This window comes from Grampus griseus (genome assembly GCF_964374135.1).
Source record: "Grampus griseus genome assembly, chromosome: 20".
Classification (NCBI taxonomy): domain Eukaryota; kingdom Metazoa; phylum Chordata; class Mammalia; order Artiodactyla; family Delphinidae; genus Grampus; species Grampus griseus.
In genome coordinates this window covers 18,462,599-18,533,240 of record NC_139014.1, presented here as the reverse complement: position 1 = coordinate 18,533,240, position 70,642 = coordinate 18,462,599, and the positions used below count along the sequence as shown (strand labels likewise).

Genomic DNA, 70,642 nt, shown 5'->3' with positions numbered 1-70,642 from the left:
TTGTCATGAAATTCAAATCAATACTTTATGGGGGAAGGGGTGTGGAAATTGTGACCTGTTCTATAAATATAAACTATTTTGAGGTTGAGAGTGTGGACAGCAGACGGTCTTGAGTGGTTTCTGAGTTATTATTATTATTATCTTTTTATCAGCGTGGCTTCAAAAAATCTATCCAGGAGGGCTTAAAGGACAACCACGTGGAAGGTGGGAGTGGGGGCTTGCCCTTTAGAAAAAATTGGAAAGAGTCAATATCAATCAACAGTCCGTATCAAAGCCGGGGATCAGGGCTGGTTGGTTACAGAAACGGGCGAAGCCTCTCTAAGCTGCCCCTTGGTGACCCCACTGTCTCCTCCCAGGGCTGGGAACTGGGGTGTCTGCTCCCTTGGCTTCCTGGGTTTTTCTACCTAGAAGACTCTTTCCAAGATTGTTCATCAGGCAGACAATATCGACTCCACCAGCTTCTAGAAAACTACCATTTTGGGCTTCTTGGTTCTCACCTTGGTACCTCTTGATCCATGGTGGATGGGAGTTCTTGCAATTTAAGAATCAAAGCCAATTTCTCAGCTCTCCGGGTAAGTGCAAGACAGCCTTCCCAGAAGTGGCTGGGGAGCAGAGGAAGTGCTGAGCCCTGGGGCGAGGGAGGCTGGATCATTCTTACACCACAATGAGTGTCAGGGCTATTGAAGTGAAGGCCCTGATCCACCCTGTCCCTGCGGCCAGCTCTTGGTTTGTGGCTCGGAACTCCTCTTTTTCCTCTGAAGTAAAAAGAAAGGTGGCAAATCACAGTGTGTGTGTGTTGGGGGGGTGGCGGGCGGTGGAGAGAGATGCAAAAGGCATTACTGACCTGGCCCCTTACCTCTAGGACCAGTGAGCTTTGTTCTGGTGTGAAATGCCAGTGAGCTGCAAATGAAGAATAACTTCCAACATCTACTTCCAGTGTAAATTACCTCCAGAAGAATCTTGTTACACCTTTGTAGAGTAGCTGCCCTTGTAGAGATGACTTTCTTTGCCAGTTGTTGGGTCTGACAGCTTCACACCTAGAGGTGGGAAATACACAAGAATGAAAGTGGGTTTGTCTAGGCTGCTTGGGGGTGGGGGGAATTCCCTAGGTGGAGAAAACAAATAGAACCAAGCAAAGCAGATCAAAACACAGCTTATCTCACACTGTTCCGCACCTGGGGGCAGATAAATTCTAAGCTGGGGAGGGGGGAAAACAGAGAAGTGAGAGGTGGCTGGCTCTTGGATTGGGGGTGGTAGGGGGTAGGGTGGGGTGTGGTGTGAATCTAGTTATAACCAGTCGGGCACATTGCCCTGGGTGCCTCCACTCCCACCAGTAAAAGAGTGGAAATGCATGTTGCAGAGGAAGTCTCCAAAGTTTAGAGAGGACTGATGGGCTCCTGGCCAGGAGGGTGGTGGCACACGAGTGTTTCCTCACCTGTATTCTCACTTCCCTGGGTGTTTCAGATTAGAAAGCTGGACATGTCCCTTTCAGGGTTCTGTCCCAGGCACAGGAAAAATGGGCCAGCGGAAGAAGGAAGTGAAAACCTTCCCATCTCCTATCTCCATTCCCAGACCCAGTGTCCCAGGACTCCCATGCCCAGCTAGTGTGGAAGTTTGGGAACCTGTGGATTTTTCCACAGAGTGTCAGTTCCCTTCTGCTTTGCTTTTAGCTCCACTGGCCTCCTTTCTGTTCCTGGAAGCCACCTTTCTGTCTTAGGGCCTATGCATCTGCTTTTCTCCCTGCCACGTTCTTGGAGAGACCTTCCCCTTCAGCTCAAAAGTCTCATCCTCAAGGAGGCTTCTCCAACACTTCTGGGAGCTGGAACATAAGGTCAAGTGGGCAGGGATCCCTCAGTCAGGTTGTGCTCATTGATTTATCTCCAGCACCCAGCACAGTGCCTGGCCTGTCGTAGATGCTCATATATTTCGTTTAAAAGAACGTTGAATGAATTATTCACCCTGCTTTATATTTCCCATAGCCCTATTGCTATCAAACGTCATCCTGTTTACTCATTTGTCTGTTTACTTGTTTGTTGTCTGTCTCTCTGGCTAGATTAGAACCTCTGGGAGGGCAGGGACATTTCTGTCTTGTTTTCCAACGTCTATCATCAATGCCTGAATGACTGCCTGACACATAAAGGGTTCTAGATAAGCATTTGTTTAATGAATCCACAGGGGATCATGTTTTTCACAGACAAATGTGTCTGAATTAAAGACAACACCCTCCTTAGAAAAAAGGAGGAAAATTCTGAAGCACAGACAGACTGGGGTTGTGTTAAGACTGTTTCCACCATTCCAGAATCATTTCCTGTACTGAAGTGTGGATTGTACGATTTCCTTGACTAACATTAAAAAAATTTAGCTTATATATCTATTGATCACCTACTGTGTGCCAGGCAGTATGCTAGGAATGTTCACATATGTTGTGCCTCAATAGAGAAATTCTGTCCAATAGATTAATATCACTTAAAACTTTGCTTCTTTTTAAGAAGTACAGAAACAGGGACTTCCCTGGCAGTCCAGTGGTTAAGACTCTGTGCTCCCAGTGCAGGGGGACACGGGTTAGCTCCCTGGTCAGGGAATTAAGATCCGGCATGCAGCAGGAGAAACAAACAAAATAAACATCCATTTTATTGAGGGTTCTGGTTTATTGGTCCTTTATTGTTTGCTAGGCATTCAATGCCCTGGAGGATCACCTCCCAATCTATTGATACCTTTCCAAGTATCTGTCCCACTGCTTCCCTTAAGGTAGGCCAAGACCCAGCAAATTCAAAGTGCTCACAATTCTTGCTCTTTCCATCCTGTCTCCTGCATTTGCCTGTTCTGTTCCTGTCCCTGGGTTATTCCTTTTCTCATCTCCATGGGTCTAAGTTTTCTTACTTATCATTCAATGTCCACCTCCTCCAGGAAGCCTTCCCTTATATCACCTTGGATTTATGGTAGGGCATGCCTTATCTTTCCCCTCTCAGTTATGTTAATGAGGTGACTTTTGGATGGCACCTAAGGATGGGGGCTGGTTGCCAAAAAGACCAACTAGGTGATCAGAGGGCTGGAACTTTCAGTCTTTCTCACCCCAACCTTGGGAGACAGGAGAGGGGCTGGAGTTTGAGTTCAATCACCAATGGCTGATGACTTAATCAATCATGTCTACATAGGGAAGCCTCTATAAAAACACCAAAGGACTGAAGATTCAGAGAGGGTGGTGTGCTCAGAGAGCATGTCCTTCCCACCTGCCTTCCCCTATGCTCTCTCACCTGGCTGTTCCTGAGTTATATCCTTCTATAATAAATCTGTAATCTAGTAAGTAATATGTTTCTCAGAGTTCTGAGAGCCGTTCTAGCAAATTAATCAAACCCAAGGAGGGGGTCATTGGTACCTCTGATCCATAGCCGGTTGGTCAGAAGCACAGGTGACAACCTGGACTTGTAATTGGCAAGTGGGGTGGGGGGCAGACTTTTAGGACTGAGCCCTTAACCTGTGGGGTCTGATGCTGTCTCCAGATAGATAATGTCAGAATTGAATTCAATTGCAGGACTGCCAGCTGGTGTCAGAGAATTGCTCGACGGTGTGGGGAAAATAACCACCCATTGTAATTGGGTGCAGAATCCTAACCGCAGTATCTTTTGGACGGACACAGTTCAACTCCGAACAACTGCCTTAACCTTTGTGATGTAAACGCATCATTAGGACTGGCTTCCCTAGTACAGGAATAGACATTCCTTGGTATACTGGGGAGGGCAGGGGATTGGTTCCAGGACCCGCCAAGGATATCAAAATCTGAGTGGCTCGGGGCTTCCCTGGTGCCGCAGTGGTTAAGAATCCGCCTGCCAATGCAGGGGACACGGGTTCGAGCCCTGCCCCGGGAAGATCCCACATGCTGCGGAGCAACTAAGTCCATGTGCCACAACTTCTGAGCCTGTGCTCAAGAGCCCGCAAGCTGCAACTACTGAGCCCATGTGACACAACTACCGAAGCCTGTGTGCCTAGAGCCCGTGCTCTGCAACAAGAGAAGCCACGACAATGAGAAGCCCGCGCACCGCAACGAAGAGTAGCCCCTGCTCGCCGCAACTAGAGAAAGCCTGTGTGCAGCAACGAAGACCCAATGCAGCCAGAAATAAAAACAAACAAATAAATAAATTAAAAAAAAATCTGAGTGGCTCAAGTCTCTTATATAAAATAGTATAATACTGTACCTTGATAAACTAGAGTGTTTGGGAGTAGAGGAGGTTCTGAATAATGGAGTTTTCTGGTTAAAGGAGGTTACATTGCCCTGGTCCTGGTGATTCTAGAATAGTATAGTCAAGGTGTTTGGATTTTTCTTTTCTTTTTTTTTTGGCCACGCCACGAGGCTTGCAAGATCTTAGTTCCCTGACCAGGGATTGAACCTGGGCCCTCATCAGTCAAAACGCTGAGTCCTAACCACTGGACCGCCAGGGAATTCTCTTGGTCGTTTCTTGATTCGGGATCAACAGCAGTAGCAATGATGACTCCTGGCCAGCAATGATTGACATGTACAGCAAATGTGCATAGGTGATTTGGGCCAAAACCAATTCTGCACCAAAGACTATGTCCGGACTTTACATTTGGGAAGAACTAAATATTGGCTTGTTCTGCTTTTGTACCTTTCACTTAGAAGGGAAGTACTGAAACAAACAAAATTCAGTTAAAGATCCAGGTTAGATTGCATCTGGTCAAAACAGATTTTATTGTACATTTGGATTATTATACTTTGATATTACACAACTTTGAATTACTAATAGTAAGTGACTGACATATATCATACTATCACACACATCATACTATGTACTAGGTACTATCCTGAGCTGTTTACATTCATTAACTCATTTAATCCTCACAACAATCCTATATAGGTACTTTGGTTATCTCCATTCTACAGATGAAAAAACTGAGGCTCAGAGAGGTTAAGGGACTTGTCCAAGGTTACACAGCTAGGAGATGACAGGATCAGAATTTGAATCCAGTTTCCAGAATTTGAATCCAGGCTCTACATTACGTTTTTCTGCCCATGGTGATACTTGTCCTGGTTTGCCTAGGACTTTTTGGATTTGGCACCAAAAATTCCACCTCCTGGGAACCCCTTCAGTCCCAGGCCACCCAAGGATAGCTGGTCACCTTACTTCTGGCTCTCAAACATAGTTTTCCAAGGTCAGCTATTTTTTAGTAGAGCCATAATTACCTCTACCTGTGTGCCATTCAGTTCACTGATCGCTAATAAGATAGAGGGGTTATGAAAATGACCTTGTCAAGCTCTTGCTATTGAAGTAAAGTGGATAATATATGGAGAAAATCTCTGGAGAGGACAAAACAGGAGCCAAGGGAAATATTTCCAGATCAACGATAAATAATGACTGAGAGAGAATGGGATGGGCGAAGAGCTGGCTGTGACTGAGGCCAGGACACGGTTGGAAATACCTAAAATAATGAAGGTGACAATGGTGATGGCGGTGTTTCTCAACATCTGTTGAGTGCCTTGTGCCAGGTTCTGTGCTAATCACTTTACCGCTGTTACCTCATTTAGTCCTAACGGCAACCCAGTGAGATAGGCACTACTATTCTCCAACTTTACAGATGACAAAATTGAGGCCCAAAGAAGTTAAATTAGGAGTGAAGGAAGCAGGTGGCTTCTGGGTGAGAAAGACGATGTGGACCTTGGCCTGTTCTTGGCTCAAAAGGTTTTTCAAAATATTTCCTACTTGGAATTTTTCCAGAATCTCTGAGGACAGAGCATTTTTTCCAGACCTGTATTCTGCTCAGATTCAAACTGGAAAAACAGGAAAAGGACTGGTCCCTTTCACTCACCAGATACTTCCCTGCAATCAGAAAACTTACACATGCAGAACTTGCCGCTCATCTGGGGTTTTTCTGAGTTGGCCAGAGTCAGGCATCTCCTATGTGACTTGGGCAGACAACTGGGTGTTAAAGAGTGACTGATGAGGTCTACGTGCCGCAGGAGAAGCTGCGGGGATGTCTGTGCTGGGACCCTCCTGAAGGGCCACTGCTTTATTTTATATACCTTGATTCATCATTCAACTGTCACCCCTGAGGGCTTGCAATTAATTTTCATTTGTCCTGGTCCTCTAAAAGAGGGTTACAAATGGCTCCCCTTCTGGTGTCCTACAAAGAATCTTTCCTTTTAAAATAGTACCCCGTTAATAGAGAGAAAAGATCTCTGTGGAGATGGGTAATACATGAAGGACTTTTTGCTTTGTTCTGAGGAGGGAGTGGCCCTAATTTGCCAAATCCCAGTGGCTGCCCTTGATTCTGCTTTCAGATAGAATGCATTAAAAAAAGGAGTAGGGACTGCTCGTGGCGTAGTGGTTAAGAATCCGCCTGCCAATGCAGGGGACACAGGATCGAGCCCTGGTCCAGGAAGATCCCACGTGCCACGGAGCAACTAAGCCTGGGTGCCACAACTACTGAGCCTGCGTTCTATAGCCCGCGAGCCACAACTACTGAAGTCCGTGTCCCTAGAGCCTGTGCTCCGCAACAAGAGAAGCCACTGAGATGAGAAGCATGTGTACCACAGCGAAGAGTAGCCCCCGCTCGCCACAACTAGAGAAAGCCTGCGTGCAGTAACGAAGACCCAAAGCAGCCAAAAATAAATAAATTTTAAAAAGCCAGCTGTGCAAATTTGACAGATAATCACTAACAAAAGAATTGTTAAAAAAAAAAAAAGGGGTAGGGCGGACTTTCCTGGCGGTCCAGTGGTTAAGACGCTACGCTTCCAGTGCAGGGGGCGTGGGTTCCATCCCTGGTGGGGGAAATAAGATCCCACATGCTGCGCGGTGTAGCCAAAAAAAAAATAATAATAGTAAAAATAAAATAAAAATAAAATGTCTTAAAAAAAAGAAGCAAAATGGTAAAAAAAAAAAAAAAGGAGTAGGGCAATGCAACTAGAGATTATCATACTAAGTGAAATAAGTCAGAAAGGGAAAGACAAATACCATATTATATCACTTACATGTGAAATCTAAAATATGGCACAAATGAACCTATCTACAAAACAGGAAGAGACTCACTCACAGACATAGACAACAGACTTATAGTTGCCAAGCGGGAGACGGGTGGTGGAGGGAAGGACTGGGAGTGTGGAATTAGCAGATGTAAACTATTATATGTAGGATTGATAAACAACAAGGTCCTACTGTATAGCACAGAGAACTATATTCAGTAGCCTATGATAAACCATAATGGAAAAGAATTTTTTCTTTTTTTAACAGAGAGGTCTTTTTATTTATTTATTTATTTTTGGCTGTGTTGGGTCTTCGTTGCTGTGCACGGGCTTTCTCTAGTTGCGGCGAGCGGGGGCTACTCTTCGCTGTGGTGCGTGGGCTTCTCATTGCGGTGGCTTGTTTTTGTTGCGGAGCACAGGCTCTAGGTGTGCGGGCTTCAGCAGTTGCAGCACTCGGGCTCAGTAGTTGTGGCTCGTGGGCTCTAGAGCACAGGCTCAGTAATTGTGGTGCATGGGCTTAGTTGCTCCGCGGCATCTTCCCGGACCAGGGCTCGAACCCACGTCCCTCTGCATTGGCAGGCGGATTCTTAACCACTGCGCCACCAGGGAAGTCCGGAAAAGAATATTTAAAAAAAAGAATGTGTGTATGTGTATGACTGAGTCACTTTGCTGTACAGAAGAGATTGCCACAACATTGTAAATCAACTCTACTTCAGTAAAAAAAAGTAAAACAAAACAAACAAAAAAAAGGAGTAGGGGGCTTCCCTGGTGGCACAGTGGTTGAGAGTCTGCCTGCCGATGCAGGGGACACGGGTTCGTGCCCCGGTGAGGGAAGATCCCACATGCCGCGGAGAGGCTAGGCCTGTAAGCCATGGCTGCTGAGCCTGCGCGTCCGGAGCCTGTGCTCCGCAACGGGAGAGGCCACAACAGTGAGAGGCCCGTGTACCGCAAAAAAAAAAAAAAAAAAAAAGGAGTAGGGTGTTTGTTTTTGTGTTATTTTCTTGTTACCATATGCTTTAAAAAAAAAAAAAAATCCTGATTTAACGGATGTGCAAAGTGTGATTTAGTCAATCAGGTTGAATGGAAGGGCAGCTGTCTGCATGCATTCTGTTTCTTAAAAATTTTGATAAAATGTACATAACAAAATTTTCCAGTTCAGTGGCGTTAAGTACATTCACATTGTTGTGCAACAGTCACCTCCATCTATCCACAGAACTCTTTTCATCTTTCAAAATTGAAACTCTGTAACCTTTAAACAATAACTCCCCATTTTTCACCTCCCACCTTTCTTTTTTTTTTTTTTTTTTTTGCGGTACGCGGGCCTCTCACTGTTGTGGCCTCTCCCGTTGCGGAGCACAGGCTCCGGACGCGCAGGCTCAGCGGCCATGGCTCACGGGCCCAGCCGCTCCGTGGCATAGGGAGTTCTTCACGGACCGGGGCACGAACCCGTGTCCCCTGCATCGGCAGGCGGACTCTCAACCACTGCGCCACCAGGGAAGGCCCCCACCTTTCTTTTGATAGTATGTGTTAGGATGGTCAGAAGAAGCATTAAAAATATGAATTTTTCTCCCTTAACTGACCCAGCTTTCTGCTCATCACTGTTTCTCAGAAGAAATGATTATACAACCACATGCATCTTCTGCCTCTAATGGGATCAAATGATTAAAGATTTCCCCGTTTACAGCTGTGGGCAGGGACGGGGCCTTGGAGTCACAATTCCCTGAGGCCTATTAAGTTCAACTGGTAAGCTCACTGGGTAATTAACAGTCCAGATAATAGTCAAATGGGACAGATGCTGGGCTGACATTATTTTGAAGAATGATTAGGGAATGGAATTTTTTTTAAAAAGTTAAAAAAAATGTAAACATAATAGATGCTCAATTATGAAAATTTCAAGCTTCATGGAAGGGTATAAAGAGAACATTAATTGTTCCTCCTTAGTTCTCTCTCCTGTTACTTGTGCTGCTTTCTGGATTAAATATGTAGAAAAGCATATGTTTTCAAGTATGTGTATATCCATCTATTAATTTTTTTCTGGTTCTAAAAATATGTTTATTGTATTATCTATTCTTTAAGAAAGACCAATGGAATATTATTGTTCTTACAGCTCTGCCACTTCACAACTGCCCTGTCTTCCCAGTACGGATGACTCATTTCCCTGGTGATGGGCATGAGGGTTGTTTGTAGTTTTTCACTAAGCAGTGTGGCAATGAACATTCTCATGCATTTAGTCATACAGTTTGCATACTTACGTGCACATGTCTATAGGATAAATTCCTAGAAACAAGATGTAAAAATTGGATGGATATTGCCAACTACTGAAAGCTAAAAATTTAGGACAACTGTTGACCTCTTGAGAAGCTTGGTCAGGCCCTCGTGACTCTATAAGCTGAAGGGATGCCCACCCAGTAAGTCAGTTAGGACCATCCAACTGAGGAAGATGCCGTGTGGTCGTAGCACCTGCATAATTTCAGGCGGGGTACTCCTAGCACTGAAAAGTTTCATCCTCATTATAAGTGGTCAATTTAGCTTTCTGATTTCTAAGTCAGTCTCTTGATGACTTTGGTGAATATCAATAAATTCTCTGGAGACTGCTCACCTATCTAAGGGGACCAATGCAATTTACAATTTATTTTCTTCCCTTGAGGTTTGAGATGATCAACCAAAGGGTAGCTGCACTGCTGAAGCATTTAGCCCCTACTGCTCAGTTGCTCTGCTGGATTGCTGGCTTGAATGACCAAAATGCCCAGAGCTGCTCTGAGACCTGGGATAGGTCTGAGTTCTCATTTTCCCGAAAGCCCACGGGGATCCCAGGTTGATCTTGGCTGACCTGGAAGAATCTGCCCTAAGAAACTTTTATCTTCCTATGGGAAATATTCTATTTATTTCCTCAAGATTGGTCTGACTGGAATCTAGCCAGGATCTCTGATTGTCCAAGGCAGATCTGAGTTAGAGATTCTCACCCAACTGATTCTGCCTGGCAGAGGAACTGAAGCCTCTGGGGAGTCTGTGACAGATGTCTCCTAGCGGGTGTGGGAAGAGCTTTGGCAACTTCAGCTGGAGGAGAGTCCCCAAGTGACAGCAACGCCTCTGCCCCAATTTACATTTTGATCTAATTTCTGCATGTGATTTCTGAACTGATAGTCTTCTGGTGACAGGGAATAAAGCAATGACAGGCCTCAATCATCTTTCATGTGCTTAGCAGGAGAAATCATGTTTTCTGCTGCTAGGATTGTCTACTAACAGAAGGGCAGGATTTTCACCTCCACACGACTTAGGCAATGGAATGTCCTCCTGCCTCCTTGAATTAGCTTCACATGCCATTGAAGGTAGCAAAAAGGGATTGGGGCTGTGTGTATGATCCATGAATCATTCGCTAGCTCCTGCGGTAATTTTTTTTTTTCTTGAGCAATTTTTTTGTGTGTGTGTGCTCAAGGCATAGATTTCTGAAACAGATTGCTTGAGTAGCAAAACCTTTCAATGCAACATCTAATTGTTTCTAGGGCCAGTAAACACTGCCTTAAGAACTTTCTTCAGGGCTGGCAGGCCTGAGAAGTGCCTCTCTCATGCAGTGGGGATCTAAGGTCTCCGAACTTGCAATACACGAGTTCATGATGGGGTTAGAAATGTTCACAGTTGCAGATGTAGCTTCGTGTCGTGTAGTGCAGAACAAGACAACCCAAGTTTAAGTGATTCCTCTGCCCGGGACGAGTCACTTCATGCCTCTGAACCACATGTGTTCATTCCTCAAATGTTCACTGAGCATCAGTAGCACATGGAATCAATGAATGAATTTATTGAGCACCCACTATGCCCCTGGCACCGTGGTAGGTGTCTTTTTTCAGTTTTCCTCTCTAAAATGTAGGTAATACTGCACCTGTTCTCTATTCCTCCAGGGTTACTGTTGGACTCAAAACAAGATAACGTGTGGGAAAATACTTTGGAAGCAGCAAACCATGTAACCATGTAGAGGCCTGTTACCTTTACCTTTATTTCAGATTTTCTACTTCCTCTGTTTTCCCTTCCTATCCTTCCAAGTCTTGGGAGTCTGCCTGGGTGTGGCTTCAAGGGGCTGATTATTCACCATAGTCCAGTGTAGACGCATAGCTGGGAGTGTAGCATTTCCTTCCGAACCCGTGCCCTTAGGCACATGTGTCATCTTGAAATCTACATCAGTGGGAACACCAGCTTCCCACACCCTGTGGGAGATGGAGTTTGAATATGTGTGTGAATCATGTAAAGTTGAAGAGTTGGCTTCCGTGCCTTTGTGCTGTGCTGTCCCTTCCCACATTGTCAGAGACAAGATCTGAGTGATCAGGTGAACTTGATCTGTAGCAAAAAGAGCATGGGCTCAGGAGTCAGACCCTCCAATCCTGGCTTCTGCTCTGCCAGTTACTAATTGTATAGATGGCTTGACCCAGCTTAGGCAAAAAGGGAATCTAGTGGAAGGATCCTAAGACGTTAAGAATCAGGGATAACTGAAGTCAGGGACTTAAATGCCTCCAGGACACTCTTTTCTCTCTGGATTTTTTTTTTTCTCCCTACATGTTGGCTTTATTCTTTTAGCTCAGTGTTTTCCCCAGAGAGGGGATCATGGCTTCTGGTAGCTCTTGTGTCTTATGGATCATAACTTTACCATTAGAGTAGGCCTGGTCTCTTCCTTCAATTCCAGTGTCAAAAATTCTGGAGAAGAAATCTGATTGGCCTGGCTTGGGTCATGTGTCAGGTCCTAGACCAGTCAACTTTGACAAGGGGAGGGGCAGGAAGGGTCATGTAACAGAGACAAAACCATTCCCAGAGATTAGGAAATTCACTGTGAGCCTGATAGCTAACCTATTTATACAGTTACTTCATCTCTCTGAGCCTCAGTTTTCTAATATGTAAATGAGACTAATAATATGGTCCAATGCCACAATGAGGTATACAGCTCTCACATTTTGACACCTTCACATTGCCCTTAGATTTAGCTAGCAGTAGGGGCTGAAAAATAATAAGATAAATCAGAAAACCTTTAATTTATTAATACAAAGAAATCTGGTGACATGCAATATTTACTTTCACGTATCAAAATATGTAAAGCAGAGACTTTTAAACTTAAATTTATTTCCTAGGCAAGACCTAAATTCTGGAATTCAGTATCTAATTAAACAATACCTTTAAAAATGGTAAATGAGGGACTTCCCTGGTGGTGCAGTGGTTAAGAATCTGCCTGCCAACACAGGGGACACAGGTTCGAGCCCTGGTCCAGGAAGATCCCACATGCTGTGGAGCAACTAAGCCCCTGAGCCACAACTACTGAAGCCCACGTGCTCTAGGACCTGTGCTTTGCAACAAGAGAAGCCACCGCAATGAGAAGCCCACGTACCACAACGAAGAGTAGCCCCCACTTGCCACAACTAGAGAAAGCCCGCGTACAGCAACGAAGATCCAATGCAGCCAAAAATAAATAAATAAATTTATTTTATAAAACGGTAAATGAAACTGTGTGAATAATAAAAGATGCAAACCAATCTAAAGAGTATTATTACAGAACTGACAAAAAGACAAAAAACACTAGTGTAGGCATAAAAGAACATAATTGAACGTGAAATTTTTCTGTTTTACATAAACCAGGTTAAAACTAATAAAGGGAAAGGTAAAATGTAGAAAATTAAATGAATAGCTTTTTAAAATAAGTCAAAAATTCAAAACTATATTAAACAAATACATTAATAATATATATCATTATATATACAACTTTTAACATACAAGAGTGTGTGCAATTAATGTCTGTCTTTTATATTTATACCCAAAGCTGAATGATACCCAAAGATCATGTTCCCATGTGCTGTGGAGGAAGAAAGGTCTCCTTTGAGCTGGGATGATAATAACTTGAGCATCAGACGGCTTTTTGATCACAAACCCAGTTGAAATTTACAGGTAGCTGTGAATGACTAGGTGAGGCAAATGGGGGCAATATGGTTCTTGGAAAGAATTGAAGGGTATAGTTCAAGGCTTAAACCACCCCTGCTCAAATTTTCTTCTGAAAAGCAGCAGAAATTAGAGGCCCCATCATTTGAGACCTGGCCAAATTGCCTTGCTGCCTGTCTCCCCACTTCCCTGTTTCTTGCAGTTCCTACCTACCTCCTGCGGTTGTGATGATGATGATTAAAGTATCTAGCCATGTGCCTATGTAGGTACTCAAAGCATAATGATTCTCTTTTACATACGGCTCAAAAAAAAATCTTTAAAAAATCATAGGCACATAAAAAGGTTGGCTATAGACATTCATTGTAAGAGCAGGTCACATGGCTCAAATATTGACCACAGCACCCTCTGATTTGTTTAAAATTTGCTGAGAGGATCCCTCAGTGATTTTTAATCTGATCTGAGCAAGCTCAATTTGAAAAATATCTCAGTATTCTAAAGGCTTCTTGGTCTATAAAGAATCAGGCAGGCAAGAGCATGTTTGGATGAAGATTCACATTTCATCCATGAAACTATATAAAATGCTTATATTTTATCTAGTATTACACAGACACATGATATAATTATACTACATGGTATGCCAAAAGCTCAGAATAGCAGAACACTTATTTAAATTATAGTTTAGAATTTCTCAAATCACTACCTTTTCCTAAGAAGTCCATGTCCTCATGACATTGTCAGCCCAATTTAAAAACTAAGCAGGAAATCTAGTTTATCATTTGAATGCGCAGTCTCCATCATACAGCAGAACATCTAGCCATGTGGCTTTGGGCAAACCACTTGATCTCTTCAACTTGAAAAACATTTTCATGCCTACCACGTGCAAGGCTTTGGGATGGACTTCTGTGGGATGACTCAGGCATGCCTTTGAGGAGAAGGGCATGCTGGGTAGGGACTTTCAGTAGAAGTTAAGTACAGAATCTGCAATGGTTCTGGAAGTAGACGGCGTATGAAGGAGGGGGGGCTAGCAAGTGGTTTGGTCTGGTGGAAGCATAGGGGACAGGTAGACGTGCAGGGGGAGCTAAGGTTGTTGGGGAGCTGTTAATTGGATAGAAGGCTCATAAGGAAGGCAGGCGTCGCAGATCTGGAGCCTGGATGACCTGGAGAACAGGATGCCTTTTATGCAACATTAGGGAAGATGGCAGTGTTAGTTTGGGGAAACCAAAAGAAGGATGCTTTTGGTTTTAAATATACTGAGCTTAGGATCCTACTTGGTTATCCAGCTGGAGCTTCCAATAGGTAACCGAAATAGGGGAGTTGAGTTTGAGAGTTGCAGGGACTGGAGATAGAGATCTGAGAGTTGCCAGAAGTGATAGTTGAACTTGATTGGATCTGTATTCATTAGGACGTGGGTTCCACCGATATAACAGCAACACCCAAATATGGTAGTTTAAACCAGACAGAAGTGTATTTCTTTCTCACGTAATAATTCAGGAGTGGGACCTCCCTGGTGGCGCAGTGGATAAGACTCTACCCTCCCAATGCACAGGACCCGGGTTCGATCCCTGGTCAGGGAACTAGATCCCACATGCATGCCGCAACTAAGGAGCTGGCGAGCCACAACTAAGACCTGGAGCAACCAAATAAATAAATAAATATTAAAAAAAAAAAAAAACGAATTCGGGAGTGAGGAGTCTAGGGCTGGACTGGTGTCTGTGGGAGGTCAGAGACTTAGGATCCTTCTACCCTTTTGCTCTATGAACCCTAGGGTCATGACCTTGTTCATATGGTCCAATATGACTCAACACTATCACATCTGTACTTCCAGCAGGGAAGGGGGAAAAATGGGAAAAAGACAGGACCTGAAAGTACTATAGGAACAGAATTGGGAGAGTTGCCTACTGATTAGTGCTTTCACTGCCATGGCCGGGTTCAATCCCTGGTCCGGTAACTAAGATCCCACAAGCTGCGCGGTGCGGCCAAAAAACAAACAAACAAACTATAGGACCAGAGTCCCAGACTTAGCTAGACATGTGGCTGCCCACAATAAAGGTTACATTACTCATCTGCCTTGTAGATAAGTAGCCAATAAGAGGTGAGCAAAAGACACGTGAGCAACTCCTATATCCACCCTACAACATGCTTTGAATACCACTATATCCTTGGATAATGAATCAGAGAGTGCACTGTGGTGAAAGCCAAATTAAGGATAGTCTCCTGAAGGAGGGGTTTCACGATGCTATCCACATGTCAAGGAGTATGAGAATTGAAGACTTTAGGGCAGTGGCCCTTCAACCAGGGTTGGTTTTGCCCCTCAGGGGACATTTGGCAATCTCTGGAGACATTTTTGGTTGTCACGACGGGGGGCAGAGGATACAATTGGCATCTAGTACGTAGAGGCCAGGAATGCTGCTAAATCACCTATAGTGCGTAGGAAAACCCCACCACCGGCAACGAATGATCTCTGCCCAAAAGGTCAGTAGTGCTGAGGTTGAGAAAACTTGCATTAGGGGATTAGGGAAGTGGTTCCCAAACTTTGCTACACATTAGAGTCACCCGGAAGCATTAAAAAATCCTGATGCCCAGGTCACACCCAGACCAGTGAACTCAGAATATCGTGGAGTGAAACCCAGACATCAGTATTTTAAAAAGATCCCAGATGATTCCAACGTGCAGCAAAATTTGAGAATCACTGGATTAGGAGGTAACTGGTAACCTCTCTGAGAGGGGAGTTTCAACAACGACTGGCACAGAGTGGGCTCTCAGTACATGTCTGTTGAATGAATGAATACATAAATGAATAACATCATGAGGGTGGAAGCAAATGGTCAGGGGTTGAGGGGATAAGTTGGACAAGGGGGCAGGTGGGAGGAGGGGGAACAGAGAGATTTGAGTACAGTTTACTTTTCGCAGAGCTCTGGTTGTATCAGGAAACAGATAAGGAGAGTAGGTTGAGTGAAAGCAGATAGAGAAAAGATTTCCTTTTTAAAAAAAAATTAATTTTTAAAAAAATGTTTGGCTGTGTTGTGTCTTCATTGCTGTGTGTGGGCTTTCTCTAGTTGCGGTGAGCGGGGGCTACTCTTCATTGCTGTGCGCGGGCTTCTCATTGTGGCAGCTTCTCTTGTGGAGCACGGGCTCTAGGCGTGCAGGTTTCAGTAGTTGTGGCATGAGGGCTCAGTAGTCGTACATTGGGTTAGAGAGAGGAATTTCAGATATTGAGGTCAGGGGAGTAGAACCATTTCAAATAAAGATGGCATCTAATGAATTGATTTGATTACATTATCTCTTAAATCCCTTCTAACTCTAAAACTTCATGAAGGGCTTCCCTGGTGGCGCAGTGGTTGAGAGTCTGCCTGCCGATGCAGGGGACACGGGTTCGTGCCCCGGTCCGGGAAGATCCCACATGCCGCAGAGCGGTTGGGCCCGTGAGCCATGGCCGCTGAGCCTGCGCATCCGGAGCCTGTGCTCCGCAACGGGAGAGGCCACAACAGTGAGAGGCGCGCGTACCACAAAAAAAAAAAAAAAAACTTCATGAGAAGTACAAGTGATTGAAACTGCATTTAAATCCAAATATGCAAGTAGCTGACAGCGTGACCCCAATCAATCCTTGTGAAACGTGAAGTCCCATCAGGTCCAAGTCCATGGGGATAAAACAGGATGGGGATTTCAGCATGTGATCAGTAGGGAGGTTGATCAATCATTATGGGATCTCCATGTCTTGCAAAATTTTTCAGGTAAGTTCTACTCACACCACTATTTGAGAGTTAGGGAAGATCAGAGTCTTTCTGGGTCATGTAAAAACAAATACATGCAGGGATTCCCTGGCTGTCCAGTGGTTAGGACTCTGCGCTTCCAATGGGGGGACTTCCCTGGTGGCACAGTGGCTAAGACTCCACGCTACCAATGCAGGGGGAACGGGTTCGATCCTTGGTCTGGGAAACAAGATCCCGCAACCTGAGCAGCACGGCCAAAAAAAAAAAAAAAAGCAAATATATGACTAAGAAGAAAGAATATCTTTGCCCCACACAAACCTTTGTGATAAAGGTTTATCCGCACTTCCCTCCTTCCTTTCCCTCAGCCAATTTGCAGCAAAAGAGGGTAAGATGTTGTTGTGTGGAACAAATGATTTTTTTGAAAGGTGAAACCACAGGTTGGTGTTTATGGAGGACAGACCAGGGGCGCTACTGAGAGGCAAAGTGGATGCTTATTAGGATTTCTGATCATTACTGAAGCAGGCAGGGAAGCTGGGGCCCTGAACTCTGTCTCTTTCTTCTTGGCCTTGAAAGCAGGAGCCGGCTTCCTAATTGCCCCATATGCTGGTTTTATTTGGTGGCTCAGCTGGGTGTAGTGAACCCTAGGAAGAGATGCATTCATTTTTAGTTACCTCACCAGATTGCTAATTTTCACTCTGGAGGCATCAATCACCATAATGACTATAATCCCAGGACAGAGAGGCAGCTATTTCGGCACCAGGGCAGCAGCTATTGCTACCACCAAAGCTCCTTTGAGGCTCAGGGCCTGGAGAGCCCAGGGAGAAGTCCCTCATGGCTTGCTCTGCCGGGCACTCTCAGATTTGGGATGGAGGGCATGCTGGGATCTTTTCTTGGGGGAAGAAATGGAGTTTCCAAAGGAGCAGTGTCTTTGGAGTTAGTGGCAAGTGTGCAGATTAACACAGACCTTTGGTCCGGAGCTAACTGGGCAGCTGTTTACATGCCTGACCTGCAAACAGAACACCAGCTCCTCTTTTCTCTGCTCTTTTCCTATCAACATACTTCTTGGTTTGTCTTGTTTTTTGCATCTTTCCTGAGGAAAGCCTCAAGTTACTAAAGAACGACCTCAAGCAGAAACCAGAGGCTACAAAAATACCCTGCTCCCAGAGGTCGGGGCTAAGTATCACTAGAGAAAAAAAAAGCTCAGTGTAACTTGTCACGTTGTCACCTAGACTTGTAATATTGACTTAAATTTTTTCTTTCCCTTTCTTTTTTTTAAAGTTTTAAATCCTGCCATATGCTGATCTCCTAATTGGCTTCCTTGCCTTTTTTTTTTTTCCCTCTCTTCTCTTTTTTTTAAAAAAATATTTATTTATTTATTTGGTTGTGCCAGGTCTTAGTTGTAGCAGGCAGGTTCCTTAGTTGTGGCATGCATGTGGGATCTAGTTCCCTGACCAGGGACCGAACCCAGGCCCCCTGAATTGGTAGCGTGGAGTCTTAGCCACTGTGCCACCAGGGAAATCCCCCCAAAATTTCTTTTTAAAGAAAACCAACCTAAATGAAGTCTACGAAATATCCACTACATCCCGAAGCAGGGTCACTTAAAGACGATTAACTAATAAATAAATATGTGAAAATTTCTTACCTTTTCCACAGACGATGAGGAGGTAGAGATGGGGGAATAAATTCTCTTAGCAAGTTCACATCCTAAGGGTGTCTGGGTGTCTGACTTTTTTTTCTTCCCCTGACATTTTAAAGACAGCCCTGAAAGTGAGAGAGAAAAGAGGAAACTTAACTGTGACAAAAAAGGAAAAGTCTGTTAAGAAGGAATTTTTTTTGCCTAATAATATAAAACTTTGGAGAATTTAGAGCTCAAAGCATCCTTTGTTAATGATGGCAGGTTGACGGCCTAAGAGGAGGGGAAATTTTAGGTCAGGGACATTTGGGGTGAAACTGAGGCTGTGCTTGAGCATCGTAAGATAAGGCAGACAAATAAAGGATTGCAACAGGAGGAACGGCCCTCTGAGATGGCCCTGGCCCCATCTGCCCCCTTCCCTCCCCTGAGCTGACCTCAGAGGACCAGAAGCAAGCGTGCTTTGTTTTTTGTCTTCCAATCACCTGCCCTTATGTTTAGGCAGCAGACAGACCAGACTAATAAACACAGCTCTGCCCCCAGTCACGCATATGGTATTAAGAATATTCTAGTTCTTCCTTGATGGCTTTCTACTGCCTTTCTGCCCCCTAATGATCCTTTCTAGAACCTACCACAGTGCCTGTGCACGAAGTAGATGTTCAATACATGTTTGATGAATTGATTCAAATTTGGAGAAAAATTTGGGGGAAAAGAGTAAAAAATGAGGGGTGTTTCACTACTTCACTCTCTCTGGGGTCCTGTCCCTCTCAGCGAGAGCCTCGGATGAAAGGGCTCAGGCCCTTCCTACCAATGACTTTCGGTTGGTTCCCAGAGTCTCCGGTTGGGTCAGGGCCCCAGTGGAGCAGTGAAGTCGGTGCCATTTCTTTCTGAACTCTCCCTGCACTAATAACAATAACAGTTGAGTGGCAGTCACAGGCTTAGAAGCAAATCATTCTGACTTTGCCTTCCAGAGCAGAGCTGTTTCCCCTGAGGTCCCAGCAGAAAAAGTCAGGGCTCTCTTGGTTGCAGCAACACCATTTTTAAAAATTAATTAAATTAAATTAATTAATAATTAATTTTTGGCTGCATTGGGTCTTCGTTGCTGCGCGCAGGCTTTCTCTAGTTGTGGCGAGTGGGGGCTACTCTTCGTTGTGGTGCGCGGGCTTCTCATTGCAGTGGCTTCTCTCTCTCTTTTTTTTAAACAAATTTATTTATTAATTTTTCAATTTTTGGCTGTTTTGGGTCTTCGTTGCTGCGTGTGGGCTTTCTCTAGTTGGGGCGAGTGGGAGCTACTTTTCATTGCGGTGCGCGGGCTTCTCATCGCGGTGGCTTCTCTTGTTGCAGAGCACAGGCTCTAGGCACATGGGCTTCAGCAGTTGTGGCACGTGGGCTCAGTAGTTGTGGCTCGCAGGCTCTAGAGCGCAGGCTCAGCCATTGCGACGCACAGGCTTAGCTGCTCTGAGGCATGTGGGATCTTCCTGGACCAGGTATCAAACCCGTGTCCCCTGCATTGGCAGGCAGATTCTTAACCACTGTGCCACCAGGGAAGGCCTACCATTTTGTTTTGGTGACAGGAAGTCCTGTGGTTTTTCTCACCAACTTCCCTGAGGATGCCATCTTTCAGCTACACACATGTAGATTATTTCTGCTTTCCATCCATCCAATCTAGGGCTGCCAAGAGGTTCAAGACTTTCTTCTCTGCTTCCTACTTTCCCCCAAGCCCCAAGTTCTTACCCCAATGCCAGAAGCTGGGACCAGTCTCTGGGACAAAACAGAAATAATGTGGGAATTGTGGGTAGGGTTGAACACATACATCAATCTAGGAACAGGCATAAAAGCAAAGCCCTTGTTATTACAGGAGGGCAGTGGGAAATTATTTCTTATCCATCATGGGTGGTGGTAGTGATTAAGCATAAGCTATTTGTTTCAGTCTTTTATTTTATTTATTTATTTATTTATTTTGGCCACACCAGGTGGCATGTGGGATCTTAGTTCCCCGACCAGGGATGGAACCTGTACCCCCTGCAATGGAAGCTTGGAGTCTTAACCACTGGACCACCAGGGAAGTCCCTCGATATTTTAAATATTGTTTTGTGAAGGTAGATTATTTAATGGGAACTATCAACAGCTGTATTAAAGGGGCCACATGGAGGCTGTCCAAGGAAAGCAATATAATAATAACAGGCAATTAATTACATCTGGTTTAATATTTAAAAACATATCCAAAGGACAATGAGAATGAATTCACTTTTTTTTTTGGCTGTGCCACTCCACTTGTGGGATCCTTGTTCTCCGACCAGGGATTGAACCCAGGCTCTCAGCAGTGAAAGTGCTGAGTCCTAACCACTGGACCACCAGGGAATTCCCAGAATGAATTCACTTTAAAAACTTATTTTAATTTTATTTTTTATTGAGGTATAGTTGATGTACATTATTATATGTTTCAGGTGTACAACATAGTGATTCACAATTTTTAGTGGTTATACTCCATTTATAGTTATTATAAAATATTGGCTATATTTCCTGTGCTCTAAATATATCCTTGTAAGAATGAACTCACTTTTTAAAAAAATTTTTTATTGGAGTATAGTTGATTTACAATGTTGTGTTAGTTTCAGGTGTACAGCAAAGAGAATCAATTATACATATACATATATCTGCTCTTTTTTAGATTCTTTTCCCATATAGGCCATTAAAAAGTATTGAGTAGAGTTCCCTGTGCTATACAGTGGGTCCTTATTAGTTATCAATTTTATAGTAGTGTGTATATGTCAATCCCAATCTCCCAATTTATCCCTCCCCGCCATGAACTCACTTTTGAACTACATTTGGTCCAATGTCTTTCATGGGGAGAGAGAGGAGCATTCCACATGCATCTGTGTTTGGGCTGTCAATTTATCAGTATCTATGCATTTGTTGTTTTCCTCTGGCTTCAAAAAAAAAAAATCCCTTGGTATTACAGAATATATGTGTATTGAATAAAAAAACTTTGACTTCTGAAAACGTGTACTTAATGGCATATGCAAATAAAATGTAGTCAGTTTTGCTGTTAATATTTACTATTGAGATGTGTGTTCAATAATTCCAAATAATTCAAAGAGTTCTTATGGTACTGCTACCAATACTACATGTTATAGTTCTATAGTGCTTTTTCCCACAGAGCTTTTAAAACAAAACAAACTCCACGTTTTTTTCCCCAACCAGTTAAATATTGGAGGAAAGCAGAGCATTAATTTATATATATTTTGAAAGGCAAAGAAGCACAAAGAAAAGAATTCAATGGAATAAGCCCCAGGTATCGTAACTCCAGGCTGGCAAGTTGAGCTCACTGAATCAAGGGCAGGATTTTCCATCCCATTCATGGGGGAAAGGAGGAAGAGAAAGGGGGAGTGGGAGGAATGCAGAGGGTACAGTACTAATTCCTTAGGAACGTGGAAACATGGAGCTCTTGGAAGCAGTGAGAGCTACTGCTCTGGGGTTTTCTCCCTCTGCTATTCTTTAGTCCACGGTGAGATGTTGGAGGAACAGAGTTCAAAGGTGCAGCAGTGTAATGTAGCCTGAAGCCAGAAGCAAAAGGGTCTGATTTCATCCCTTTTGATCAGACAGCCACTCACTTGGGGGTGCCTCTGTTTCCTCATTCATCACGCAGAGCAGTGTAGTGTGGGAAAATCCTCACGTCTGTCACATAGGAAAAGGGGGCCTGAAGCAGAAGCTGGGAGACCTGAGCTTATCGACTTTGGGTTCACAGCACAGCTGATATTTGGGGGAACAAGTTCTGAGAGGACTGAGGGTATGAGCATCCGGAAAATCGGGGGTTGAGAAGTGGTTTTCACAAGAGCTGAGCCAGGTGGCTCTCTGGGGTCTCAGACTGAGGAGATCTACGCTTGACAGACTTTACGGTGACCATTGTCTCAGCTTTGGGATTATAGCAACTGCCATTTGTAGTGTGTTTACTACGAGTCAGGCTCCTTGTACAGTTATCTCATTTGATCATCACCTAAACCTAGTTAGAGCAACATCATCCCAGTTTACAGATGAGAAAACTAAGCCCCAAGAGATTAATTGGCCCAAGGTCACTCACCTAGATAGTGGAAGTATCAGTTTCTTCGTCTGTAAAATGAGTTAATGACAGAACTAGACTCCATCGCCTGCTGGTTTGTTACATAATCGCTTGAGATAGTCATGACCCAAGCGGAAGCAAAGCCCCAGGAATATAGGGATCGGCTGTAAAGCGAATCTTGCCTTTTCCATATTTGAATTCGGGTACCTTTTTCAAGGCTTCTAAAGCGCGGTTCGTTGGGGTGGAGGGAGTTCGATGGGGGGGGAGGTCGCGACCGCCTTTCCCCAGATCCCCTTGCGCAGGCCCCGGTCGCCCTCTGCCGACGTAGGGCGGAAGCGCGTGGAGAATGAACGTTTCCGAGCCTGAGAGCGGGCCAAGAACCTCGTTGGCCTGTAGAGGGCGCCTCCCTGTGTGCAGAGTAATCCACTCAGCCGTCCCTTCCTTAAGCACTTCCTGTCTGATCTCTATGGTCCATCCGATAACGCCAAGAGAAGCTCCTGGAGATACCAATTTACCGTAAACAAAATCGAAGTGCGCTGACCCGGAAGAGGAAGCTGGAGCGGGGCGGGAGTAACTCGGAAGGCCGGCAGTGAGGGGGCCCGGCGGGTACAGTAGCTCCGAAGGCTGGCAGTGAGGGGCGCGGGGCAAATCGTAGCCATGGCGGTGGCCGTGGCTACGGCGGCAGCCGTACCCGGAACAGAGCTGGGCCCCGCGGAAGAACTAGCCAAACTCGAGTATCTGTCTTTAGTGTCGAAGGTTTGCACTGAGCTGGACAATCACTTGGGGATCAACGACAAGGATCTGGGTGAGTCCGCGGAGGTCTCTGCGCCATCTGGGTTTGGGCTTGAGGGAAGGGGAAGGAGAAAGGGGATTGATGGACCGAGTGTGTGGGTCCGTGTGAGTCTATCTCTTTGTCAGAGACTTGGCCCAGGCAACCTGCGGCAGTGGCCTCCTCTTGAGAGCCCTCCGGGCCGAGCTGTTAGAAACCATTTCCCAGAGCTGTCGGTGAAACCTGGAGCGGCCATCGCTTTGGTTTTTTTTTTTCAGCCACAGACAATTAAACAGCGTTAACAACAACAGCGTAGAGCCACATAATGATGATGATGAAGATGTTCATGGCAGACACTTATTGGGTTCTCATTACATGCCAGATATTATGCTCAGCGTTTTACTTACATTATCTTATTTGATTTTCATACCACTCTGTGAGATAGTATCTGTTTATAGTTTAAGAAAACAAGGCTCCAAGTAATTAAGTAACACCCCTCAAGATCACATATCAAATGTGAGCGAGCCTGGTCTGAATCCAGGTCTTTTGTAGTCTGTGGCTTTAACTGTGCTCTTAACCATTCCTGCTTATACTATCTCTCAAGCACCAATGTCTAGTGTCTGTCAAACATTAGACGTCTTGGGACAAACTGTATACAGGGAGAACCCAAACTGAGAAAATGGAAAAGACTGGGGTCCTACAGCTTAAGGCCACAGGCAGGTGGAGTCCTTATGAAAGCAGAGGGATGGATGGGGTCGAGAGCATGAGTGGAGGGATTTTTTGACAGGTACAGGGATGCTTCATCCATTTTAAAAGGAAGGAGGACAGAATATGGTTGTAGATGCAGATGGATTTAGGGACTGGTGGTAGGGAGATGAGGGAGAGAGTTCCAATGTGACTGTTCTGTTTTCTAAATGAAGATGAAGTCATCAATTGGAGAGATGGAAGGGAAGGGACACATGCATGACAAAGAGGGGTCAGGGAAGTTAGATGTGTGATCTTGGGTAAGATGTAATTTCTGTGAAGCTGTGTTTCTCATCTGTGAAATAGGTATGATACTGTGTTCTTCACAGGGTTAGTATATAGCACCTGTATATTTTAGTTCACTTTTCTCTTGCCTCCCATCAAGATGTACCTATCCTGTATCATTTTTCCTCAGTCTTCTCTTTTAGATAATAATGAGGTGATATTCTCGTCAGTTTGCTATCTCTCTGGGTAATATGTTCCTTCATTCAGCAAACCTTTGTTGAGCTAGGGGCTTAGGAATACAGTAGAGAACAAGGTAGATTCCCTCGATCAGTGCGCTTACATTGTTTCTCTCTCCCTCTCTTTTGAACTACAGTGTACTAATGCCTTAGCCTCTTTTAGAGGAAACAAAAAGTTATTGAGACCAAAACTGCCTCGCCCCCACCTTCGAGGGCCACTTGCAAGTCCAAGTTGTCAGGTGCAATAGATCTGAGGTTCCACCGACCCCCTCCTTGGGTTTGATTAATTTACTGGAGTGGCTCACAGAACTCAGAGAAACGTTTTACTAACTGGTTTATTATATTTATTTATTCATTTATGGCTGCGTTGGGTCTTTTGTTGCTGCTCCTGGGCTTTCTCTAGTTGTGGCGAGCAGGGGCTACTCTTGGTTGTGGTGCGTGGGCTTCTCACTGCGGTGGCTTCTCTTGTTGTAGAGCATGGGCTCTAGGCGTGCGGGCTTCAGTAGTTGTGGCACAAGGGCTCAGTAGTTGTGGCTCGCAGGCTTCAGAGTGCAGGCTCAGTAGTTGTGGCGCACGGGTTTAGTTGCTCCACAGTATGTGGGATCTTCCCGGGCCAGGGATCGAACCTGTGTCCCCTGCATTGGCAGGCAGATTCTTATCCACTGTACCACCAGGGAAGTCCCTAACTGGTTTGTTATAAAAAGATATAACTCAGGAACAGCTAAATAGAAGGTATGTGGCAAGGAGAGAGGAGCTTGCATGCTCTCTGAGTGCCCCACACTCCCCGAATCTCCATGTTGTTCACCATCCTGGAAGCTGTCCAAACCCTGTCCTTTTGGGTGTTTATAGAGGCCTCACTGTATAGGCACAGTTGATTAAATCATTGGCCATTGATGACTGAACTCAATCTCCAGCCCCTCTCCCCTCCCCAGAGATCAGGTTGGGGCTGAAAGTTCCAGCCCTCTAATCTCCTGATTGGTTTCCCTGGCAACTAGCCCTCATCCTAGTTACCTAGGGGCTTTCCTAAGGTTATCTCAGGAACATAAAAAAAAGAAAACTTACTCTCTGCACTTAGGAAATTCCAAGGGTTTTAGGAGCTCCATGCCAGGAATGGAGACCAAATATATATTTCTTCTTATAAATCACAGTATCACACTGTTAAACCCAGAATTACAAAAACAGTAACATTAAAAATACTAATATTGGAAAAGTGTGATAAACAATATTGTTTTGATGAAACTAAATTGCCAGAGTTGGTTTTAATAACAAAAAGGTATATATTTACTTCTTTTGTGTTTTATTTGTTGACTTGATTCTTTTGATTTTGACCTTGATGTATTATCATTTAAATCAGTCTCATTGTTTTTCCTGTTTTCAACAATGAGCTTGTTTTTAATTACTGATCCAGTTTTTGGTACTTTAGTTAATTTAATGATGTCCTCATATAATTCTGAAAATTAAAAAACAAAATCCTCATTAATGACGGCTGCAGTACGAATATGCTGCTGGCTGCTTTAGGCTTGGCTCTTTTGAGCATTGTGTGACTAGCACCATGTGACTTAGTTCTCCCTCCACATTTCTCTAAAGAATTTGGGCTCTGAAATCAGATTTCTGGATTCCAGTCCTGGCTCCACCAATTATTATTGGGTAATTCACTGTCTCGAACCCTCAGCCTCCTCAGCTGTAAAACAGGGACAATAATGGTACCTACCTATGAGGGTCGTTGTGAGAACCATGGGGATAACCCATGTGAAATACTTAGCGTAGTGCCTGGCATGTAGTAGATGTTTGAAAAGTCTTAACCACTGATGTTGTTATTAACTTGTTACTTAAAAAAAGCTGATGGCATCTGGCTTTCACTTAATGTCATAAAAAAGGTAAAGGCAAATTTCAGCATGGAAATGGTATGGTGTTACTAGTTTATAAGTTAGCTATCCAGATCGTCCATGTTATTATTATTTTTTAAGGATTAACATCCAAATGAAGGGAATTTGCTGGCGGTCCAGTGGTTAGGACTCCATGCTTTCACTGCGGAGGATATGGGTTCAATCCCTGGTCGGGGAACTAAGATCCCGTAAGCGGAGTGGTGTGGCAAAAAAAAAAAAAAAAAAGAAAGAAATCCAAATGAAATCATTAAAATTTTCATGTGGAACTTACAGTGTGAGGCTTATTATCTCAGCCTATCATAATGCACTTTTCTCCTGAAAGTCTCGTAATTAATAAATAGTTCTAGGGCTTTCCTGGTGGTGCAGTCCCCGATGCAGGGGACACGAGTTCGTGCCCCGGTCCGGGAAGATCCCACATGCCGCGGAGCGGCTGGGCCTGTGGGCCACAGCCACTGGGCCTGCGTACCGCAAATAAAATAAATAAATAAATAGTTCTAATATTAGAAATTTCAAAACGAAACCGGTTTGTAGAGAAAAATCTGTGGGAGAGGGGCAAGTGAGTCTTTCACCGACTCTGATGTTGTACCATCCAGCAGCTGCCTGGCCCTCATATATAGATCAGGTGTGTCCTTTCAGAAACTGTAGAAAGCATCCTATTTGTGCGTGTGTCCATGTGTGCGTGCATGTACACATGCACATGGGCTCATGCTCTTGGACGTGGTTGCCTCTAGAATCTATATGGTGGAGTACATATCTAGCAGTTTCATGAAGAGAGTACAGTGATCTGGGACAAGGAGGTCTTCCTCCCTTAAATACACTCAAGGGCCTGATGAGCCATTTCTTGTTTTTACTTATGAAAATTAACTAGACTATACATGGCTAATCTTGGTAGTCTAAATTCTTTCTTTACCTTTACTGAATGGTGGTCGTCGGTTTTTATGACTGTTGGATAACCCAACTGGTTTTATTTATTTGTTTATTTATTTATTTTTTGCCGTACACGGGCCTCCCACTGCTGTGGCCTCTCCCGCAACGGAGCACAGGCTCCGAACACGCAGGCCCAGTGGCTGTGGCCCACAGGCCCAGCCGCTCCGCGGCACGCGGGATCCTCCTGGACCGGGGCACGAACCCGCGTCCCCTGCATCGGCAGGCGGACCCCCAACCACTGCGCCACCAGGGAAGCCCTGGTTTTATTTTTTTTTATTTTATTTTATTTTTTTTTTTTTCCTGGTTTTATTTTTAACATACTTGAAACTGATTTCTTGCTCAAGTCTCCATTCTTCTTCTTGTAATCCCTTTTCTCATTTGCAGCTGAATTTGTCATCAGTCTTGCTGAGAAAAATACCACCTTTGATACTTTTAAGTCTTCACTGGTCAAAAATGGTGCAGAATTCACGGTATGTGTATGTAGAGAACCCTGTTTTGTTTCAATGTCACTGTTGGATTTAAATTTTTATAGTACATGCCAATCAAGTAAGCCATTAAGTGTGATGTTTTCATGCCACTAAGCAGTGGTAATGTAACCGAATTACCTGTGACACCTTTCTAGGAAAATGGGGCAGGATTTCCATTATTAAGTCCTTATGGGTGTTTACATTCTTGTTCTGTGAATCAGGAAGTGAAAAGCAAGAATCTAGGTTTGAGAGGTAGTTCTAAACCATGGGAAATAAAATGGTTGATGGGAACTAAATTACTTCCCCCCAAAGAGTCCTAAATATTAGCTTTCTCTGAGGCTATGTTACTAGGTTCGTGCCATATTAGGTTGACACTGTATGCTTCATTTGTCCCAGTTAGCTAAATTCAGGTGCATAACCACCCTTTTCTAAAGGACACCCCTTTTCTTAGTGTTTTTAAGCACTGATCCAGGAGCTGACAATTTTTGTTGTTTCTTTTCAAAGGATTCTCTTATTAGTAACTTGCTGCGTCTCATACAAACCATGCGGCCTCCAGCGAAGCCTTCCACAAGCAAAGGTGAGCAGAGCTCCTAGCCAAGCTTCATCTCCAGAATAGTTTAGATTGTAAGCGTCCTGTAAATTGCATTTATTTCCCTTGCAGCAGCTGCTGAGCAAGTAAATGTTCTAGTAAAATTTTCAAGTGACTTAAGACAAAATTAAAATGATAAGACATAACCAATCAAATGAATGCTGAATCATACTCCCCACTGCCACGCCAGGATAGTTTGTTAAGGGTTTTGTAATCAGTGTTTTTTTTTTTTTTTTTGGAAAATTGAATTACGTTTATAGTAATGTATGTGAGTAATGTGTAGGAAAATGTTCTGTTTTTAGTTTGATGCAAATCTAATGTTGAAGTTCTTTTGTTAACCACTAAGAGTATTAAATATATCTTTTTTTTTTTTAACCCCTTCATGCGCTTTAATGAAACAAGATCCAGTTGTTAAACCCAAAACTGAAAAAGAAAAGCTGAAGGAACTCTTTCCAGTCCTTTGCCAACCAGACAACCCTTCAGTTCGGGTACTGTTATCATGAGAGCATGAGGATGGGGTGTCTGCTGTAACTGCATTTTCCCCCCTCCTCACCCCTTTTCTTTGTCTCATTAGTTATTAATTTTAAGTTTGTCTACACTGTAACATATTTTTCAAAGTGAAAGTGGTCACTCCCTGAGCACATACTGTTGTATAGAATAGTGTTAAAGGGTTCAGAGAACCATATTTTAGGGAAATGAGATTGGGAATTATGGAAAGCAGTGACTGGGGATCTGGAACAAGTATGAAACAACTTAAGGTTCTGGAACAGATGCCTGATGTGTGAAATTAGATTTTGACATCTAATTTTAGATGTCATTTAATTTTTCTGACATTTAATTTTTCTAATTTTAGAAAAAAATTTGACATCTATTTTCTGTTTATAGTCATCATTTTCATGCTTTCACGGGAGGGGTGATATCTAATTGCCTTCCATAGGCTTGTATTAAGGACAAGGGGGATTTGCCAAGTGTAGAAATGATTTCCAGGAACCTTTGCTCATACCTTCTTCCTCTCTCTCAAATTGTGTTGGAAATCTCTGTCCTCTCTGCTTCTTTACATAAGTGTTCAGAAATGTAGGGGGTGTTAGATTTGTAGATGTACCTGAAGTACAGATTCTTGAGTGACTTTTCTTGTCCCCTCTTCTCCTAACTTGGCTGCCTCTGCCCTTGTAGACCATGCTGGATGAGGATGATGTGAAAGTCGCTGTGGATGTCCTGAAAGAACTGGAGGCCTTGATGCCCAGCGCAGCAGGCCAGGAGAAGCACAGAGATGCTGAGCACCGGTTTGTCCCTAGCGTCCTGTCCTTTGGAAGTTTAGGATATGGTGATAGTTGAATTCTGGACCAGCCAAGCAAAATTTTGGGCACGTTTACAGAATCTAGACTGGCCACGTACCATACTGTTGCATCTATTTTCATTGCTCCCTGTTGAGAATGTTTATGCAGCAAATGCTGAGGTGTTCAGAAGATAGAAATCCAGGTTGAAAGAGGATGAATATGTTTGTGGCCTCCTTTATTGGCCTGCAGGGATGTCATAGTTATTGAAACTCTGGTTCAGTTCAGCATTTAGTGGGTACCTGCCATGTACATGGCACTGTGCTGGGTGCTTGGGAAGGCAAAGATGGAATTGGGCTGGTTTCTTTTTCAGACAGGTATTTGTTGATTTGTTAGGGACAAGACAAAGAAGAAGAAGCGGAGCCGAGAGCGAGACCGCGAGCGAGACCGAGACCGCAATAGAGACCATAAGCGGAGACACCGGTCCCGCTCTCGATCACGTTCCCGGACCCGGGAGAGGAATAAGGGGAAGTCTAGATATCGGTCCAGGAGCAGAAGTCAGAGTCCCCCCAGAGACCGGAAAGACCGAGACAAGTATGGGGAGAGGAATCTGGACAGATGGCGGGATAAGCACGTGGACCGCCCTCCCCCAGAAGAGCCCGCCATCGGGGACGTTTACAACGGCAAAGTTACCAGCATCATGCAGTTTGGATGCTTTGTGCAGCTGGAGGGGCTAAGGTAATGGCTGGTACTCTGCTTTCACACCACTGAAGGACAGAATTTCTTTTATCACGGGATTTTCACATTCTAAAAAATTACTGTATCAGATTGTTAGAAGTTGACTTTTTATTTGAAATGTCATAGAGCCATTTATTCCTTCCTCTGCCTTTGGGAGGTCTGCCCTTTTGCTGGTTGAGACAGATGAGAATTTGTTGCCCCCTGGCCCCCAACTTTTTCTCTGGGAGGGTGGTAATCCTATTTTATTGTTTGGCCACCTTCTTGGAACTTTCTTCTTGAGTTTAAGACCATTTCCCTTTGTTCATTTCCAACAAGCGTGGAAATCGGTTGGGGAAAAAGTATTTTAGGCATGTTCCAGATGTGTGTGACTCTCCCTCAGGAAGCGGTGGGAAGGCCTGGTGCACATCTCTGAGCTCCGCCGGGAAGGCCGTGTGGCCAATGTGGCTGATGTGGTGAGCAAAGGCCAGAGGGTCAAGGTCAAAGTGCTGTCCTTCACTGGGACCAAGACCAGCTTGAGCATGAAGGTAGGTGAGATATCCAGCCGGTTTCCACAACTGATGGCCAGGGAAACATGACGGCAGGTAGGCTATGTCCCTTGTTTTTGTGCCTTAGGATGTGGATCAAGAGACTGGAGAAGATCTAAACCCAAATCGACGACGGAATCTTGTTGGGGAGACCAACGAGGAGACCTCTATGAGGAATCCGGATAGACCCACCCACCTCTCCCTCGTCAGTGCCCCTGAAGTAGAGGACGACTCGCTGGAGCGCAAGCGCCTTACCCGCATTTCTGACCCGGAGAAGTGGGAGATCAAGCAGGTTGGGGCCATTTGCTCTTATGGCCACGTAGTCATTCAGCAGGTAGCATGGTGTTTAGGAGTGTGGGCCCTGGAGCATGATGGCTTGGGTGACTTTAGGCCACTTGCTAGCTTGTGGTCCTGAGCCAGGTTACACTACCTTTTTGTGCCTCCACGCCCCCATCTGTAAAACAGGGCCAGTGGTGACATTGTGGGGATTAAACGAGTTAGTAGAAGTGAAGCTCTTAGGTTAGTGCCTTCCTGTGTTATGTGTTATATAAATGTTCATTCTTGTTTTCATCATTAGTCAGTAAACATAAAAGCGCTGTTGGCCAGGCCACTGTGCAGATGCTAGGGCTATGAGGACCTATCGTGGTTCCTACCCTTGAGGATCTCTCCTCCAGGGGAGGAGATAGATTGAAACAAATAACTGGGAAGACTTACATATTACATAATAAGGGGTGTGCAGAATGCTGTGGAGTCAAGGGAGGGAGCAGATAACACCCTGGGGTTGAGACCGTTGAGCTGTGCTTTTGGGGGCATGTTGTCGTGCCCCCCTAGGGATGGGATATATGGTGTTCAAGGCCCTGCAGTCCTGGATCAGCAGAGGAAAAAACCTTGGTTTCCTACATGAAATCTCTGTATTAACTCTCCTACCAAAGAAGAGTTTTGATCTAGCAGGTGACAAATGCTTCCTTTTATCCTTTGGCTAGATGATTGCTGCCAATGTCCTTTCCAAAGAAGAGTTTCCAGACTTTGATGAAGAGACTGGCATTCTCCCTAAAGTGGATGATGAAGAAGGTAACCAACCACTTAGATGGAGCAGGATGATGGGTTGGGAGGACAGTTGGCAAGTTGAGCCGTGGATAGGGTTTATTTGTAGTTTAATCCAGTGCTTAAACTCATTTGTTCCTTGGGTCTCACCACTCATCTCTCAAAGGAAAAGGGTCTCCTTACGATGGAAGCAAAAAACTTCATTTTTCTGATAAATGTGTATATATTGTTACATTTATTGCTTATAATCAGTTTTTAGGATATAAAAAGTCATAATTGTATTTTGCGGAGTGAATTTGATCTCACATTTTTAGTAATTGTTCTGTAAACCCTGGATCTGCCTAGATTACCTCTGAGTTGCCCTGGAATAATTTTTGACTTAGCCCACAGGCAATTTTTTAAAATGGTGAAATAAATTCCTTAATAAAGTATGTATAGTTTATATAACAATAACAAATGAACATCTGCGTATATAGTTATATAGTTTATATAACAATAACAAATGATCATCTGTGTACCTACCACCCAGTTAAGTAGAACTTTACCTACCAATACCTTTGAAACCCATACATGCCACTCTCTGATTAGATCTTCCTCCTTCCTCCTTTGGGCAACCACCATTCTAAATTTTGCATTAATTATTTCCTATTTTCCTTTAGCGTTTTACTATCTACTATATATCTATCCCTAAACATTGTATTGTTCAGTTTGTCTGTTTTTGAACTTCTTTTTTTTTTTTTTTTGAGTCACCATCATTCTTTGCATATTTATCTATGTTGATTTTTTTTAAATTTATTTATTTATTTTTGGCTGTGTTGGGTCTTTGTTGCTGCGCACGGGCTTTCTCTAGTTGTGGCAAGTGGGGGCTACTCTTCGTTGCAGTGCGCAGGCTTCTCATTGTGGTGGCTTCTCTTGTTGTGGAGCATGGGCTCTAGGCGTGTGGGCTTCAGTAGTTGTGGCATGCGGGCTCAGTAGTTGTGACTCACGGGTTCTAGAGCACAGGCTCAGTAGTTGTGGCACACAGACTTAGTTGCTCCGTGGCATGTGGGATCTTCCTGGACCAGGGCTTGAACCTGTGTCCCCTGCATTGGCTGGCGGATTCTTAACCACTGTGCCACCAGGGAAGTCCCTCTATGTTGATTTTTATAGTTATTTTTCACTCGTTTTCATTGCTGTAGAGTTTTTCTGTATATAAATTTACCATTATTTACTCATTTTACTTTTTGATGGGCATATAAGCTGTCTTCTCGGTTTTTTTGTTTACCTTTATGAATAGTTCTATTATGAAGTTCCTGTGTTTGTCTCTTAATTCACATATGCAAGACCGTCTCTTTTTCCTAAACATGTAGGAGGAGAATTTCTGGGTGGTAGGAAATGTGTGTATTCAACTTTACCAGGGAGTCCACATTGTTTTCTAAAGTTTTTGTACCAAGTTACACTTCTACCATAAGTGTAAGTGAGTCTCTGTTACTCCACATCCTTGTCAGCATTTGGTATTGTCCATTTGTCCAACTAAAATTTTTCTCCCTAATCTATTGTGGGTTAGGAGTTATTCCATATGAAGTTGGATGGCAAATGCCTTAGTGCCATTTAGAGTGTCAGACAGCATTTTTCCACAGGCTTAACTTCTTTTGAAGAAAGCTCTGATCAGTTCTTGGGCTGGGGCACAGATGCCCTAGAAATGGCTGGTGGAGGGGGAAGCAGACACCTGCATTACAGTTTTGACCTTGGGAGCTATCTTTGATAAAGATTGCTGATGCTTGTGGAAATGTATTGTTTTGGTGAAAACGATCAGTCATTTCTCTCTTTTTTTTTGGCTGATTCTTCTTTTGGGGGACTTTTAGATGAGGACCTTGAGATTGAACTGGTTGAGGAAGAGCCTCCATTCCTGAGAGGGCACACCAAGCAAAGCATGGACATGAGCCCCATCAAAATTGTCAAGGTGAGAAACACTGAGACTCTAACCTGGACGTGTCAAGTGAACTTCTTTTCCTAAAGTAGCAATTCAGTTTTTCAGAGCAGGTTACTAGATCTGAGTAAGCAGAATTCAGGCCTCGGGAGGTAGTAGTGACTGTTGGTCGGGGTCCAGAATATTTTTGTTTTAGAGGAAGATTGACTTGGCTTTGTTGTTTTTGCCTTTTAAATTCTTATACTCTCATTTTAGTGTGTTTTGGGAGGAAGCAGAGGTAAATATGAGTGCTGGATCTACCATCACTGCCTTTGCCCAGGCTTTAGGGCTTGAGTCATTACCTTGCAGATTCAAGGGCAATTTTGAAGGGTTCACTTGAGCAATTGGGCCCCCCAGTAGAAAGCTTGTGACATGCAGTGTGAGGAGAAGAATTCACTGAATAATTATGATAAAATTTTAGGTTTGGAAAAGGGTATCTTAAAGATCTCCCAGCCCAGCTGATGCTTGTAATCCGCCCATGTATCCTTCTTCAGTGTTCCTCCCACGTGGTCTTCTCATGTCTGCTTGAAAATGTTGGTGAATTTACCAGCCCGTGAGGAGACCCATTCCATCCCCAGATGGATCTGATCAATAGTTCTTCTTTAGGTAGACCTGAATATGTTTTATTGAGGCATCTCACTGGTCTCAATTTTAGTTCTCAGGACCATACAGAAGAATTCTTATCCATTTCTTACATGTCCATTCTCTTGGGGTTCCCATCTTCAAGCCCCAAATCCCTAATTTCTTCAGTGATTTATCATTGTCCTTGTTCATTTTCTTTGAATATAGTACAGTTTATCCATTTCTTTCATGCAATCTGGTGTGTTAATATGAACTTTCTTCTGGGTGGGCCTCATTTTAGATTTGAGTGGCTTAACATCTGAATTTTATTTCCTGGATATTTAATGCATGCTGAGATCCCATTCTGATGTTGCTTTGTCCTCTGTTGCACTAGAACCCGGATGGTTCCCTCTCCCAAGCAGCAATGATGCAGAGTGCCCTCGCCAAAGAAAGGCGGGAACTCAAGCAGGCCCAGCGGGAAGCGGAGATGGATTCTATTCCCATGGGACTCAACAAACATTGGGTTGATCCTCTGCCTGATGGTAGGACTCTGGGAGGGGACTATGGACTTTTCAAAAAAAAAAAAAATCTGAACTTTCACATACACACGGAGAAGGCACTGCCAGTACATAACTAAAGATTTAGCCTTGGCTTTGGTGATTTAGTTTTTCCCTTCAGTTAGAGCACGTTTTTGGTTTGTTTTTTAAATGTTTTCGTAACCGTGGTCAAATCATTAGACTGGCTGTTTTCTTCTGAGTAACTTAAAAACTTTTATTCCAAAGATAATACAGCTTTGAAACTTCTCTTTTCATATAAATCTTGTGTAGTAAATATTAACTGACTGCTGGATACAGTCATAACAAATACTTACTGTTTGTGTTAGGTACCTGGGTATACAACTGTGAAGGAAGCAGACAGGATCCCTGCTCTCTGAGGCTCACATTTTAGTGGGGAAAATGGATATTAACCAAATACTACCAAATTACTGACCAAATCACGATGAGTGCTACATAGATAAGAAGTACAGGTAGTATAGTTGGCTGTGGTGGGTCATTTCCCTGGGAAGGTGGAGACCCGAAGGATAAATAGGACTTAGTCTGTCAAAGGGGCTGGCGTGGGGATTGGGGAATATGTTCCAGGCTGAGGAATAGCCTGTGCTGAGGCTGTGATGTGGGAAAGAACTGTGTAGCTGGAATAGAGAGAACGATGGGCAGAGAGGTGGGGGGTGAGTTGTGGCTGCCAGGAATTTGGAGATGGCATTAGGAATTAGGGCTCAATCCTAAAGTTCACGGGGAAATGGTGCAAAGTTCTACGCAGGGAAGTGGCAAGATCACAGTTGCATTTCCAAAGGATTATTGAGGGTGCCCTACAAAATGGATTGGATGGGGCAAGAGTAGACACATGTGGTGAATTAGGAGGCTTTTATAATAGTTCAGAGGAGAGAGATGGTGGCTTCAAGACAGAGATAGCAGAGAGGAGGGATGTACTGGAGAAATGTGATTTGTCGAGTGTGGGGGGAGAGGGCAGCGAGGTAGCATGAGGATGATACTAAGTCGCCTGTTTTCCTTTGCAGCGGAAGGCAGGCAGATTGCTGCCAACATGAGGGGTATTGGGATGATGCCCAATGACATTCCCGAGTGGAAGAAGCATGCCTTTGGGGGCAACAAAGCTTCTTATGGAAAAAAGACCCAGATGTCAATCATTGAACAGAGAGAGAGCCTGCCCATCTACAAACTGAAGGAGCAGCTGGTCCAGGTGAGAAGCCCTTTATGATGTGTTGGTGGGGAAGTCAGGGTGTTTTCTAAAAAGAGGATGACATGTTTTAATTGAAATTAGCACATTTGAAGTGGCTTTTCCGAAGGTGATAGGAAAAAAGCATTTCCAAGTACTTAAAAAATATGTATATGTTAGTCTACACATTTTTTTTTCCTATGAGGAAATAAATCTGTTTGAACTAGGGATCCCTAGAGCAAGTGGACAGAGTATTGTGTTGCACAGACAGATAGCTCTGGACAATAAGCATAATCGGGGTGCTTGACTTGACATTGAGGCAAATCTTTGCTTCAGATACTTACTTCCATTTTCTGGAGATCTGATTTAAGACCACTAAACCTTCCTGAGGCAACTGAGTTCACTAGTTTCCAGGGAATCCTTTCAATGACATCTTATACATATACAATGAAGTACAAATATATACGAAAACACAGATATTATATGTTTTATATGAGCGGTATGTGTTTCTAAATGACAGCGTATTATATGTACTGCTCTGTGTTTAGCTTTTTCTCCTTAGTGATATAGCTCAGCATTGTTCCCTTTTTTTTTAAGGTGCTTTGTTATGTGGATGTGCTCTGGCTTATTTAACTAGTCCTGTGTTAATAGACATGTATAGGTTGATGGATGTCCTTTGCTGTTATAAACAGTGTAGAAATCAGGTGACTTTAGGGGGTAAAGTGACTTTATAGATTTGGGAATGGCAGTAGAAAGGAACATTGTATTTAACTTTTTTATTTACTACTGAATTCTTTAACCATGTTTGTGTAACACTTAAAAAATACATGTACGTATATAAAATATTAGGTCTATCTGGATAGTTATGCTTTTAGCATCATCTTTGTGTTTTTATGAACTTAAGGAAACCAATAAATTTAAAAAAATTTGAGTCAGTTAAAAAGAGAATTCTCATAAAGTTTAAAGTTTTTAATTTGTCATACATGCGATTAAAATAAGAAAGAGCATTGCTCATAGAAAATCACTGTTAGCATTTGTTTCTATGCGTCATTAACAATAATTTAAGCTCCGATTGTCATCTTCCGTGTGTATACTACCGTTTCCCCTTCTTCTCCTTTAGTGTTAGAGCATAATCAGTTGCTTTACTCCAAAATGTGCGGCAGATTTTAATGACCGTGTTTATGTTTGGCTGTCTTCAGGCTGTCCATGACAATCAGATTCTGATTGTCATCGGAGAGACAGGGTCTGGGAAGACAACGCAGATCACCCAGTACCTGGCAGAGGCGGGCTACACTTCCAGGGGCAAGATTGGGTGTACGCAGCCCAGAAGAGTTGCGGCCATGTCAGTGGCCAAAAGAGTGTCAGAGGAGTTTGGTTGTTGCTTAGGCCAAGAGGTAAGTGGTTGGCGAAGCTATGCTGAAAATGCCTGAAGAAAGTGTAAAGGCCCAGATCTCTGTCTCTAAGATGGGAGCAATTCTACCTTTTTCAGGTTTCTCCTGAGAGAGAGGGTTCTCATGGTCATCACTGATCTGTTCAGGATCAAGTCCAAGGCAGATTTTACTTTGAGGGAATCATTGTACATCTTGGTCAAATTCTGTCTGTTAAGATTATGGGTAATAGCCTGGGCTAAAATCTTGCCTGGAGATTGCAAAAAGGAGAGGTTTGTGTCTTAAGGTTTTCAGCTTCTGTTCTGCTTTAGGTGGGCTACACCATTCGATTTGAGGACTGCACCAGCCCCGAAACAGTTATCAAGTACATGACGGACGGGATGTTGCTCCGAGAGTGCCTGATTGACCCCGACCTCACTCAGTATGCAATCATCATGTTGGACGAGGCGCATGAGAGAACAATTCACACTGATGTGCTCTTTGGATTGTTGAAAAAGGTAACTGGGTGCTCTTTGGTAACCTTTATTCTACCTGTTGGGAACTGAATTCTGGGAATTGGATTTGAGTGCCTGTGCCTCTTCGGGCGATCCTTTTTCGTCAGCTACGTTGCATTTCCCTTTAGACGGTTCAGAAACGGCAGGACATGAAGCTGATTGTCACCTCAGCCACCTTGGATGCGGTGAAGTTTTCTCAGTACTTCTATGAGGCTCCCATCTTCACCATCCCAGGTCGAACATACCCAGTAGAAATATTGTATACAAAGGAACCTGAAACCGATTATCTGGATGCCAGCTTGATCACTGTCATGCAGATCCACTTAACAGAGCCACCAGGTAGGGGGAAAGAGCATTTTTTCCTCTTAGACCAAGTCCTAATGTAGGTATTTTTGCTCATCTTTTAAAAAATGCCTTTTAGGGACTTCCCTGGCAGTCCAGTGGTTAGGACTCCACGCTTCCACTGCCGGGGGCCCGGGTTCAATCCTTAGTCGGGGAACTCAGATCCTGGAGGCCTCGTGATACGGCCAAAACAAACAAAAAAACCAAAAAAACCATCCTGTAGTTTAGACGTTTAAAAAAATGCCTTTTAAGTATTGGTCTGTCTGTAAGTCTCAGGCTTACATGTTTGAAATGGTGGTGATGAAAATATAAATAATGGCGTGTAGGGTTTAAATGCATCTATTTAAATATAGACACAAATTTTAAAAAATTAAAAAAACCAAAAACAAACAAATGAATAAACATGGATAGATGAAAACCTCTTGATTTGTTAGAGGTCAGAATATGAGTGTGTTTTCCATCGTTTGGAGTTTGGTGAATGTCACTGTGGCCTTTGTATAGGGCACACACACAGAAAGTCAATGCTTCTGTTCTCCTCTTAGGTGATATCCTGGTCTTCCTGACTGGTCAGGAAGAGATCGATACTGCTTGTGAGATCCTGTATGAAAGAATGAAATCCCTGGGACCCGATGTTCCAGAGTTGATTATCCTTCCAGTGTACTCTGCTCTTCCCAGTGAGATGCAGACCCGAATCTTCGACCCAGCTCCACCTGGCAGCAGAAAGGTAACACAGGCTCTTGTGCTCTGAAACCATGTGCTGTATGCAGCTGGCCCTAACGGGCATTGCTTAAGGTGTATGTGAGTCTTGTTTATTATGTTTTAGAAAGTGGTCCAACCAGTTTGTTAAGGAATGAGGGTCTTGTATGTGATCTTGCTCTTCTTCCTCTCTTTTCCTTCATTCGACAGATATGTTTTTGAGCATCTACCAGGCTTTGGGGTAGACACCAGGGCTGCAGTCTGAGGACAGGCTTCTATCTGCTGTGGGACATCCACCGGTAGACAGGCCTTTAACATATAGTGTGAACGTGCTGCTGGTGTGCTGGATGCCCAGTGGGGGAGCACCCAACCCAGTGTTCTTACAGGAAGTGAGGATCTAAGCTAGTCCTGAAGAACACGTGGATGTTCATCTAGACGAGAAGGGCAGGAGAACATGCATTCTGAGTAGACAGAACAGGCTGTGATAGCCGAGGGGTGAGAGAGTGTGGCCATTTCAGGGAGCTGTGTAGTTCCAGCAGCTGGAATTGACTGTGAGTGTGTGTATTGAGGCAGTGGGAAAGGGGACAGATGGATTTTAAAATAACAGTTTTACTGAGATATAATTTACATACCATACAATTGTCCCTTTAAAGCATACAATTCAGTACACTTTAGTATGGTCACAGAATTTTTTTAGTATATTCACAGGATTGTGCAGCCATTAATTACCATTATTAATCATTAATCAATCACCATTTATCACTACTGTTAATTTTTAGAACAATTTCATCACCCCTCAAAGAAACCCTGCACGCTTTAACAATCATCCCCCATCCACCCTCTGCTCAGCCCCTGGGAACCACTCATCCACTTTCTGTCTCTGGATTCTCCTATTCTGGACATTTCATCATTTCATATAAATGGAATGACATAATGTGTGGTCCTTGCGGACTAGCTTCTTTTACTTGTAGCATGTATAAACACTTCATTTCTTTTTATTGCTGAATAATACTCTGTTGTAGAACAGAGTGTACCACATTTTGTTTATTCATTCATCAGTTGATGGACATTTGGATTGTTTCCACATTTTAGCTATTATGAATAATGCTGGTATGAACATTTGTTTACAAGTTTTAGTGTGGACATGTGTTTTCATTTCTTTTGAGTATATACCTAGGAATGGAAGACAGATGGATTTTCTTTTTTAATTGAAATGTAGTTCATGTACAACATTATGTTAGTTTCAGGGGCACTACAAAGTGATTTGACATTTGCATATATTATGAAATGACCACCACAATGAATCTAGTAACCATCTGGAGGATAGAAGGATTTGAATAACATTAAAGAGTTAGAATGGTCAAGACATAGTGGATGCCTGGAGGTTTAGGGAAGGGCAGAGGGGAGAAGTCAGGAATGACTACCAGTTTCTGGCTTGGGCAGCTGGATGGAAGATGGTGCTGAGGAGGGAAACGAGGAGGAGCAGGTTTGGTGGGAAGACAGTGATTCCTCCTCTGTTCTGTTCCTGGTGATGACACTTCTCTCCGGGAGGGCTTCTGCAGCTCTCTGGCAGGTAGAAGCGTTTCAGGGCCAGTAAGATGCTGGCATGGGGTGAGATGTTTCGGTGCCTCCTAACAATGATTTTTCTGAGCATTTGTGTTTTATTATCTGAACCTCTGGGTGGAAGAACAGTGGCAGTGCCAAGCTGAGACCAATAATCTTCTAGATCACATATACTGCTGCATACACACAAACTGTGAAATTCCTCTGCCGCCTTATAGTTCATTTCATGATCAGAAAAAAAATCTCCCTCTTGTTCCACATACACAAACAGCCCATTTTGTAGTCCAGATGTCCCCGTGGGGGAAGAAAAATCTCATTTTGCACTGGCACATGTGATGCCAGGAAATCTCTGCCTTCCCAGCGTGCTAGAAAATTAAAATTGTAGTAATCAACATTGGATCTAGAAAATGAGATATGTAACCATTTGCACCAAATGAAATTGGCTTTGATTGGCCACTGCTTTTTCCTACTCCACTTCTCTCAGGTGCCGCTCCCTCCCCAACCTAACCCTTAAGAGGAAGGCACCTCCCCTTCTGCCCATTTGAGGCCAAACTGAGGTTAAGTGCTCTCTAATCATCTAGAGAGAGGGAGAGCCACACAATCCCTTTGGGAAGGTGTCTGAGTTCAGAAGTCTCCTCTCACACCTCTGGGCTGAGCCTGGGCGGCTCAATCCAGCTGTGTCCTTCTTGCCTGCAGGTCGTGATTGCCACCAACATTGCGGAGACATCACTGACTATTGACGGCATTTACTATGTGGTGGACCCTGGATTCGTGAAGCAGAAAGTTTACAATTCTAAGACTGGGATCGACCAGCTCGTGGTAACTCCTATTTCTCAGGTATGGCAGCTTTTCTGAAAATCCTGGTTAGGGCTTTTCTGAAATTTTTTATGGTTTTGTATTTTGAATTTTATGGTTTTAAGATGCTGGCTGCTTTCTTGAGATAAGGGAGATTTTGTGTTGTTTGTTTTTAATCTCCAGAATTGTGTGTCAACATTAAAAAGCCCCATAAAACTGGAACTTAAAAAAAAAAAAGAAATTGAATCCTAGCACCCTAGATGATCTAATATAAGTGGTAAGAACATATATTTTAAAGTATTGCACTTAGCCACAGATATCTGAGATAGTAATAATTCATGAGATGATAATATGTTTCTTTGGTAATTATGGAATAATCTCCTACCTAAATTATATTTAAAAACGAATAGCCTGATCATCCCTTTTGAAGGCAGTTTGGCCACAATGTATCCGAAATGTAAAAGTTCATTTCTTTAACCTAACAGTTCCGCTTCTAGAAGTATATCTGAAAGTTAGAAATGATTGAACACATATCCAAAGGTAATGGAAAAGGATGTTCGCTGGAGCATTGTTTATATTGGAGGGAACCTGGAAAAATTCTAAATGAGCTCCAAAAGGGAAGTAGTTTAATAAAATGTGGTAAATTCATTCCATAGAATGTTATGTGACATTAACAAGGTGGTGTGTATCTATATTTAATGGCATAAGCATAACTCTGATATAGCGTTTGAAAAAAGTGAGCTACAAAATAACATGAGTAGTATAATCCAATTTTTGTTTAAAAATGTGTGTGCTTGTGCACAGTGTATGTAAAAGTGCCTGCGACCGAAAGCATGTTGGCGAAATGTTAGCCAGCGTTATTTCTTGGTGGCGCTGCTGGTTACTGTGCTGATGGGTAAAGCACGTTTTCTTCCCTGTACTCTTATATATTGTCCTTTTTAAAAAAAAATTTTTTTATAGGGGTATAGTTGTTTTACAATGTTGTGTTAGTTTCTACTGTACAGCAAAGTGAAGAAGAGTTCCCTGTGCTACACAGCAGGTTCTCATTAGTTATCTATTTTATACATATTATCTTAATATTCTGTAAGACGTATGTATTACTTTCATAATTTATAATACCATAAGGCTGTTTTCATTTTGAAACTTTAGTAATAATAGCTAAGACTTGCAGGGTACTTCCTAAGTGCCAGGCACTGTCCCAGCTACTTTCACATACATGAACTCATTGTATTCTCAGTTGATCCTTTGTTGTAGATGTTATTATTATCCTCATTTCACAAATGAGACTGACAACCAGAGGGGTTATGTGACTTGCCTGTTACACAGCTGGTGGAGCCAGGATTTAAACCAGGGCAGTCTGGCCCCAGCATGTGTACTCTGTACAGTTCTCCTGGGGGTGATACGTGCAACTCGCAGTGATGGAGAAATTATTTATTATTATCTGCTCTCCCTGATTTGGAGAGACACCTGTAGAATGCTGTGGAGTCTGCCACGGTGTGTGATTGCTGCCTGCCTTTGAGTGGGTAGTGACCTTGCATATTCCATCCTTTGGTTTGGAGCTGGCATAGGAATTTCTAAATCCTGATACTATTTATAAGACAGATGGTTTTGTCAGAAAACAGCCCTCTTCAGATTGCTATTCACTGTTTCCTAGCAACCTAGGGCTAACCTACATTTTTTTTTTTAATTTCAAAAATTAGCGCCCTTCTCCCAGGGCGAGATTACATTACATTATTTTGGAAGTTACCCATAGTCCTACTACCACCAATCACTGTCATCATTTTGATGTTTTTCTTGCCCATCTTTTTTCATGTTTGTTTCAGGTTGCAATTCTAGTAGTGTAGTAAGTGTGCGGTTTTTAATTAAGTATTTAATTTTCCTGAATATTAAGGTGATATATGTTCATTGTTGGATATTTGATAAAGAAAATAGAACTCATCAACAAGCCTACCATTAGAATTAGCCACAGTTAACATTTTAAGGTATTTTTTCCCTAGTTTTTTACTTCTGGTAGTTTGTGTATTTGCATTAAGATTAAAAAATAAATAAAATTAGTATTACATTGTTTGGCAACTTGCTTTTTCACCTCTGTGAGTGAACATTTCCTCCTGTCATTGAGCATCTCAAACCGAATTTTTAAAACAGCTGCAGACTCATTCACTGGTATGATTAACATTATATTTATTCAGTTCACTTACATTTGGTCATCACTGTGGAGGGTGGGTTTTGTCATTTTGTTTTATGCTTTCTCATTTATGATGTGCCACACTATTTTGTGTTTTTTTTAATATTTTTTATTTTATTTTATTTTTTGCCTGTGTTGGGTCTTCATTGCTGCGCGAGGGCTTTCTCTAGTTGCAGCGAGCGGGGGCTACTCTTCGTTGTGGTGCGTGTGCTTCTCATTGCGGTGGCTTCTCTTGTTGCAGAGCACAGGCTCTAGGCGCATGGGCTCAGTAGTTGTGGCGCTCGGGCACAGTTGCTCCGCGGCATGTGGGATCTTCCCAGACCAGGGCTCGAACCCGTGTCCCCTGCATTGGCAGGTGGATTCTTAACCACTGCGCCACCAGGGAAGCCCCTGCCACACTATTTTGAAGGTATATTTCTGTGATCTTTACCATATTTCTTCTATTCACTTGCTTGTATTTGGCCTCACTTGAACAAGGTTTCCTGAAATGCTGAGTGTTGGAGAGGGGATGATAAGAGCGTTGGTAGGTAGTCTTGGAAATGACCCTAAAGGAAGTGAAATAAACCCCAGTTTAGGTTTTGCCTGTTGCTGAGTGCCCCTCTTTTAACAGATTTCCTGGGTAAAGCTGTTAAGCAATGTTTAACAGATATGTTACTTTTATATGCCCACTCCTCTAGGCTCAGGCAAAGCAACGCGCTGGCAGAGCTGGGAGAACAGGCCCAGGAAAGTGTTACAGGCTGTACACAGAACGTGCCTACCGAGATGAAATGCTGACCACCAACGTGCCGGAAATCCAGAGAACCAACTTAGCAAGCACAGTGCTCTCACTCAAGGTAGAAATCACTGTCTTGTTAGAATGCTTTGGTAGAACAGTCCAATCCTATGGCCTTAGTAAATGAATCTCAGTTTTATGAACCTTGTTAAATACTTCAGTAACCTCATGGAACCAGTCCCTTTGAGTGGAATGCAAACGGCTGTGATAACAGCCTCTCTGCTGCGGGGCTGGGGCTAAATTGGCATGTGTGCTGTGACATTTTTTCTTGCCATCGTAACCAGCAGGGTATTTGGTTATAAAAGGTTTTAGCTGGGAGCATTTTCAAACAGGATATTAGGAAAAATCGAATCAGTGCCAAACTGTGGACAAACTCACTTCCCTCAACCCTTTAACTTTCAGATCCAATTCTGTTCTTTTAGAACAGAAGCAAAACCCCCAATCCAAAAAGGGGAACTGTTAGTACAGATTTCAGCCTGGCCCCCTGGGGACTCGGTTTTCATTCTGAATCATTGCTCTTCCTCTCTCAGTCCCCTGTGAGGACCTTCCTTGTCTTTTGGCAGGGGGAGCTGCATGAGTAATTTCCTAGATGATGGGACCCCCGCCCCCCACCCCCCGACACTGATGCTGCGCTGGAGCCCTAGCACTTCGCTGATGCAGAGTGCTCTGTTGTCATTTATTATTCATTCCCTGTAAGAGAGGCTAAAACAGAGCTTCAGAAAAAAAAACCTGCTCCAGTCTCTGGAGTGAGAACAGAGAGGCATCTGTGGCTCAAACTTCTGCTCCGAGCTGTGTGTCCTTGGCAAATTTATCTGCTCGGCCTTCTGCCCTCTATTCTGTCAAAAGCGGGGGCTGTTAATAGTCTCTCCTGCGAACATAAAGGAGATAATGCAGGTAAGGGCACTGGGCACAGTGCTTACTGATTGCTAACATAATTCCTTGTAGTTCTTATACAGTAAGAATTTATTGAACACCCGCTGTGTTTATGGTCACCATCACTTTATGGGAAAGAAGCAGAAAGCTTAGGTCCTGCCACATCTCCCTTTATACACACTTGGATAGGGCATCATTCACTTGTCTCTCTTAGTCATCAAATTTGGTAACAAATGTATCGAATACACACTCTGCCAGGCAGATTGCCGGTGGTTTTGTGTCCACGTGTCTCACCATTGTGAACTCTGAGAGCAGGGACCATGTCTTAGTCACCTTTATATCCCTGCCACCTAACATGGTACAAGGCACTTCCTAGGTGCACAGGAGAAATTATGTATGCAAGAGACAGGGCAAGCTGGTTGTTGTCTTTTTTTTTAAATTATGATAAAATACACAATACGTTATCACTGTAATCTTTTTAAAATGTCCAGTTCAGTGGCATTGAGTACATTCACAGTGTTGTGCAGCCACACAGCCATCACCACTGTCCATTTCCAGAACTTTTTGATCATCCCACATCGAAACTCTGTACCCATTTAACTAAACTATCCCTTTTCCCCTCCCTTCTGCCCCTGGTAACCATTATTCTACTGTCTGTGTCCATGAATCTGCCTATTCTAGGTACCTCAGATAAATGGAATCATAAAATATTTGTCCTTTTGATCTGGCTTATTTTACTTAGTATGATGTTTTCAAGGTTCATCATGTTGTAGCATGTGTTAAAATTTCATTTTTAAAGGTGAATAATATTCCATTGTATGTATATACGGTGTTTTGTTTATCCATTCATCTATTGATGGACATTTGGCTGGTTTCTACCTTTTAGCTATTGTGAATAATGCTGCTGTGAACTTAACGTACAAGTATTTGTCTGAGTCCCTGCTTTCAGTTCTTTTGGGTATATATCTAGAAGTGGAGTTCCTGGATCATTTTGTAATTCTCTGTTTAAGTTATTGGTGAATCACCAAATTGTTTTCCTCAGCAGCTGCACCATTTTACATTCCCACCAGCAACATATGAGGATTCCTATTTCTCCATATCTTGCCAACACTTGTTATTTTCTTTCTTTTTTTTTTTCTTTCTTAAATTATAGCTATAGCCATCTTAGTGGGTATGAAGTGGTATCTCATTGTGGTTTTGATTTGCATTTCCCTAATTACTAGTTATATTGAGCATCTTTTCATGTGCTTGTTGGCCATTTTTATATCTTCTTTGGAGAAATGTCTACCTTTGCCCATTTTTAAATTTTTATCTTTTTGTCGTTAAGCTGTACATACTGTCATTCTGAGAGAGTGTTTTTTAAAGTTTCCCGAGAAAGTATATGCTTTCTATCAGTCTTGAGTTTTGTGTGGCGCATTCCTGGAGATTCCTGCTGATCCTGCTAGTGGCTTCCTAATTGCAGTCGAAGATATAAGAGAGAAGGTGACAAGTAGTCTCCCTCCATGTTAACACTGGTGAGGCTGACCTTCCCATCACACACGTTCTTCTCTTCTGTTCTAGGCCATGGGCATCAATGACCTGCTGTCCTTTGACTTTATGGATGCCCCGCCAATGGAAACCTTGATCACAGCCATGGAGCAGCTATACACATTGGGGGCCCTGGACGACGAGGGCCTACTTACTCGCCTGGGCCGCAGGGTAGGGGACAGAACCTAACTTCTGGTGCTTTGGGGAAGGTTCCCTGGCTAACCTTCCATACTCTGTTCTGTTTAAAAGATTAAACTCTGAGGCCCTGGATAAGCTTTGAGTAGAATTCTACATGCCTGTTTTTAACCTGGATTTTCTGCTGTCACTTAAAACTCTTTCTTCTTTACAGAAAAAGAAATTCTATTCAGTTAATCTTACCTCATGATATATTATTGAGTCTAGCCTTAATTTGAAAAGATGTCTGCAAAATTCCCACCTATCCCAATGGTAGTTATATTCTTGGTCACATACATTTTGTTGGGTTTATTTGGGAAATTAAAAATAAAAAAGTCTTCTGATAGAGCCAGGCATCCCGCACCATAGTGCTTAGGTAAACCTCCTGTGGTCTGTTACCCACTCTGACCAGTGTTTTTACACTAGCAACCCCAGATGGGTCTGCCCCAGGGATGCAATTGTAGTTTCTTCTTCTCCCTCTAGATGGCAGAGTTCCCCCTGGAGCCAATGCTGTGCAAAATGCTGATCATGTCTGTGCATCTAGGCTGCAGTGAGGAAATGCTGACCATTGTGTCCATGCTGTCTGTGCAGAACGTCTTCTACAGGCCCAAGGTAGGGAGTTCAGGCCCACATTCAGATAGGGGTCAGGTGAAGTTGGGTGAAATCAGCCTGTTGCCACCACAGTGCTTAATGTGGACACTTGATGGGGCCGCAGAGGGCTCCCCAGCACTGCTGGATGTTCAGTTAGTAGCTGTGGGGTGGAAAATGATCCTCTCCGCACTGCTTGCAGGATAAACAAGCCCTTGCAGATCAGAAGAAGGCCAAATTCCACCAGACCGAAGGGGACCACCTCACCCTGCTGGCCGTGTACAACTCCTGGAAGAACAATAAGTTCTCCAACCCATGGTGCTATGAGAACTTTATCCAGGCTCGTTCTCTGCGCCGGGCCCAGGACATTCGCAAGCAGATGTTGGGCATAATGGACAGGTAACACCCGGTGACTTCTCATGTTCAAGTTGAACCTCCTTGAATGCCATGTCTGTTTGTCTCTGTACGAACCTGTGAAGCTGTAGGCACCTGTCCTCTTGCTCCTCACATAACTCTTTTCCTCCAGCTTTTCCGTCTTTGTTGTACTCCTCCCCAGGTAAGGACGTGGCTGAGAATCACTTCAGAAAGTTCCTAAGAGGGAGATGATATATTATTTGTTGACAATGCTCTTTGTTTACAAGCGTCTGCAACATTATTAGTTGGGTTGAATTACAACCTAAGCAAAGTGTCTGGCTCTTATGGCATCCATCTTGCCCGCTGTGTAGAGCTGCCCCTGGAAGGACTGGAAGCAGGGTCCTGGTGCCAACTCTGGGGACCCCAAGAAGGATGTGTTGGGTACCATCATTCCAGAAGATAGAATCTCTGAAAGCAGAATAGTCTCACACCTTTGTCCTCTCTTGATTTATTCTCCTGCTAGACACAAGCTGGATGTGGTCTCCTGTGGTAAGTCCACAGTCCGAGTGCAGAAGGCCATCTGCAGTGGATTCTTCCGGAACGCTGCCAAGAAAGACCCACAGGAGGGTTACCGGACACTGATCGACCAGCAGGTGGTCTACATCCATCCTTCCAGTGCTCTCTTCAACAGGCAGCCCGAATGGTAGGTGGGCAGAGAGCTTGTGGATCTGCTGGCCTTTTGTGTTTGTATCCTCACCCACCCCCAGCACTTCCTATTCTAATATTGCTCATATTTCTAGAGAAGCAGGAGCCTGAATTAGACACAATATCAGGCCCTTTTTATTTATTATTTATTTATTTATTTTTAGTTTTATTTTTTTGGCCGCACTGTGCGGCACGTGGGATCTTAGTTCCCTGACCAGGGATTGAACCCGCACCCCCTGCAGTGGAAGCGCAGAGTCTTAACCGCTGGACCACCAGGGAAGTCCCGAGGCCCTTTTTAGAGAAAATCATGGGGGTAAGAGCTAGGAAGGATCTTAGAGATTATCTAGTGAGGTGGTTAAAAAAAAAATTTTTTTTCAAGTAGTATTTAAAAAAAAATTGGAATCTTACCCACCCTAACATAAAACCAATTATAAACCACGGTGCCACCATGGTGGTAGAAGAGGGCTGGAGATGAAGAGCCTTGCCTGCTTGGCTTTCCCCATCCCCTTGTGGCAGCCTCTGAGGTCCTCTTCAGGGCCCTAGAGGTCTATGGATACAGCCCAGAAAACCACCCATTTCACAGAGCAGGAATCCGAGGTCCAGAGAAGGGATGTGATTGGCTCCGTGTCATTTAAATCGTTGGAACTGGCAGTTCTCTGTGGTTAGAGGTGTGCAGGCTCCTCAGTATTGGGGTGTGGCTATCATAAACAGAGACTGCAGTCTCCTCAGGGGTCAGGCAGGAAAGGTAGGAGGGTCAAATGCAAGCTCAGCTGAGGCCCACCAGGGACCAGGGTGCCGTGGAGCCAGGCCTGTATCGGAGGCTTGAGCCCTCTCTCTGTACCCCGCTCAGGGTGGTGTACCACGAGCTGGTGCTGACCACGAAGGAGTACATGCGTGAGGTCACCACCATTGACCCCCGGTGGCTCGTGGAGTTTGCTCCAGCCTTCTTCAAGGTCTCTGACCCGACCAAGCTAAGCAAGCAGAAGAAGCAGCAACGACTTGAACCCTTGTACAACCGCTATGAGGAACCCAACGCCTGGAGAATATCCCGAGCCTTCCGGCGGCGCTGAGAGGCAAGAGTCTGTTTGTCTCTTCTGCAGCAGTGGGCCAGGGCTTGGCCTCGCTCTTATTGATGAAAAGCTGATCCTGAGGATACAGCTGTCCAGTGACTGACTATCTCAACTGGGCATTTCCTAAACTTGTCTCTCATTTCTTCCCTGGTGGTAAAATAGAAACAGGGATTTACGCCTGGTTTGATCAGAGCCTCCAAGCCCCACCACCCCAAGGTACTCAGCCAGGGCTCACAGCCAACATGGGAGTACAGTGCATCATCTCCAAGACAGGGGAAACTTCCGCAGCCCTCGGATGGGAAAGGGGAGTCATGAGCATCTGGTACCTGGACTCAGTGAGGGCCCTGATGCCCTAGCTGGTACTCTGGAGGAGGGAGCCACAGAGCTCGCTGAAAGTGTTGGCCCCGCTTCCTGCCCCTGTCCAGCCCCTGTACTTTTGCTTAACCTCCTGCAAATATTTATTTTCTTAAGGAAACAAAATTGGTTTTCTGTGGCTGTTTCTTCTAGCTGAACGGTTAGTGTTGGCCTGGGCTGAGGGTGAGGAGGGTTAGTACCTGTGGCTTCAGTGGAGAGTCCCCTGAAACCAGAGCCTGGGGCCTCTTTGGGCTGGGAGGTGACGCACAGCCGGACCTCCAGTCTTATCTCTCAGCACCGGCGCTGGTCCGGCTCTGCGTGGACCGCCCCGTGATTAACCGCATCCACTGCACAGGCGCTCCACTTGGGGCGCCTGAGTGGTTGCAGATGCCGCATATTGAACACAGAAGGCTCTCCCCGGCTCCGTTTCCCGCCTGCCATGCTCACAACATGCAGCGTGTCCTATTTCCTTTTGAAACATGTAAGTGATGACACAACCTTCAGTTTTTATTTTTATCCTCCTGAGGTCTGACAAAGGGCTTTTTTGGTCGAAGCCTCCCTTCCTCCCCCCCAAACTGAAAATCAGCAGAGCACCTCTCAGAGCCTGATTTGTGCTGCCTAGGGTCAGTGCTCCTGGCCTCGTGCTTGGTGGTTTTCTCCTAGCATTTGCTGGGGAATGGCCACCTCCAAGTGCCCTCCTCACATTTCCTGAGAAGCCTCTGGGCTTGGACTTGGGAGAACATCAGGCAGATGCTGCTGGGCCAGGCTGTGGAACTTCTGGGAAGTTGGTCTTGTAGAGAAGCCCCCGGGGGATTGGGGACATCCTGTGTTATGGTCCGCACTGCTTCCTACCTCCTCACACCAGTAAGTAATGATGTAAATACTAGAACTACTATACAGTGGTACGCCGGACACTAAAAGAGACCATATGACATATCAGGATATAAAGGACTGTGGGCTGTCATTGAGCAGCAAACCAGCCACCCTGAAGACACAATTCAGAAACAACCCAGCAGAATCTGCTGACTGTAGGTCCCCACCCCTTTACTGAGCTGAGTGAGCTCCTACGATTCTGAGTGTGCCTCTCAGGAAGCCCAGGCCAGCAGTTAAGGGCAGGGGATCTTTACGTGCTAACCTTCAAGGTATTATAGGGAGAGGTAGTGCAGGGACGGACCGAGGACAGTGAAGTGGAAGCAGGGGCTGAGTACCCAGCTCGCCAGTCTTAATTCCAGCCCAGGTCTCTCCAGTTTAGGAACAAACTCTGGGCTTGGCAGCCCACCTGTCCCAGCTGGGTGACCAGCACTGATGGCATTCGCACCTCTGAAGTCATCGCCCCCAAGGAAGGAGGTTTGGGTTTTAAGCTGAAGTTGAAAAGGGGATGTTTAACAGGCCAAGGGTGAGAGACAGCAGGCTGGTCATCTTTCTGGGTTAGGTGAGCGAAAAGAAGGACCCCAGCTCTGTGGGTGTTCCTTGAACATCTCCCCGAAGAGCTGGGGTCATGTCTCTGCTGTGACAACATGACTGGGGTCTGACCTTCTGACTGTGCACCAGGAAACAGCATGTAGGCAGTATTGCTGAGCCTGCCCAGAGGGAGAAGGGGGCTCCCAGCCAGATTGGGAAGGACTCGCCTGCTGCTCCTACACAGTGGGGCCCCTGTTTCTCTTCCTTGAACCAGTATTTCCCGAGATTGAGTGACAGCCCAGGAGAGGATGTGGGTCTCACGCAGGGAGTTGGAGTCTTCTCGGTTGTTAAGAGTATGCTGTTTACCCCACCCCTGTGGGAGCCTAGCTCAGGAGTCTCCTGCCCCTGCACATGTGCCGAGTCTTGTACTTGTCTGTGTGTCGGGGGACCATCCCCATAGGCCACATGTCAGCTCTCCTGCTGGGTCACGTGCCTTGGTCCAGGGTTCACCTTCATCCATTTTGGAGCACGATTTGGTTTTGGCTGTCTCTCCTTCAGACAGAGAATTCTCTCCAGTGGTCGTGGTTGTGATCTGGTAGCTGTCTCCACTCGGAGCAGTGCCCTCCAAGTGTAAGGATTTGAACAAGAGTTGTGAGGAGTGTCTCGTTAATGCGCATTTCAGAGGGCAGAGGTCACGTGTCTCAGCCTGTGGAGACCTTTCCAGGACACTGCTTCTCACCTAAATTCCTGTCTCTCCTCATGTGCGCCTACTGGGGACCTCAGGGTTTCCACTTGACTTTACACCTCTTCCCACCATGATACCCTGGCTTTCATGTACAATTAAATCATATATTTTTAAAAACTTGTTTCTTAAAATTTTCTGTCTCTTGCTCTAAATTATGAAAATCAGCATTGTTTTCTGTTTCTGGGGAAAAAAATAACATTGCTTTTTATTTGTGGGTAGGGTTCGAGTGGCATCCCTTTCTGCCATCTTGGCGTAAGCACTGGGCAGGGGCTGAGGGTGAAGCATTAACGGGGTTGGGCCGGCCCTGCCTCAGCGCAGCTGTGGTTCCCTGCAGTTCTGATGTACCTGGATGGAGAGCACCCGTTTTCACCTAAGCCTGGCTCCTAGGAAGCTGCTTACACAGGGGCTGGGTCTAGAACTGCCTATCCTGCCCTTCCCTTACGCACAGCCACCCCGTTGTCATATCTAGTTACACTGCCTCTCTAGGTGTCACTTTTGCAGCCTGGCCTTTCCCCGAACCCCAAAAACTCGGCCCAGGGTTCTGGTTTCCCCCAAATTTGGGCAAGGAGAATCCATGCTGTTTCTCCTTCCCTTTTCCTGCGAAGGTCTGGCCTGTTCTTCCTCCACTAGCCAGGACCCAGGGCTCGGGGCTGCTCCAGCCTCCCTGCACCCTCCTGCCTGGGTGCCTTGCTTCTCTCCCTGCTCTCCAGATCCTCTCCACACAAACTCTGTCCTCACCTTCAGCAAAAACAGCAACCTGGAGCCACGGCGGGAGGGGACACACAGTTGGGGTACACATGGGTAGCATGGTCATGGGAGCAACTGTGATCACAGAAACCACAGGCCAAACTCTGCCTGAAGAAGCCCCAGGAGGCCCTCAAAGCTCTCCTAGGCTCCCACTTCCCTCATCCTGGACAGGGAGATGGCTGCAGGTGGCCAGCGGGCACTAGGCCAGATTACAAAGTACCCTTTGTCCATTATTTCAGACAGTCCTCACACGATAATCCTGGGAGGGGGAAAGAGCAGGTATCACTGAGCCCATTTTCCGGAGGAAAAAGTCAGAGGTCAATTGTTTTTTCCTAAACCCATAAGGGAAGTTAAGTGTCAGGGCCAGGCCCCAAACTCAGGTCACGTGCCCCTAAGGCCAGAGCTCTTTCCAGCCCCAGGTCCTTCTCCCATGGCAGCAAAGAGGACAAAGGAGAACTCACAGGAGACGCAGGGGCCTTTATTAGGGTCTGGCAGATGTAGTGGAGATGGAGGTGAAATCCCAGGCCTGGGCCTAGGAAAAGGCAGAGGGCCCTGGGAGCAGAGCCCAGCCATCCCTCCTCCACCTGGCAAGCCCTCCCCCATCCCAGGTTCCTCACTCCAGCTTCCCCGACTCTAGGAACAAAGAGCACCAAGAACTGCCAAGTAGGACCCTCCAGGGCCACAGCCTGGAGCAGAGTGCGGGATGCAGCGTGCCGTCTCCCCAGCATGGGAGATCAGGGGAGCTCAATGTCTCCCTCTCCGCCAGGATGAAGTGGGGAAGCTCCTTCTCTGTCCCCCAGAACAGAACAAACTCTTGTTCTCTGTGATGGGGGAGAGGGAGTGGGGCTTGGCCTCTAAGCAGGACCTAGGAAGAGGCCAGAGGTGGAGTCCCCGGAGGAGTTTCAGAGACACCACCTTCACACTCGCAGTGTCTCCACTTTCCCTTCCCATCAACTCTGGGGAGCAGCTCAGAGTCTGGGCTGGAGTGACTGATGGGCAGAGGGGATCTGCTCCAAAGACATCTGTGGGTTTCAGAGTGGGAGTTTCCCTGACACCAAATTCAGCTCTATGTACACAGGGCAGCACCCCCGGCAGCAGGGGAGCAGCTGCTAGGGGCTAGTAAGAGTAGCCACCCTTGGGGCCAAAGGGCTGGGCGGGGCCAGCCAGCTCTGGGAGGTAGGCGGGGCTCTCGTCCAAGTGGGACAAAGGGACTGTGTCCTCCTCACTGATGGGCCGGTCAAACTCAGCCTTGAGAGTTGGACGCTGATTGTCCGGGAAGGCCAGAGAGAAGAGGGCCTCGGGCTCGCACACAAACTTATACACGTAACGCTCGCCAGCCACCTGTGGGAAGAGAGGGCCGGGTCAGTGTTGGGGTGGGGAGAGCAGCCCTCCTACAGATGCCCGGGGCACATTTCTCCTCCAGCTGGTTCTTCTAAGAAGCTCCTGTTCTCTAATCTCAACCTCTCCATGCTTTAGGCTTTTCCATTACTATTTATGTGTATCACTGTTTTGGGAGAGGGAAATCTTGGGATTGTCCAGTTTGACTTCTCTGACTGGTTCACTGTCTGCTCCTTCAAACTTGTGAGAGTGCTCTCCTGCCCCCATCACCTTCCCACCTCCACTGCCCCCCACCCCCTTGTCCTTGGACCCCTAAGCCCGACCTTCTGCATGATGCCTTTCTCGTAGTAGTATCGGAGTGAGCGGCTCAGTTTGTCGTAATTCATGGCTGGCCGGTTCTTCTGGATGCCCCAGAGCCTGGCGACCTGGGGACAGGAGACAGAGTTTGGGGATGGCGATGGCAGCTCAGCGGAGGAAATAATGGGGCGCAGGTCAGAAAGAGTACTTGAGATTCTTGGTGCAAATGCTCAGCTGGCCCTGCAGCTAAGCCCCAGCCCACAGACCCTGGTTTGGCAGGAATTCAGGTTAAATAAAGCAACGGTGCTGGTGAAGGCACATGCCACCAGTTCCCAGGTGCTCTCATCTCCAGGCCCCAAAGTCGTTGGGAGGAGGGGTGGGGACATCTGAGAGGCCCACCTCCTCAGGCTCAATTAGTTTGAACTCCATCCCCCGGCCGGTCCAGGCAATGAAGTGGGCATTTGTCGGGTCATCCAGCAGGGCCACCAGAAACTGCCACAGCTGCAACGCGCCCCGGCGCTGGTAGGGCGGCCCCTCTCTGAAGGCTCCCGCCCCTTCCTGCTTGATGTCTCCTGGGGAACACAGGAAACAGGCGGTGGAGGGCTTGTGCCCTCTGGTCCCCCAAGCAACCCGGTCCCCTCTCCCCAGGGGTCTCTCCAGGCCCTTTCTCATGAAATGTGATGTGATTCCTGGGGGACACAGAGGGCATGAAAGGTCACTTCTCTGACCTTCAAATTTCTCAGGGACGACGCAGACATCATCTGGGAATGGTCGCAGAGGTTTCTCATAGCCATAGCCTTGAGGAGGAAGTTGCAGGGATCACTCAGATCTGGGGGTTCACTGATACGAGACCCCAGAGAGTCCAGAGGGACTCCTGGCCAGGAGCCCCTCCCCCAAGGCACGACTCCCTCCTCCAAACTTGGAGGGCTTGGCAGGGGAGGTAGGAGGCTGCCTTACCCATGGTCCCGTCACCTGGAGAGGGCCCGGAGAAACCCTCTGCGTGAAGGTACATTGAAGCATACCCAGGGACGTCTGGCGGGGGGGAAGAAAGAAAAAAGGGCGATGTTATAGGTAGCTGGGGTAGGGGCGGCAGTCCTGCACACATTCAAGAACTTCTTCTGCCAGCCTGCCTTCCGGTTCTTTTCCAAGAGGCCTGCCTACCACCAAATCCTAGGGGAAGTTCCCCCCAGAGGGAGTGAGAAGCCGGAAGCCCTCAACTTGAGGGCGGGGCCAGAGGGCCTGGATGGCAGCAGCTGGGGCTGGGCAAAGCTGCTCCACAAGGCCCAGGATTCCAGGGAGCAGCTGTTTCCTGTGAGTTTATGGGGAGGAGGAGGGTAGAGATGAACCTCCGGGGAAAGGGTTCAATGTCCCAGCCTAAGATTCCCTTGGAATGGGCTGACGTCCGGTCAGCAGGGCAGGTTCCAGCCCAGTGCGGGTGTGAGGGAGGGAGGGAGAGAGGGAGGAAAGGAGTGGGGGTGGGGCGGGGGGAGAGAGAGAACACGCATGCATCTATTTGTGGAAGAGGCAGTGGGCACACGGGGCTGTGTGTTTTCAGGTCTGACAGCAGACAGTCCACTCTATTTCATTCCATTCCACGGAACTGACACCTCCCCACCCCACCTGGAGGCGGCCCCGGTGCAAAGCCAGCCCTTCAAGTGCCAGCCCCTTCCCGCCCTACCCCCACCACTCCCACCTATGAATGAGATGGTGAAACCCGACACCTCCGGGAGGAGGCGGGAGGGTGGGCTCATTCATGCCTCCATTTTGTGAATGGAATTCCTGACTCCATTCAGAGAAAGCTGAAGGGGGAGGGGCAGGAGTTCAAGGGCATGTAACACGATCTCCTCCGGTCTACATCCTTTGAAGGTCGGCGGCAAGAGCGTCTCCCTCCTCCTTCCTCCATCTCACTGCCGGGCACGGCTCAGGCTTAGGGCCCGGGCTTGAGGAGAGGTGGGTGCACCTTTCTGGTTCTTGCTGGGGCAGCCTGGAGGATTTGGGGCTCACCCCCCTGTCCCGAAAAGACTGGGCACCAGGAATAGAGAAATTCAAAAGCTCTGGCCAGCTCTGAGCCTACCCTAATCTCTGAATTTATTTTTTCTAATGCAAGTTTGCAGATAAACTCAAATTTGGAGCTGGTAGCAATGTTAACAGGAGACAAGGTTTTCTGGGCCTTTCCTGGGCGCATGGGGTTTTGAGCTGTAGCTGTTTTTGAACACTGCAGCTGAGTGCATCTCACTCCTGTCAACAGCCAGGTGGAACTAGAATTTAAAGCAGTCCCTACTTCCGGTCTGGCCAGGATGGCGGGTCCTTCCAACCTGGAGGCTCGGAACAGGATGTGAAAACCACATGTGAACCCCGCCTTCCAACTGGGAACTGTGAACCTGGCTAGTTTCAAGTTCATGTTTCTCCTCATTAAAATCCCTTTGTATTTTTAAGCTTCTGTGGGGACAGGGACCAATGACACGTCCTATTCATCTTTGTGTCCTCCAACTGCACACACATGCTCCTGGCACAGTACTTAAATCTCAGTAGGTAATTAAACCCCCAAGCACCTGCTAAATAGAAATAGGAAGAAATGCCTTAACTTTCCTATCAAGTCACAAGCTACCTGAGGGCAAGGACTTGCACCTGTCACTTATCTCTTATCTGAATATAAGTTTGCTGATTGAAAAGTGACAGTTCTTTTGAATCTATGAAAAGAAGTGGTAGGTGGGTGGGTTGAATGTATGAACTGGTAAATGGATGGGAAGGTAAAAAAACTTGTGGGGAGACATTCTAGGTTTAATGGAACTGATCACATGCCACCCCACCCAGCAATCCCACCAAAACCCCTCCATCTCCTTCCCGGGAGCATCTCTTACCTGAGTCGTAGGAGAAGTCCATCTGCTCCTGTTTGATCACTACCCCCGCCCCTGGGTACCTGTGCCCATTGATTCCACCCTGGCCCACTGCCGGCTGGCCGGGCTGGCCGGCCTGTTCATACAGGGGGTCAAGGTATTCCCGCTTGAAGCTCTGCTGGGGGTAGGGTGGGCAGGGCTCCGACAGCTGGTGTTGGTAGGGGGCTGGGAGAGGTTCCCGGCCCCCTCCCTGAGAGGGTGTGAAGGAGTGGCAGATATCCAGGGGCTGCTGGAAGACAGAGCTGGATGTGGTTGGATGGAGAAGGAAGAAAAGAGAATATTAAACGAAGCCCTCCTTGTGCCTGCTGCTCCCAGAGCTCACAGAGTGGGCTCCGGCGGGGGGGGACGGGGGGGGATGTCAATATCCCTTCCTCCCTACCTCCCCCCATGCCAGGTTTCTTAAGGGCAGCGAAGAACACTCAGGGATTGAGAAAAAACTGGTGAGACCTGGTTCTCCTTGTCACCTTACCTATGCTCCCCGAGGTACCCATGGCCAGGGTGGGGCTGGGAGGTGCCAGAAGATCTCAGGAAACTCCGTTGTTCTGCCCGGGGAAAGGGTTGCAGGGGCGACTGTCCGGGGGCACCAGGGGCGGGGGACTTGATGACGATTTGTCTAGGGGGGTCATAGGCACTGGAGGTGAGGGGGAGACAGGGGTGAGGGGGCAGAGAAGCTGGGCGAGCATCTCTGAACGCTTCACTCCCTGGGAAGTCAGGTCACAGGGATTATGGGAGAAGAGTAGAGGGTGCCGGGAAAGGAACAGCATGAGCCAGACTCAGCCCCAAATGAACTTTTTCTTCTCCTTTCTTAATCCTGAAGCTGGGTGTAATCTTTAGAACACCTCTCCCCAGCCCAGAGCAGCTGGGCTGGGTCAGACAGCAGCTTCTCCAGTGGAAACACCCTGCCTGGGTCTTAACACACATCCCTTGAACCCGCTGCTGCATTTTTCATCCTAACTACTCAGGAAATCCTGAGTTACATTACTGCATTACAGGAGCTCGGAAATCCTTTCCGTGTCTAACCTGCATCTCAACCGCTGCCATTGCTCACAGGTGCCCACCCCCACCCTCCATCCAACCCTTCCCCAGGGCGGGGCTGGGGCTCACCTGGAATAAAGGCACTGCTCGCCATGATGGTAGGAGAGGGGCGGCTTCCTGCTGCAGGGCAGGGCCCGCTCTGTGCGGGGACTCTGGGGTTCCTTCTTGATCCTGGTCGTGGGGCTGTGGAAAGCTACTGTGGGGGTCGGGAGAGGCAGAGCAAGGCCAGAGAGTGTCACAGGAGAGGCAGGAAGAGCTTCGGACACCTTCTGCTCTTTAAGGACCAGCTGGGTGCCAGTACAGCCTCATCCCCCTTCTCTGGATCTCCGTTGTCAGACACTTCTAAGAACAGTTGGCTATTTACATTATGTGTAGCTTTATACCTCAGGCTAATGTCCCATAGGAACCAAAGAAACTGTCTGAAGTTCAACATTTAATGCAATCCCCCCACCCCCCAAACACCTTTCTAGGGGTGAGCACCTCCAACGAAAGGCTCTGGTTTTCCTGACTGCCCTGTAAAATTCCAAGGGAGAAAAATGTTTTCTTCTTTGGGGCTATGAAGAATCTTTCTTTTTCTGGTTAAGGTTGGATATTAGCCCACTTGCCTGTCAGCTGACTAGCATCATACACATGCTCCTAATTATCTGGGAAGAACATTGGCCTTTCCTGTGGCCCCTGCTGGGTTCGCCAACTCCAGCCACCAGGCTGAGCAGCAGAGTTGGTTCCGAGGCAGTGAATGTGAGAGAGTCAAAACCTGCAATCGACGGTTCTGTTGTCGATCATTTGTGCCCTGTTTTCATGTCATTGAAGATAGTTGAGAGCAAAGTATCCGACATTAAAGCAGGGTTTCTCAACAGTAGCACTAGTGACATTTGGGCCAGATAATTCCTTGTCATGGGGGCTATCCTGAGCATTGTAGGATGTTAGCGGCATCCCTGGCCTCTACCCACTAGATGCCAATAGCACCCCACCCTCAGTTGTGACAACCCCAAATGTCAACTAACATTGCCCCATGTCTCCTGGGGGGCAAAATCGCCCCCAGTTGCATGAAAGTAACTTAGAATGGTAGAACTGGACCCTGCTGCACGGGTCCAAGCCCCTCGTTTCAGAAATAAGGAAATGGAGGATCACAGAGATGAAATGTCTGCTCCAAGGTCACACAGCTAGGATGGACAAGCCCCGATTTGAAGCAAGGTCTTCATCTCCCAGTTATTGCTTGGTCTTTGGGTCCAAACCCAAGAATGGGGAGCCCTGCCCTTCACCCTCTTCTAGAGGACAGAACAAGTTGATCTTTTGGGATTCTCTATCCCTATGACTCATTTCCTGCCCTCCCCTACTCTCCATTGCCTCTACCCAGGCCCTCTACTCACAGTTTTCTGAATGGAAATCAGGAACAAACTGCTCATCACTGTCCGGTACCTGAGCTGCAGAGAGAGGCCAGAGGTGAGTCTGGGGTGGGGGCCCCGGATGGCAGCCCCTGGCAGACACCATTATTGCAGCCCTGCAGATTAGCACCAGCCCGAAGCAGGGAAACAGCTTTCCTAGGACTGAAGGCAACTCCACCCCAGGTCCTAGCGACCTCCATCTCTGGGTTCCATTAACACCCTGGAGGGAAGGCTGCAAGTTCTCAGAACCCGTCTGAGCAGATTCCAGAGTTTTGTCCTAGACGCTTGTCTTTTTTTCCCTCCACTTTTATGAGTGAAGACAGCCCTGCGCCTCAGTTTACAAAGCTCCCTCAGAGCTCCCAGCAGAGCCACATCTGGGGCGCGCAGGTACTGTAAGGAGTGAGATTCTGTGGGCTTAGAATCACATGGGAAGATTCTGAATCTGGGCTGGACCCAGGAATCTGCCTTTTATAGAACCTCCCGGGTGAAAGGTAGAAATCTAGAGCCTGGTAAAGGAGATGGAAGGGAAGAAGGAGAATGGTTCAAGAGAGGTGATAAGAGGATGACAATGGGAGAGGAGGCTGGGGACACTGGCAGGTCAGGTGCCTTATCGCTCTGATGGGCAACTAGGAGAGAGAGAAGGGTTCCCAAGCTTGGAGCTCTGAGGAGCACCCCCAGGGTGCCAGCGTGGGTAGAGTTGAGTTTGGGGATTAGGCAGGAAAACTAAAATAGAACAACAGCTCATCCATGGCCTCCAGACTGGATATCCGGGCTTTGATTTCTAGTTCTTATCCTGGGCTCACTAACTCCTTCAGGTGGGTTACAGCTCAGCACCTCTCCTGACCCCAGAGTCTTTGCCCACTTTTTGCCCCTCTCTCAGGAATAAACAGATCACAGCAGGAAGGGGAAGGGTAGACACCGAGAGGGACTTCCTATCAATCTGGGAAGAGACTGGCTTGAAGATGAAGCAATGGAACCCATGGAGAGGGGTCTTTTGTTCCCTGGAGATTGCTCTCAGATTGGACAATAGGAAAACTCATGGATAAAATGACCGGAGAGTGGAGAATGGCTGGTAAGGGTGTGGGATACGAGAAGATGGCTGGAGATCACGGCCACTCGTCCTAGTCTATACAGGACACACCCCAGTCTCTATGGCTTCCCTCCTGGGCCAAGGCTCCATCATTTCTTCCTTGGATTTCAGCCACGCCATGTTATCAGAACTCCCAACATCTACTCTCCCCAAAACTGTCAGAGGGATCTTTTTACAACAGAAATCCGATCACTTCTCTCCCTTGCTTAAAGCATGAACCCCAAGCTCTTGCCCTTGGCCTCTGTGGCGCCCAAGTTTCTGGCTCTTGCTTACCTCTCTCACCTGCCCCTCCTTGCCTGTTACTCTCCAGAGCTCTGGTCTCCTTTTGGGTCCTCAAACTTGACCAGCTTGAACCCTCTTCCCCACATCTTTGCCTGTTTTTTTCTGGCCTTTGAAGTGTTAGCTCACCTTGCTATCTCAGAGGCTTTCTCTGACCACCCAAACCAAAGTGGTCCCTCCTGGCTCTCGATCGCATCCCTGTTTTATTTTTTCCCTAGCACATATGACTACCTGAACTTATTAATTTACGCACATGTAACTTATGTGTAATTTATTGTCCATCTCCTCTACCAGAAAGTTAACCTTGCTGAGGGCAGGGGCTTTGTCTGTCTTATTTGTCTGACTCCCCAGCACCCCTCAAACAAGGTCTCGTTCAGAAGAGACACTCAATGCATTATTTGTCAACTATATGAATAAACTACAATGACGCCTTGTCCTCAGGCCGGTGAGAGCCAGCAACATGGGCCTGGGAGCAAGAACTGAAGAGATCCTAACCAATCAGCCCTTCCCTCCCCTTTAGGGCTCCCCCTCTCCACCACCAGGTAACATTAGAGGCAGGTCCCCTGAAAAGCACATCTCACAAGGGATGCTTTAGGCTGTGATCAATTGCTTGGCAAGTGGATTCTTCACCAACTTACTTTAAATATCAGAGGTGTCAAGTGCTTTAAAATACACATTTATGTGGGGTGGGGGGGAGGGATAAGTTGAGAGCATGGGATTAACAGACGTACACTACCGTATATAAAATAAACAAGGATTTACGGTATAGCACAGGGAACTATATTCAATATCTTGTAATAAACTATAATGGAAAGGAATAAAAAAAGAATATAGGTATACACATACATACATGTATAACCAAATCACTTTGCTGCACACCTGAAACTAACACAATATTGTACATCAATGATACTTCAATAAAAAAATAAATAAAATAAAATAAAATATACGTTTGTAGGTAGGTGACTTCCTGACAGAGGGAACCCAATGGCTGAGGGGTTTAAGAATCAGGAACCACTAGCAGCTAAAGAATTTATGAAAGAAAAGTAAGCATAGAACCATCCTAAAGTGATCAGATAGATCACCAGGGCATGAAATCCCGTGGCAAAAACAAATCAACCAAAAAACCACACAGCACATCTTTTCAGGAGCGCGACTAGGGCACAAAGGCAACCATTCCCAAACTGGGCCCAGTCAAGAATCCTGGGGCATTGTTAACAACGGATTCCCAGTCCCCTCCTCTGGAGAGTCTCATTCCACAGGCCCGGGGTGGGGGCCAGGCATCTGTATTTTAACGCATGCCCCTGGTAGCTCTTAAGAAGAGGCAGGTTTGGAAAACTGGATAAAGGGAAGGGTGCAAAACCTGCTCAGCTGCCCAGGGGTGCAAGGCCCAAGCCCATCCCTGCTGTGCCCTCTGGCCCACCCACAGACAAGACCCCCAGAGTGGCAGGAGGGGGGTGATAAGAGCAAGATGGACAATATTTCCCTCCCTGCCCATCCCTGCTGTGCCCTCTGGCCCACCCACAGACAAGACCCCCAGAGTGGCAGGAGGGGGGTGATAAGAGCAAGATGGACAATATTTCCCTCCCTGCCCATCCCTGCTGTGCCCTCTGGCCCGCCCACAGACAAGACCCCCAGAGTGGCAGGAGGGGGGTGATAAGAGCAAGATGGACAATATTTCCCTCCCTGCCCATGCCTGCTGTGCCCTCTGGCCCACCCACAGACAAGACCCCCAGAGTGGCAGGAGGGGGGTGATAAGAGCAAGATGGACAATATTTCCCTCCCTGCCACCTGGGCAAGGAGGGTTCCAAGGGTGGAGGAGGTGCAGAACACGGGGGAGGCTGACGCACATAGGTCTGCTTCTGGGGCTACGTTAACTGCCGGTTTCCACGGAGGTAACGGGCTGGGGGCATCTCCTGCTGGCGTCACAGACCAGGTCACGTGACGCTAGAGAGCCCTGGGGTCATCTTGTCCTTCCTCTTGCCTCAGGCCTGAAGGTTGGACCAGAACCCCCAGTCCCCCCAGCAGTCCCAGAGGAGCCCCCCCCGCCCCAGCACACTGACCACACCTCAAAAGAGGTGGCACTATCTTCATCCCAGGGCCATGAGAAAGCAGCCCAGGCAAGAAGGGGCTGTGGTGGGAACCCCAGTCCCTGCCTGGCCCCTCTCCGGAACACCGGCTTCTCCCAAAGGGGCAGGACAGGGCTTCAGTCGCACAGAGACTGTCAAGGATGGGAATAGGAACAGTAACGTGGAGCCTCTCATTCCTGGACAGCAGGAGAATTTCTAATACCGTGTTTGGTCTTGAGTGTCAGCCGCTCTGTATTTGTTGAGCTGGCTGAGCTCTGGCTGCCAAGCCAGTGTGCCAGGGTCTGCCCTCAACTCCATCCTGGCACTAAGGTGGAGTTCACCTGCCTGGGGACATGGCAGATAATTAAGGAGGGGACGGGAAATGTGCCAAGCCAGCACGATACCCAGAAAGAGAGAATTTTAGGGAACATCCCTCCAGTGGGGGGCGGGAGTCAGTAGAAGAGAAGGGGCTTAGGGGCCTCCCAAGCTGGGCTCCAGGAGAGCTGGGAGGTGAAAACCACCAAGTAGCTAAGCCCACCCCAGGCAAACCACCCACCTATATGATACATGCCCCATCACCTTCTCCCCCTCCTAGGGTACAATTACAGGGTGAAGGGGTCCTTAAGGAGCCCCAGGGGGAAGGGGGGCCATTCCCCGGAGCTTCTGCTCCATTGTATCACCACTGGCCTCATCTCTCACCCTTCCCCCGCCCCCACCCTGGCAGTGTGCTGGAAGGAACCAGTTCTCTATCTATGGAGGGGACATTTGTCCCCAAGAGCCTTCTGGAAGGGGAGGAGACAGAAAGATGTAGAAGGAGGCATTGTAGCTAGGAAAGACTGGGAGAGGGGATTAACCCCATATCGCCCCACAGACAGACTGCAGCACCAGCGTGCACACACGCAGGTTCACACACCCTGATGCCTCTTACTTCACGCCAGCACACGGATGAAACACATCCTCTCTGCATACCCTTCCCACACAGGTTCTCTTTTTGGACTTAAAAATACGATGAGGGAAAACCAAGGGGCAAGGGAGCTGAAGACCTTGGAGGAAGATTTGGGAGCAATGATTCTTATGGCAAGGGGAGCACAGACCCACCCCTTTGAGAATCTCGTAAAAGCTACGGATCATTCTCTTCCTAGAAAAATTCACATTCCTTTGTGTAGGGTGTACCCCCAACAATTTTATACACATATCAGAGGGCGCAAGGACCCCTGCCACCTATCCACAGAGCTTTTGGGAATCCACGGACTCATACAAAGGACATACATGACCCAGAGTCAATGTTCCTTACCGCCAAAGAGACCAACATCATTGTCTCTGGGGGTTCCTGTGGGCTCCCAACAAGCCCGGAAAGGAACCCTCGTCCAGAAGCGGCACATCTTTAACCATAGCCAGACACAGCCTGGGCTCAGCCTGTCTGAGCCTGAGTTTCCCTGTAGTAGCCTGATTATTTCTCCAGCAACTGAGCAGATCCCAGGCACCCCGAAAACAGACACACCTTCTTAGTCTCACTTCACCCCCACCCTCTCCATCTAGAAAACCTCCAACCCAAAGATGTCTGAGCTGCCTCGACAGAGCCCCCCTCCCCCTCCCCCTCAATGTTGCACGGACACCAGACGCCGCACCCAGAACGCCTCCGCCAGCATCCAGCCGGGTGTCCCCCGAAATCTTCACAGCCTCACCCACACTTCAAGGACCCACTGCGTCTCTCCACATTGGGGCTTTAGGGGGAAATCAAGCTGAGGGAGGATGGGCTCTGGCCTCCAGTCCCACGCGCCCCACCACTGGCAAGTTTCCAAAGGAGCTAGTCCCTCCCTGCCACCCCAAAACTCCCTCTGGGCTGCAGGGTCACTGACCTGGTGGGAAGAGGCAGGAGAGGAGGCTGGGGCGCTGCTGGGATGGTGCAGGGGGACAGGGCCCCGGCAGCTGCATCTGTCTCCGCAGAGAGAGCGAGAAGGAGCGATCGGCCTCAGCATCCCCCCCTCACGCCTGGCCATCCATCGCCAGCTGGGAACCTGAGCTGCTCCCTCAGAAGGAAGGACAGGGAACCAAGGAGACCCCAGCGGCCCCCCCCACCTCCGTCTTGCGATCCCCACCCCCACCTCCCCACCCACTGGATTTAAATGTACAGGGACTTCCAGGGCAGCAGCAGGAAGCACACACACTGGCTGTCACACTGACACATGCAGATAGACACAAGTACAATTTCTAGACCCCCACCGCCAAGGGGTGGGGCTTCCAAGGTTGAGAGCAGATGAGAACGTTTTCCTCCCCTTCCCATTCCAAACCCAGCTGCTTCCAAAATGCCACCCTCTGAGCCTACCCCTAGATCACAGCCCCGGGAGCTGCCCACCTGGGGAGCCTAGGGACCCTCAGCTGACAGACGAGGAGCCTGGCAAGCCAGACAGAAATCGGGCTTTGGGAAAGGAAGTCTTTGAGAGACGGTGGAAACCGACACCGCTGCGTCCTTCAGCTCCAGCCTAGCTCCGAAACCTCGAGCGGAAGATGGGAGGACTGGGCATAGCTCTGCATGTAACTCGCAGCTGGGCACACAGGGCTTGCAGAATCGGGGAAGACAAGACGTGCACAATCTCCCCCAGAACCCCCAGATCCCTCCAGCACCCACGAGGCCGTTCAGCCTCGAATTCCACAAAATGTCTTGAGCGCTTGCTCTATGCTAAACAGTCAGTCTGTTAGCGTACATATTTTGGGGACACCACAGTCGTCAAGACAGATCTAGTCTCACCTAGTCAGGGGTCTTTCTCTTCTACCCCAAGGTTTTAAAGATGGCTCTAGAGGAGCTGGGTTTGAGTTTAGAAAAATCGTCAAAGGTGGAGGGAAGGGGAGATCCCAAAGAAGAGAAAAGCCCTCAAGAAGGGGTTCCTAGTGCTGTAGTTTCTTGGTTTTCAGTGTTACACTGAAGGGACCCTCAGATGGGGGTGTTAACCCTTCCCTCTCAGAGACTGCCTAAACACCATAAGCCTCCTACCTGCAGCCCCACCGGCAACACCCTCAGGCCCCACCCAAACACACCAAGGAATCCAACCAGGAGACCCCCCCCCATCCCGGAACACACCTCGCTACCCAGAGGAGGTCTCGCTATTGACCCCACCCCTCCAGCTCAGAGCGCACCCCACCCCCGCCCCCAGCAAACTGGAGGGGCAATTTGCCTGGGGAGGGAGGTAGTCAAGAGGGAAGGAGGCGGGAGGATCAGTTGCCATTAGAATTACAATCAAGGCTGTTTGAGGAAGAAGCCCTGGGCTGCTTTGCCAAAGTGAGGCAAAAAAGAATTATTTAAACTTTTGCAGTTCTTTTGGCTCAAACAGTAAATTGTTTGGCGCTGCGGGCTGGGAAGAAGAGAAACCAAGGGTGTAACAATGAATGTTTTGGCAATTCCAGAAAGGAAGTAACAAATGAATCTCTACTACTCCTCCTCCAGTTTCTTAAACTCCCGACTCCCGCAACACCCCAACCTACACCTCGGCCTGGCGGCTGGTGCCAAACAAACTTTGCAAATGAAAATTTCAACCAGGAAAACGGGCCTGGGGCCAAGTTCCATTCAAATAGGCAAATACCCCACACAATGGTCTGATTCATCCGCAGGCCTAGTTACACAAGCCTGGCTCAGGGCAGAGAAAATAAATATCAATATAAGTAACCACGCTGGGAGCTGGAAAGAGTGGAGAGGCAGGGGACGTGGGGAAGGGGCCTTGCAGAGGCCCTTGAGGGTGAGGAGAGAGGAAGCGGGCTAGGCTGGAATAGTAGGGGTAGAGAGCATCCCCCACCCCAATAATAGTAAAGGTCACAAAACCACTCACCTTCAGCAAGCCACGTCTCCTGGAAGTGACTTAGATCCTGGAATAGATCTGAGGGGTGAATAATGGAATTGGAGAAGGTGAGCTGGAGGTGCTCGTGAGAGAGCGGGAGCCCTAGCGAGCCGGATGACCTCCCCCTTGGGGGTACTGGCGGATAATGACCAGAGTCCCTTGGAGGGCGAGTCCTTTTGGGAAAAGGGCGGGGGCTCCAGGGTCAGCCCTCGGGGTGTGTGAGGTGGGGAGGGTAGCGGTTTGTCGCTCTGTCTCTTTACCTTCGGAGTCGGGGGGCGGCAGGGAGCCCGGGTCCATGAGCTTCCCCTGCGGGACCATCAGCGCTTCGCGCAAGCTCCCATTTCCGGGAGATTTCTGCGGAGAAGGGGAAGAATGCCCCCGAGTCACCCTGAGGCCGCCTGGTCTGGGGGGCGGGGCTGGGGTCCCGGGGTGACTCCGGGGCGGGCAGCCCTGGACCCCGTTGGGGCCGCTGGGTGGGTAGGGGCGGGGTGCAGGGAGGGGGCGGGCGTGGAGGCCGGCGCGGCGCTCACGCTGCAGAAGGTGTAGGGCACTTGCTGGTCCAAGTATTCGCCTTTCATCCTCCGCTCCATCCGGCCGCTCCCTCCGGCCACACGGCCCGGGCCCCGCGCGGGGGCAGAGACCTGGGGGCGGGGGAGCTGCGTTTGCACACCGTCTGGGGGAAGGCAGCGAGGTGGGGGTGGGGAAGGGCGACCGGGAGGGGCAGTCGCGAGGCTCTGGGTCCGACGGCAAAACTTCTCCGACTCACTTAGGCGATGGGGAGGTTTCCGCCTGCCGAGCCTAGCGTCGCCACCACTCCCCTCCCGCCAAAGGAGGTCCCACCTGCTCCTGGGAGCCGGGCTCGCCGTTTCGGCTGCTTTCTGCAGCCCTGCTTTGCCCAGGCTCAGTTACATAAGACGTGTGTGTGTGTGTGTGTGTGTGTGTGTGTGTGTGTGTGTGTGTGTGTGTGTGTGTGTGTGTGTGTGTGTTCGCTCTCTCGCGCGTGTGCGCTGGCGCGCGGAGGAGCGCACCATTCGCACACCCACAACTCTGGCTCCCCCTCCAACCCTGAATCCCAGCGTCTCCCACCCCTTGCCCTGGAATCTGCGGAGGCGGCTGTGAGAGTGTGGTGCGTGTTGGAGGCGAGGCTGGGAATCGCAGACATTCTCCCTCCCTCTCCCTCCCGCAGCCTCACCTGAGGCCCGGGCGTCTGTGCTGGAGCAGCGGGGGGTCCCGAGCATACCCCGGGACCCCACTGAGGGCCGTGGGGCTAGGCCGGAGCGAGGCGGCCCCGGCCCCGGGTCCCCCGCGCACCGGCTTGTTTTCCGGGCGCCGCCGACAGTTGTGAGCCCGGGGGAGCCGCTGATTGGTGCATTTCCTTCGCCTCGGCCTCGGCTCTCTCTCCCCCCACCCCGTTCCCTTTGTTTCATTGACTTTTGTGAATGAAACCCCAGGGCCCGGCTCGCCCGCCAATCCCGAGACTCGCCCGGCCGAGCCGGAGGGGCGGAGTTTCCCAGCCGCGGGGGCCAATCAGAACGCAGGGGCTGGCTCCCGGCTTCATTCACCGCTTGGGCTCTCATTCATAAAAAAATAAACTCCTCGCGGCCGGAGTTCATTCATAAATAGCTGAGAGAAAACGGGGGCAGTCGAGGACCCTACGTCTCCTCTGCGGGACTCGTCTGTGGCCCTGAGGCTCGGCTAGCACCTCCGGCTGGCGTCTGCACACATCTCTGTGCATCTGCGTGTACGTGGGAGTGTGAATATATCTATGTGTGCGCCCTGGGGGGAAGCGAGCGGACTTCCATGCCCAGAGGAACAATAATAAAGAGCATTTATGAAGCGCTCTGCTTCCACGTGCTCATTTCACTCCCATAAGCTGGCGAAGGGGTTCTATTTTTTCCATTTTGCAGAGACTGAAAATGAAAACTCAGAGAGGGGCAGTGGCTTTGCGGAGGTCACTCCGTCAGCGCCGCTGGGGTTTGCAGCCCGCAATCCCCTATGTTCTCCTGTACAGTCCTTTGAGGCCACAATTAAATGAATTAAAGCTATGTGACAACAACTGATACACAGTAGGCCCTCAATAAATGTAAACTGGCACGGAATCCAGACTTTTTCTCAAGGGTCTGCTCTCTACAGAGCTGTTCTGTGACCCACTTTCTATTGATTGCAGCAGAAACTAGAGGCCCGGCATGGATCTCTGAAAATGCAGTTCTCTCTCCGCCATCTTTCTTCTTATCCTGAGAACAAACACAAGGTATGAGGGAGCAAAAGCCGCAAGGGATCTGATGATCTGGGGGCAGGACTGCTGTCAGTTCTAGCCAAAAGCTACTCATAGTCTGTCACCTCATTCATTTACCAATTCATTCAATAAATATTTATTGTGCCAGACACAGTGCTGGGTGCCAGGTAGGCAGCTGTGACCAAGATAGACACTTGGTGTGCTGTGCTGCTTAGGCTGGAGCCATGGAGGCACACAGGACATGACATCCCCCAGGTCTTTTTTTTTTTTTCCTGAGATAATCTGGGTCTACAGTCTATGCCCTCCTTTGAGGAGAGCCTGATTTGTTTCCTGCCTGTTTGTGATAAACACAAGAGAGTGACCAAACCTCAGGCCTGTTTTCAAAATTCATCTAATCTAACACCCCCACTTTACAGATGAGGCTGTCGAGCTTCAGAGAAGGAAATGATACATGCAAGCTCTTTCAGTTGTCAGGATCAGAGCTAGAACACCAAACCTCTAGCACCTGTTTAGGGCTCCTTTCAGGAGATCATCCTGGACAAATGAAAATAAACTTCCCTCTCTTCTCTGCCGAAATATTTAAGACTCATGCTTATTGCCTCTCTTCTCCAGGAAGCCTTCCAGAGATCCTGAATCGGTTCCGTAAAGACCCTACAACATTCTTGCCTGTATCTCTGTTGTCAAGTCTTTTTCTGCCTCGTGGTCATCCGATTGTATGGAGAGCTTTCCAGGACCTGGAAAAGATCTCATTTGCCTCTTTAAGTCTTCCCCAGCTTACTTCAAGCTTATGAGGGTCCCAGGAAATAGTTGTTTAGTGAGTACGTACAATAAAGACCAAACTAATCGAGCTTAGCAAGGAACCCTCCCCAAGCAAGGAGAGCCAAGCCCAAGCAAATCTCAGCTTTAAGCTGGATGGGACCAGTTTAGGGAGGAGCTTGTGTCTCTGAGCCAAGAGAAGTGGGGGAGGAGGAAAGGCAGCTTCCAGGAAGGCAGCTCTGATGTAGTTTCCATGACAATGAAGAAGATTCTGGTGGGTCCTGGAGAGGGCACTCCAGTCTGGGGCTCTCTTTGGGGTGCCCCTCTGGTTCTGAGTTCTTCCATTTTTCTGGAGGCCCCCTGGCTCCCTGGAGAGTAAGTGCTTCCTTTTCATTCCTCATCCAGGGTCGTGGCTGAGGGGCCCTCCTCCTCCGGCTGTGGCTCAGCAGGCTGGCTGAGTCGCCACTGCTGTCACCTGGCCTCTGATTCAACATCCAGGCTCAGAGTGAAACAGGAGGGGAGGGGGCAGGGCACAGCCTTTAAAAAAACAACATAGCCATAGGCTATGATGAAAGCTGGTTAGAACCAACTAGGTCCAAGATGGCAGAATATTTGACTTCCAGTGGACCTCGAGCCTCAGTATATGCTCATTGTAACACATCAGCGAGCTAAATGACACACCCACAGGCGCCATGACAGTTCCAAGGCTGA

The 70,642-nt window shown here is 46.9% G+C and overlaps 2 protein-coding genes across 6 annotated transcripts; one reads left to right on the top strand and one right to left on the bottom strand.

Moving 5' to 3' along the window:
* Positions 1–22,838: 22,838 nt before the first annotated feature.
* Positions 22,839–52,056, top strand: DHX8 (DEAH-box helicase 8). Its single transcript, XM_082678546.1, has 23 exons — positions 22,839–23,088; positions 27,455–27,540; positions 28,042–28,114; positions 28,529–28,614; positions 29,300–29,409; positions 29,797–30,138; positions 30,518–30,662; positions 30,751–30,954; positions 31,646–31,733; positions 33,551–33,648; positions 34,610–34,757; positions 35,789–35,970; positions 37,146–37,340; positions 37,646–37,831; positions 37,957–38,167; positions 38,713–38,894; positions 41,126–41,266; positions 44,087–44,242; positions 46,615–46,752; positions 47,239–47,367; positions 47,546–47,742; positions 48,221–48,400; positions 49,253–52,056. The coding sequence occupies exons 1-23, from the start codon at positions 22,941–22,943 to the stop codon at positions 49,470–49,472; spliced, it is 3,645 nt and encodes a 1,214-aa protein (XP_082534672.1). The 5' UTR covers positions 22,839–22,940; the 3' UTR covers positions 49,473–52,056.
* A 1,159-nt stretch (positions 52,057–53,215) lies between these two features.
* On the bottom strand, positions 53,216–67,552 carry ETV4 (ETS variant transcription factor 4; the record flags this gene model as incomplete). Of its 5 annotated transcripts, none has more annotated exons than XM_082678547.1 (12): positions 53,216–54,060; positions 54,381–54,482; positions 54,754–54,926; positions 55,083–55,151; positions 55,312–55,386; positions 57,216–57,493; positions 57,721–57,882; positions 58,356–58,482; positions 59,657–59,710; positions 66,931–66,978; positions 67,200–67,293; positions 67,470–67,552. In XM_082678547.1, the coding sequence occupies 12 exons, from the start codon at positions 67,527–67,529 to the stop codon at positions 53,836–53,838; spliced, it is 1,467 nt and encodes a 488-aa protein (XP_082534673.1). In that variant the 3' UTR covers positions 53,216–53,835. The 5 variants fall into 5 exon arrangements, with proteins under 5 accessions (XP_082534673.1, XP_082534674.1, XP_082534677.1 ...); XM_082678548.1 differs by having other exon boundaries at positions 57,721–57,888; positions 67,470–67,529; XM_082678551.1 differs by having other exon boundaries at positions 55,327–55,386; positions 67,470–67,529.
* Positions 67,553–70,642: the final 3,090 nt, after the last annotated feature.

Coding starts and splice junctions, on each gene's coding strand:
- DHX8 (XM_082678546.1), top strand. CDS start 22,941: ATGGCGGTGGCCGTGGCTACGGCGGCAGCCGTACCCGGAACAGAGCTG. Junction 30,139..30,517: donor GTGCAGCTGGAGGGGCTAAG/GTAATGGCTGGT, acceptor ACTCTCCCTCAG/GAAGCGGTGGGAAGGCCTGG. Junction 48,401..49,252: donor TTCAACAGGCAGCCCGAATG/GTAGGTGGGCAG, acceptor TACCCCGCTCAG/GGTGGTGTACCACGAGCTGG.